General features: G+C 46.0%; 5 protein-coding genes across 8 annotated transcripts; 1 reads left to right on the top strand and 4 right to left on the bottom strand.

Annotated features, from left to right (window-relative positions):
• Nucleotides 1–12,674: 12,674 nt before the first annotated feature.
• On the bottom strand, nucleotides 12,675–32,238 carry dipk1c (divergent protein kinase domain 1C; the record flags this gene model as incomplete). Its single annotated transcript, XM_084461591.1, has 5 exons — nucleotides 12,675–12,959; nucleotides 14,854–15,018; nucleotides 17,018–17,533; nucleotides 17,913–18,194; nucleotides 32,014–32,238. The coding sequence occupies 5 exons, from the start codon at nucleotides 32,236–32,238 to the stop codon at nucleotides 12,675–12,677; spliced, it is 1,473 nt and encodes a 490-aa protein (XP_084317717.1).
• A 5,121-nt stretch (nucleotides 32,239–37,359) lies between these two features.
• On the bottom strand, nucleotides 37,360–40,695 carry tubb6 (tubulin, beta 6 class V; the record flags this gene model as incomplete). 4 transcript variants are annotated; one of them, XM_084458243.1, is made up of 5 exons in its annotated part: nucleotides 37,360–38,178; nucleotides 38,438–38,682; nucleotides 39,618–39,728; nucleotides 39,997–40,153; nucleotides 40,639–40,695. In XM_084458243.1, 5 exons carry the CDS (start codon nucleotides 40,693–40,695, stop codon nucleotides 37,360–37,362), a joined length of 1,389 nt encoding a protein of 462 aa, XP_084314369.1. The 4 variants fall into 4 exon arrangements, with proteins under 4 accessions (XP_084314369.1, XP_084314370.1, XP_084314371.1 ...); XM_084458244.1 differs by having other exon boundaries at nucleotides 40,039–40,153; XM_084458245.1 differs by having other exon boundaries at nucleotides 40,045–40,153.
• A 7,980-nt stretch (nucleotides 40,696–48,675) lies between these two features.
• cidea (cell death inducing DFFA like effector a) lies at nucleotides 48,676–54,409 on the bottom strand. Its single transcript, XM_084451862.1, has 5 exons — nucleotides 54,149–54,409; nucleotides 51,689–51,827; nucleotides 50,569–50,721; nucleotides 50,192–50,364; nucleotides 48,676–49,336 (listed from the first exon to the last, which is right to left on the bottom strand). The coding sequence occupies exons 1-5, from the start codon at nucleotides 54,214–54,216 to the stop codon at nucleotides 49,234–49,236; spliced, it is 636 nt and encodes a 211-aa protein (XP_084307988.1). The 5' UTR covers nucleotides 54,217–54,409; the 3' UTR covers nucleotides 48,676–49,233.
• Nucleotides 54,410–56,409: 2,000 nt separating this feature from the next.
• actr3b (actin related protein 3B) lies at nucleotides 56,410–61,746 on the bottom strand. Its single transcript, XM_084461467.1, has 12 exons — nucleotides 61,439–61,746; nucleotides 60,652–60,707; nucleotides 60,266–60,390; nucleotides 59,823–59,933; nucleotides 59,574–59,669; nucleotides 59,300–59,407; nucleotides 58,337–58,480; nucleotides 58,017–58,190; nucleotides 57,814–57,906; nucleotides 57,466–57,591; nucleotides 57,270–57,353; nucleotides 56,410–57,088 (listed from the first exon to the last, which is right to left on the bottom strand). Exons 1-12 carry the CDS (start codon nucleotides 61,480–61,482, stop codon nucleotides 56,993–56,995), a joined length of 1,257 nt encoding a protein of 418 aa, XP_084317593.1. The 5' UTR covers nucleotides 61,483–61,746; the 3' UTR covers nucleotides 56,410–56,992.
• Nucleotides 61,747–62,101: 355 nt separating this feature from the next.
• On the top strand, nucleotides 62,102–63,990 carry xrcc2 (X-ray repair complementing defective repair in Chinese hamster cells 2). The gene is made up of 4 exons (XM_084461596.1): nucleotides 62,102–62,173; nucleotides 62,359–62,440; nucleotides 62,591–62,827; nucleotides 63,184–63,990. The coding sequence occupies exons 1-4, from the start codon at nucleotides 62,153–62,155 to the stop codon at nucleotides 63,840–63,842; spliced, it is 999 nt and encodes a 332-aa protein (XP_084317722.1). The 5' UTR covers nucleotides 62,102–62,152; the 3' UTR covers nucleotides 63,843–63,990.
• The last annotated feature ends 7,129 nt before the right edge of the window (nucleotides 63,991–71,119 follow it).

Raw genomic sequence — 71,119 nt, 5'->3', positions numbered from 1 at the left:
CTGCAGCCACAACTCTTAAGCCACTTGACTCGGTATATCATTCAGCCCTTAGATTCATTACTGGGGATAAATATGACACTCACCATTGTATCCTGTATAATAAGATAGGGTGGTCCTCTCTTGCTGATAGGCGTACCAAACATTGGTACCTGTTTATCTTTAAAGCCCTTACTGGCAAGCAGACACATTATATTTATTCAATGTTGAATTGGTGCTCTGTGACCTACTGTACATGACTCGGTCCAAGGATTTGTTGCTCCTAAAGACCCCTCGTGTTTCTTCCGAACTGGGAAAATGTGCTTTTTCCTTTGATGCTCCCAACTCTTGGAATGCCCTACAACTCTCCTTGGGATTGGAAACTCTTTCCTCCCTTGCAGAGTTTAAACATGTACTGTATTGTCTGGTCATTGTGTTTCAATTTGTAATTGTTTTAGCTGAATGCTATTTTATTCTATTTTACATTTTGTTGTCTTTGCTGTATGTGATTTCTCTGTATTTGTTGTTTGTAAACTCGACATCTGTAAATGAGGGTAACCTCAGAGTCCTTTTCGAGTGTAAATAAAGGTTTGAAATTGAAAACAAGACGGCTGGAAACCAATCAAACAATCAGTGGCACAGGTGTCCTCTCAATCCGAGTCAATTTAGCCAGTTGTAGTCCTAGGGTCCACTATTGGGGCGGGGTTGCCAACAACAACAATGTCTCTGATTGGTGGAGACATTGCTGTTGCACTATAGGATTGTGGGTAGTGTATTTTTTCCTGTATGAACAGCAGTAGTTTGAGGGGACAGACTTCAAAATACTGTCAAAAATACAGTTTTTGAGATAAAATTCTGAAAATGTTCATACTACATTCTCCAGTGTCATGAGAATGTCTTTTTTCATGAACATTGGAGATTTATTGAGCTAGTATTTGCAGTAGCTGCATATACAGTAGTTTACAGTAAAGCATTTTTATGCGCTGTGGGCTCAATTTTTTATATTTCAAGAGTCTGTAAAGATTGTTTGTAGAGGACAGTCTGAAGATGCAGTGTTGCAATTGGGGTATAAAAAATCTGGGCGGAGTAGGGTTTGTTGGGGTTTACAGTTTTTGAGAAAAACAGTGATGGACTTCATAATTCCTGTCAGCTCAAAGCATATGGAAGTTTCTGCTCACTTGGTGGTGGTTGCAAAGTGATAGCATGTATGGCTGATTTGTTATGATTTTTTAAAGTTTTAAACTTTAGACGGTTGCTGTAGCGCCACCATCAGGACTATTGGCCCCCAATGCCAGTTGAGGAATTCAGGCTAAGTCGGAAGCTGAGGCTGCCCGGCCCCTAACTACCCAAATGGCATTGGTATTCAACGTTTGGATCATTACACATTTGTCACACATTTGTCGAAAATCATTCCCATGTTGTGGATGTATCCACAAAATGCTGTTTACCAGGAAAACGCTGACCACTGGATTGCAGCGACCCTTGGTTATGGAGTACCGTCTCTTTCCCTGTGCTCCGGGGCTCCCAGTCATCTGAGGGATGCCGTGTAAAGACCAGTACAGACCCAGTGGATTTTCCCATGAAGCCACACAGACTCCAGTCCTGAGCAGCCGAGGGTTGGGAACCCCGCCTAATTCATCACCCTCTTCTCCAGACTCCCTCCAGCGACAGCGTGGAGAGAAAAAAAAAAAACAAAACATAAGTGCTCTAAAACGACATGTTCCATTCCTGAAAGAGTGCATTCTTGCCCGTCCCCTCACTCCACCGAGGAGGGAAAATGTATTTAATCGCGTCAGAGGAAGGAGGGATAGCATCGCTGTGACGATAAGGGGCCCACGGAGAGTGTCCTGTGGGATTATCAGATTGTAGACGAGGTTATCCTCCGCACTTTAATCTCTCTCAGATAGGAATGTCTAGTCTCTGGCCAAGCAGGGCCATTATGCTCCAATCACAATGCCAGTAAGGTATTTGCCTCCAATCAGAATGCCAGTAAGGTATTTGCCTCCAATCGGAATGCAGGGGGAGAGAAATGTCTGGGTCTGCAATTAAGAAAAAAAAAAATAGTCCAGCCTTTGTAGTTAATGCAAGCACTGTTGCTGACTTTGTAGTCAGTGGTACTTCATCATACTCGAGCATGTGGCTGAGCTAATTTGTTGACCATGCTTCTAAAGAATGTTATTACTTTAGTATTCATATTTATATCTTACATCAGCTAGCTAATCCCAGCAGACTGGATAAATCAAACATGGGAGAACAGTGAACATATCGTCACATATTCTTTGACTGGAAAGGTCCAACTCTGCTATGCAATGGCTTCCAGAAAATGACTTAGTCTCCCTCCCAGGCAGGATTGATGTTGAAACTGTGTTCAGTCTGAGAGGCGTTTGATTTCCAGAGTGGTGATGTGGAGATCTTCAGAACACTATCTGGTTAGCAATACGATGTTCATAAATATACTGTATGACCAGGTTGGAATGGGAAACAGGGTTAGGCTGTATTCCTCTACCCTTTCCCTCTCTCCCTCCTCCTCCCACTCTCCCTCTCTCTCTTTCACACACGTACACACTCTCCTTCCCTCTCTCCCTCTTTCACACACACACACTCTCTCTCTCCCTCTCTCTCTTTCACACACTCTCTCTCTCTCAGAAAATTAATGAAGTGCTTAATAGATTTATGAAGTGCCTGGGGACATTGTCTTGTTAATCATTCTCATAAATTCCTCTACCCCCCCCCCCCCTCTCTCCCTCTCTCTTTCTTACACGTTCTCTCTCTATCAAGAAAATGTATGAATTTATGAGTTTGGTAAATGTGTGAAGTACCTGGGGACATTGTCTTGTTAATCATTCTCGCTCTACTGCAGGCCAGGATTTAGACCAGGAGCATATTCATTTGTCTTACAGACAGCTCATTTTTCACTTCAATATGAATGACCCTGTACCCCCACACACGTGCCCACACACACGTGCACACACACACACACTCATCGCGCTGTGTTCGAGGACTGAGCGCCACAGGAGGTCCTTTGTCCCAACAACCATCAGGCTGTTTAACAGCTCAGTTGAGGGCAGGGTCTCTGACCTGAGCTCAGGTGACCTCTTCCCATTCCCTGACCAGCCCCCCCTCCACCTCCTTTCATGTGCAATTTACTACTGACCCTTTTATTAGTTTATTACTCACTTTATGCACTTTACACACTTTTTTTTAAATCATTAACTCACATTTTATGACATGTTGGATTGATTGAATTTGCCGTCTGTCTGTCTCTTGTTGTGTTGTGTACTGCTGTTTTGTTCTATGTTGTGCTGTGCCGTGAGCTATTAGATACATAGAATTTTCCCAAGGGGATTAATAAAGTATCTATCTACACACACACACGTGTTAAAGGCATACACACACATCACCATACCAATACCATATACACACATTGACTTACACACACACATACACACACTCTCTCTCTTTCTCTCTCTCTCTCTATCTCTCTCTGTCTCGCTTGCTCGCTCTTCCTCATGATAGATGAGCCAAAGCTTTTTAAATCAGCGGCTTGATGAGAGGCCATTTTCTTTCTTCTGCATTTTGTTGATTAGACATGGCAAGCAGTCTGCCGCCTGCTCTGCCAAACGGCGTACAGACTCCTTCCCGGAGCAGCGCTGAATGATGGGAGGTCGTTACTGGGTTCAGTACAGGACAGTGTTGTTGTTCTGGCTCCGCGAGGTCGTTTGGAATGACTTACATAATGTTCTTTTGTACGGCGCGGCAGCGCTGGAACTCATCTCCTAAATGGCCCCTGTCGTCAACACCGAGGTCGATAAATCGACAGAGAAACACTGAGATGCTAGACAGATTCAAGATTCAAGACCTGTTTACTAGCCATGTATATGGTTCACACATACTAAGGATTTGACTAGGGTTGAAGCACACGCTGTTGCATGATTGATTCGCCTACAATTTTATCTTCTGTTTATCTTAGGTCCTATGGGGGAATAAGAGAGAGAGGAGGCGGGAGAGAGACAGAGAACAAAGAGGCTGAAAGAGAGAGGAGGGGGACAGACCGAGAGAGGGAGAGAGAAGTCGAAAGAGAGTGACGGGAGGCAATATCTTCTCCTGCAGGTTATAGTAAGCAGATCAAGATCAGAATGCGTTTCGTTGAGTTGTGAGATCTTCCTCAGTGGTGACAGAACCTCACCTCAAATCTGTTGACAAAACAAACATGTACAGTAACCATGGTGACGGAAGATAATATTTGGACACAAGACACCTCTCTCTCTCTAACACCCCGTATTCGCTAGGCAACAGGGACCCTATACCCAAACTGTGTTTGGTGATATCATCAGAATGACAGGGCGGCCGATGTTTCCATGATGTACCCCTCTATTAAAGAGGAAGATTTTCCATTTACCTCAGTGAAGAAAATGTGTTTCTACTTTGCTACCATTACGACACATTGAAACCGAACCTGGCTTCGCTCGGCCACAGCACAGCGCAGGTATCAGTGTACCTGGCTGATGGGCCAGCAGCACAGCCCTGCCTCGGGCCGCAGTAACACAACCCCAGCCGTTGCGTGAACTATGACCTCTGTGTCCCAGTGCCAGGTAGTCACTCGGCAGCTGTGGGGTGGGGGTTAAGGGGGAGGGGCGGTAAAGGGTGGATGTGAGTCTGATATTGTACAATATCAACACATATTAATACAGCCCCAGATATCTTGTATGGACAGAAACTTGAGACAGGGTACTGGGGGAGGTTGGGGGGTGTTGGGGGGTGGTCATTGAGGGGTGTCAGCAGATCACTTCAGGTTCCGATATGGATGGGGAGGTGAAATGGTTTTTGGCAGATGCGATGCCAGATAATTCCTTCCAGATCATTGGAGCCAAAACATTAAAGCAGTTCCAGGGGAGGACAGAGCAGACATGTGAGACTGGTTACGCCCGCCCACTGAACATGGATCGCTGGAACCCTGGAGGACATGGAGGTCTGATGAAACTTGCTTTCCTCTTCTCACTACATCCATCATTCCTTCAATGAATGTTTGTAATTGATGAAGGAAAAATTTGATATACTGTTTCTCACATAAAGGGAGGTCAGATATTTACTCACCTCAAGCATACTGTTTCTATCAAACTCTCCGCTCTTCCTTCTCCAAGCTATTTTTTTAACCTTTTTTCTCTCTCTACCCTCTAGTGTACCTCTCTTCTAAAGCCATCTCTCTCTCTCTCTCTCTCTCTCTCTCTCTCTCTCTCTCTCTCGCTCTCTCTCTCCTGTGTGACCTCTCCCAGCAGAACAGCCTAGGGAAGGCTCTACTGAAGTATGTGACCAATTTCCGCACATCTGGGTGCTATCGTCTGACCTGGCCATGTCACAGACTTTAAAGTGTCAAACCAGTGATGGGGGTGCAGCGCTGTAGCCTGCAGCATCCACACACACACACACCCATACACAGATACACACAGTCACACACACGGGGATTATGAAAGTTCATCTTATCTTATGCGCACTCACCCATACACAGATACACACATACACACACATACTGTATACACTCACATGCAAGCAGGCACCCACACAGACACACACACACACACACACACACACACACACACCACTCAGCCATGACATCAGTTAGCCTGGCCCAGCATGTTCCCATGACAGGCGAGCAGAGACAGGAGACGTTAACAGAGAAAGTCCTCGACATTCAGCTGTTACTGAAATTACACGTTAGAATCACATAACCTCGACTTTCTCTGAGTGTGAGTGAGCACTAACACAATAATATGTCATTTACTTGACGTCCAGTCAAAAGTGTGCATAACAGTGCCAAAATAGTTCTCATCTCGTGCCTGATTATATAGCCCTCTATCTACAAGAGGCCTGGAGTGACCCAGTGGTGTCAGGAGAACAACTGCTCTACTGAGAGTGGTGTGGTTTATTTATTTATTTATTTTATTTAACCTTTATTTAACCAGGCAAATCATTAAGAACAAATTCTTATTTACAGTGATGGCCTGGCAAAAAGCACAAGCTTCTTGAGGGAGGGGGGAAAGGGGGCTGTGAAAGAAAAAATCAAGTGCACATCTCGAGGATTCCAGAAGATGCAAGACCAAGGCTAACAGGATCCTGAAAGACCCCAGCCACCCAGGCAATAAACTGTTTTCTCTGCTATCATCTGGAGGACACCACAATCCAGGCTCAGCTTCCTGTTGAAGGCGACCTACGACACCCTCTCATGCCCCCGAAATCTCTCTCAGTGGTTTGGAGATGAGGTAGGCTGTCCCCTGTGTGCCAAAACCAAGGCAAGCCTCCAGCACATGCTGTCAGGATGTAAAGTGGCGCTGACCCAGGGACGCTTCAGGTGGTGCCATGACCAAGTCCTGTTAAAGCTGGCCGAGTCCTGGAGAGCCAGAGGGTTCGCAGCAAACCGTACACCAGCGTCGACAAACCGGCCCTAACTGGTTTTGTGAAGCCTGGCAGCACGCCCCAGCCTCCTGCACAGAAGAGGAACAGCATCCTCACACCCGGCAAAGAATGGCAGATGCTGGCAGACCTCAGGAAACAGCTGGTCTTCCCAAGAGAGATCCTAACAACAACTCGCCGGCCAGACATCGTCATGTGGTCCTCGGTGGAGAAACGGGTCCTCCTCATCGAGCTCACCATCCCCTGGGAAGAGGGCATGACAGCAGCCCACGAAAGTAAGCACCTCAAGTACTCTGAGCTGGCAGCAGAGTGCAAGGAGGCTGGATGGAAGGCCAGGAGGCTGGATGGAAGGCCAGGAGGCTAGATGGAAGGCCAGGGTTTATCCCGTGGAGGTCGGGTGCCGGGGCTTTGTTGGCAAAACAGCAGTCCATCTGCTCCGTGGTGCGGGAGTGGGGGGGTCAAACCTGCGGAAAGCCGTGAAGGAGCTGGAAGAAGAGGCAGAGAAAGGAAGCTATTGGCTGTGGCTCCAGAGGAGAGAGACTGTTTGGGGGTTAATACCCAAGTAAAGGCAGCTGCAGGGGGTGGGGGGGGGACGTCCCCAACAAGCCACTGCCCCCCTGCCGGGAGATGTCCTGGAATAGGGGGCGAAACATCGGTGAACGGCGGCCTCCAGCTGACGACCCTGTAGCTGACCTGATGGCACTGGAGGAGGTGCGTCAGGCTGAAATCCCATTACCACACTCACATGGCGAGCACGGAGAGACTCAGGAAGAGCTTCTTTCTGCAGGCCATCCGGCACCTGAATGAGTCTATCTAACGTATAGTACCACTATACCCAGAGGGTCAGAACATCTAGTTTATGCAACATACTATAACTACATGTACATGACATGTATAGCATGTATATACAGTAACACCGCCCCCCCCACAGGTTACATATTTATTTATTTATTCATAGTCATATAGAGCATGTACATAATCCAAACAGATTGGTATCTACTGTATCTTATCTTACCTTTATGTTTATACTCTATAGAAATGGTCCTTGTAAATTTGTAACTAGTACATTTGTCATTTCTAAACTGAGTATTGGAGTACCATGTGAACAAAGTCAGACTGCCTATGGAAAAGTACCAAGTATCAAATATGCTGGACCTGGCTCATGTAATGTAAATATCCTATTATACGATTTTTCCAACTGTTTGGCTGAATAATGCAGACGGATGGACCTGGCCAGCGCAGCCTGAGAGAGTTAGCCGGAGTCACTGCAGTCATAATAAACGTGTGTTCTGGAAAAGAGAAGACAGATTTAGCACTCCTCCAGCTTTCCGACTGTTCCTCAGGGGTCCTGAGAGGAACAGTGAGTTATCGCCCTGTGGCTTAGTCACACACACATGAATATTCATATCTTTGTGGGGACCTCCTAAACCTACTGTAACCCTAAACATAAACTTTGACTGCTAACCTTAAACCTAACCTTAACCCTAACCCTAAACATAACCTTTGACCCCTAACTCTAACCATAACCATAATAATCCAAGCCTTAAACTAGTTTGGGAATTTTAGCTAATTGTATTGACCATCTGCAAAAAAAATTGCTTACCAATAGCTTTCTTCACCAATGTGTTAATCTAAGTCTACTAACACCTATCAATTAGTGCAAACCCAAATCCTTGCAGAAAATTCTTGGGAGCCAATCAAAGTTGGGGTGCTCAGAGGGACTGGGGGAAAAAATGGGCAAATACACTTTTGCCAATATTAGCTTGTGAGATGTCTAACTATGTTTTTTTGGGATGCTGAATTGATTCCAACCATTAGTTTTGAGAAAAAACACTCCCTGGTCATATAAAAGGTGTTTTATTAACATTTTAAACAGAACTGTGCTCAATGGAAATTGTGTCAGTTTTTTTGTCAATCTTTTTTATCAAACTCCATCTTCCATCTTCCATTCTGCTCCTTGCTGAGACATGCAGTAGGAATGGAATCAGTGTACATCAGTGCTCCTACTGTATGATGCAGACACCTCAATCGTCCGGGCAGCTCTAGATGAGGCAAGAGAGTCCCCTGTTGAGGTGAGGGCCGAGGACACCGACGTCCTGGTTATGCTGATTCATCATGCAGCAGACAATCCGATCTTCCTTACAACAGCCAAAGAAACATCTTACGATGTCAGAAAGATCCGGGAGGCCCTCCCAGAGAGGTACCGGAAGTATCTTCTTGCATAGTTTCTCTGGCTGCGATACAGTGTCTGCAATTTCTGGGTTTAGCAAACCAACTTTGCTAAGCAGGCTCTGCAAGACTAATGAGGCAGAGAGGGCCATGGAAGTGTTTATGGACCTCTGAGCTGAGAAAGATGACATCATCAAAGCTGGCTATGAACTATTCAAGCTCATGTTCCATGGGAAATCCCCCAAAGACTTGAGATTTGACATCTTCAGCAAGCAAGCTGCTACTGGGAGCATCACACCTGAGAAACTCCCCCCGAGAACAGGAGCTGCAGCACAACACTCTCTCTGGGCTTACCTCCAGACTAGGGACTGGCTGATGTTGCAAAGTCCATGGTTGGATGCCCTGGACTATGGATGGCAACTCACTGAACAAGGATATGCACCAGTCCCTTCAACAGACCCCATTGCACTAGACTACCTCCTGACGTTTGCCAGCTGCAACTGTGCTCCAACTATGCGGGGGACTGTTTTTACAGCACTTGCTGTAAAAAGCAAGGAGTCAAGTGTATTTCTGCTTGCGGCAACTGTCATGGCAACTCTTGCCAGAACATAAACCAGCCAGATGACAAGAGGAGTGAGGAAGATGCTGGGGAGTTTGATAAATAAGGTTGACTAAAAAACTGACAAAACGTTTCCATTGAGCACAGTTCTGTTTAAAATGTTAATAAAACACCTTTTATATGACCAGGGAGTGTTTTTTCTCAAAACTAATGGTTGGAATCAATTCAGCATCCCGAAAAAACATAGTTGGACATCTCACAAGCTAATATTGGCAAAAGTTTAATTTCCCATTTTTTCTCCCAGGGCGTCTGAGCACCCCAACTTTGATTGGCTCCCCAGAATTTTCCACAAGGATTTGGGTTTGCACTAATTGATAGGTGTTAGTAGGCACCTAGATTAACACATTGGTGAAGAAAGCTATTGGTAAGCAATTTTTTTGCAGATGGTCAATACAATTAGCTAAAATTCCCTAACTAAACCCTAACCTTTGACCTTAAAATTGTGAGGACCATCCCGTGTCCTCACAAGTGACCATTGTTCTTGTTTAACTATTCTTGTGTGGAGATGTTGTCCCCACAACATATATTAAAGCACAAACGCACGTACGCACGCACACACACACACACACACACAGACACACACACACATACACACACACACACACATAAGGAGGTAGATCTGGGGATCACAAGGTCCCCGGTTCGATCCCAGCTCCCGGCAGTGCCAGTGTCCTTGAGCAAGACACTGAACCTCACATGTGGCACAGAGTACATAGTAATGTTGCCTCACAGAAAGAAGGTCTCCGGGCCTTTCTGTGAAGAGTTTGCATGTTCTCCCTGTGTTTGCAAGGGGTTCCTCCCAAAATAACCCAATGCGAAAAATATGCAGAAGAACTGACCAGGACTTGGACTGAGCACTTGGACTTGGTCCCCGGACGCCATTAACAATGGCTGCCCACTGCTCCTGGCTGAAGCAGTGGGCTGAACAATTTCCACTGGCAACCACCGAAGACATGTGTGTGTGTGTTGTGTGTGCTGTGTCGCCCTCACTCACGTGTTTGTGTGTGTGTCACTCCTGGCCAAATAAAGACCCCTCGAGGTCCATTAAAAAACCCAGGAAAAAACAACTCCACACCATTTAAAATGAGTTCCAAAATGAGAGGATGTCTGAGTGTTTAGTTTTAGTTTCCCAGACTGGGCTGCTCTCCGTGTCTCTCTAGGCTACAGTGTACACACTCTCCTGAGAACGAAGCCTGCATCTTTGTACTGCATACTGACCACTGCCGACATTCAAACCCTCTTTTAATACACTTGACACATTAGACTAGGTACATTCTGGGTAATTAATCACAAGTTGATTGCGGACGAGTTGTCTTCACTGTTTAGTTTGATGGCTGTATATTGGGTATAGAGGGTTATACAGAGTAAAGAGAGCAGGCTACAGCAGCCCCTTCTCCTGACGCAAGGAATATGATGCTCGTGTGATGAAACTCTGGTGTTGGTTAGCCATGCCTGCAGAGTCTGCAGAGGCAGGAATACACTGGCATGGGTAGTAGTGGAGTATCCTGTGGAGACATCTACCCAATGCCAGGTGTTCTAGAATTTTAGAATTGTGAAATAGAGCTCCATGGACTGCAACATTCTTGTGAAAACTAATGTATCCAGTTGAGGAAACAACTCTATGCTTATATCCTCCCCCTCGCTCTCTTTCTCTCTCTCTCTCCCTCTCTCTCTCTCCAGCATCAGTCCATCAATCAAAATTATCTTTCTGTCTATGCGTGATAGTCATCCGACTTATGACCCTCTGAACTCTTCACTCACTGCGCTCACCAAACATACACAAGCGCACCCACACGCACACACACACACACACACCACTACCCGCTCTCAGCTCCCAAGCCTTCTCCCCCAGGCCCCCCTTCCCTCCCAGTGCTGCTATCCCAGCCGGCCCTCTTTTCCCCTGGGGGCAGATCAGAGGCTGACCCCCCCCCCCCCCCCCTCCAAGTCCTATAAGTCATGTAGGCAGAGAAAGCTGAGACCCTGGAACATATATCAGACTCTCGGCTGCCCTGCGGCTAACCCTGCTGCAGCCCTGCACTCTCAGAAAGAAGGATTCTAGAGAGGTTCTCCAGTAGTCCCTGTCCCTGTTTTTGGTTCCTGGTAGAACCTTTCATTGATGAAATGGATTCTCCAGGTAGCTGCAGTACATAGTTCATCCTGGAACCCAAAAGGGGTTGTCAGAAGGATCCCCTACAGCTAGAACCTAAAATGGCTCTAGGTAGAACCTGTCTTTCTATGGCATCTCTAGGCCCTGCGAGGCCTGGGGTCACTGGCAGGTATGATGTCCCCACCAGGCCCCTGTCACGCCCTCTCTCGCATGTTTACTCTTCCCCCCAGTACAGTGTATTCAAGTGGGGCATGTGTCATATGTAGGCCTATATATGTATGAATTTCCCCCTACAGTCTCCCCTGCAATGTAGGTGTTACGTGATCAGTCTTCCCCCCGGCTGCTCCTGCCTAGTGGATGGCCGTTTGTTTAGTCTCCCCGGCCGTCTTCAGTCTTATGTCTTCCCTCCCCTGCTGACCTTCTGTTTAGTCTCTTGTTCTTCGCCTGTGCTGTGAAGGTCCAGCTGGGGAACGTTAGCAACCTGCTATGCTTGGAGTCTCGTCCTAGTTGAGGAGGAGAGACAGAGAAGAGGTTTCACCCCGCCAAAACAGCAGCAATGTTTTTTTTTCTTTTTTTAAGCATATGAGCGCATGTACCATAACACACTAAGTATAACTGTAGCAACCTTTACTCAATCCCGAAATATGATTTTGATGGAAAAAAATCGACGCACTGTACCTCTCAAAACACATTTTGAAGCACTTATTTATTGAAATGAACTGTACAAAACGGTTTGAAATGATCTACAGTTGTCTTTTTGTGGTGCAGATGACACCAACGAGGGTCCTTTCCAGTGGCTGTGCTTTACAGAGGACAGGTCGGCTCATCCGTAAGCTATGGGGGGCTGTTTAGTCCATGTGTTTTGTAGAGGTTTAACAGGTGCCGATCAAACCACCAATCAGGGCAACCCACGCATCTGCCATTAGACCAAAGAGCGATTTCCTGACGTGGGGGAGTTATTTTGACTTTTTCGTTTGCAGGCAAGGACAACCTCTGCTTCAGAGACATCGAGTTTTAGAGGAGAATGAGGCTGAGTGCGTACTTCATCTTTATTAACATCCAGTTGGTCAGCAAGGTACAGGGTAGCTACTCTGTGGCAGAAGAACGACATTGCACAGTCAAGAAATGCCCAAACAGTCTTAGTATAGCTATAATCTGTAATTGTCCTGTCACATCCACACATAGTATCCAGCCTAAAAGGCAAAACGTCAAACGGCACAGCTGAGAGAAAGTGTTTCACACTCCCACAAAAAATCAGTTTACCAACAAGTAAACTTAGGTACAGAGGGAGGGCCAGCACTTGTGGACCAAGAATGGAAATGCCAGACTGAGCCTTGGTGCGACGAAGTCTTGGCTAGCTAATGACATTTCTTCCTCGATAGTCTCTCATGAGTGTCAGAAGTTTAACGACGTATGGACGTGGCCCGTCCTTTCAGAAGCCCCGCCTTCCCCCGAAGCCCCGCCCTCTTTGAGGAGCCGTGTCAGGATGCCGAGGAGGCGCTGCTGGACGTCGGCGCCCTGCCTCTCCTCCTCCTGCTCCTCCCCTTCGTCCTTCTCCCCCCGGTCGATCACGGAGCACTCCTGCACCGCCTTCTGCAGCTCCACCTGCAGGGGGAGCCCCGCCTTGGCCCCCAGCAGGGTGGGGGAGAACCAGGGGCGGAATATCTTCTCACAGATTACCTGGAGGAGGAGAGGAGAGTGGGAGGCGGAGAGAGGGGCGGAGGAGAGGAGAGGAGGGGAGGGGACAGGGAGGTGGAGGTTAACCATTGTCATCATGACCTCTCTCATCCTCTGTCATTATCACAGTTATTAGCACGTTATAATTAGACATTTATTTATTACACTAACGTTTGAAGTCATCGGGACATCAGAACCCATCTGCCACTTTGACCCCTCGCCCCTCCCCACCTGCTTCCTCCCCTCCTCACTCCATCTCTGATCCATCACCACTAGAAATACAAAGCCCTCCATTGTCGTTGCACGTCAGCAGGTGTAATGGAGTGAGCAAGGGGTCACCAGGGATCAGCATGGGTCACCAGGAGCCGCGGTAAGTGATTCGGAGGTCTCCGTATCCTAGAAGACACCTGAGGCCTTCAGACCGTCAACGTGGCTGTCTAGAGGAACTACCCTGTCTGCTTTTCTCTTCCCTCCTCTCCTCCTCTCTTCTCACCCACTCTTCTCCTCTTTCTCCTCTCGTCAACATCGACCTGGTCTGTCTGGGAACCGTTCCGTCCTCTCCTTGTCAGTCTGCTCTACAGCATCCGAATACCGGTGACAACCAGTCGTGCCAGCCTGTCTATTGGTCGTCCCATATCTACCGTACCTCAAAGACCAGGTGCTGAGTTGTGGTTGGTGTGTTGGTCTGATGGCGATGATGGTGAGGAGGTCATTGTCATCCAACCTGACCCTTTAGCCATCCCCTCCTCTCCTCTCCTGTTACCATTGTGTTGCAGAACCCTCATGTGTTCCATGGGCCTCCAGGTTCGTCTCTCAGGGGCCAGGTGCTGAGTTGCCAGGATGGTGATGATATTGACCGGTCTATATCGGCCCGGCCTTTGAGTGTCCAGTTACCATTGTCTTTCAGAGAGCTCTTATCTAGGAGACGAAGAGGGGTTCTCAGACCGATGGCTTTCTGGAGGTGGTGACAGTGGGAGAAACTCTAGCTACCAGAGGGGATCGAACCCCAGTGTCCTCCGCAACAAGTCCAAGCCTCTATCATTAGACCAAAAACAGGCCCGTGTGGGCCTCATCATGAGAGTGGTTCCAGACCTCCTCCTCCTCCTCCTCCTCCTCCTCTACAGTTTGTGTGTGTGTGTGTGTGTGTGTGTGTGTGTGTGTGTGTGTGTGTGTGTGTGTGTGTGTGTGTGTGTGTGTGTGTGTGTGTGTGTGTGTGTGTGTGGTATAAGTGCCCTCCAAGTGTCCTCCATGTTGTTATTGTAAGATATTAACATTCCCTCGCTGGTGCTGACTGTGTAATTAAAATCTAAGAGTAATCACCTGGAGAGACATCAATTCTGAGCCACCGTCGCCTAGTCTGCCATCTATCAACAACAGGTTGGCAGTGGGGCGTTCAGAAACAAGACTGATGGCAGTCTTACGCAATACAAGCCCCAGAGTCTATCATTATACCAAACTGACATGTTTGAAATCAAAGAGGGAAAGCACTACCTCTGCTCTATGGATAAATAGCCATGTCCCTCTGCTGTGTTCCGCATGCCGGCTGCTGTTTCTCCGGCGGGCACGCACCTGTTCTCAGCCATTTTACTAGCCTTCAAATCACCTCGAGCTCCAAACTGTAGCGTTACCTGTCCCAAAGTCCCTGTGGCAAGGTTCTGAACCACCTCTGCGCCCGGCCCTGTGGCGTGTGGCGTACCTGCAGGTTCTGAACCACCTCTGCGCCCGGCCCTGTGGCGTGTGGCGTACCTGCAGGTTCTGAACCACCTCTGCGCCCAGGCCCTGTGGCGTGTAGCGTACCTGCAGGTTCTGAACCACCTCTGCGCCCGGCCCTGTGGCGTGTAGCGTACCTGCAGGTTCTGAACCACCTCTGCGCCCGGCCCTGTGGCGTGTAGCGTACCTGCAGGTTGCTGTTCCTGCGGCGGCGGCTGCAGCGCTTCCTCCTCAGGTCGCAGCGCGACACGCAGTCAAAGAAGTTGCAGTCGTCATGGCTACTGCAGTTCTGATCCAGCAGGTCTCTCATCTTGGGCTCGAAGAACGCCATGTCCACATCAATCGCCACCACCTGAGGGAGAGACCACGGGGACAGAGACGGGGGTCAGGGGATCTCTTTATTTAACACATGCAGGGTAACGCTTCATTTTACCGCCCAGTTTTACAAAAAGCTATTTCTAGCTTTTTCTTGTTTTATGCAATTATGTACCTGTACATAAGAACAAAGAATGTATCTTCTTACAGTATGTCACTGGGCAACAGTGGGCTGACACACTTTGACTACTTAGATAAAACAAGAAGTAGTTACTAGATAAATACTGTTCCTATTTATTTACCTGGTATTTACCTAATAATTAAATTATATAAAACCAGGCAGTAAAATAAACCATTACATACTGGAGAAGAGAGAGTATCTCACCTCATTATTATTTAACACAGAGAGACATTTGAGAGTTTGACTTTATTTGTAGAAATTAAGCAGATATAGAATTTTGAATATACAATAACAATAACAATATAGAATTTTGCAGAATCTGAATTCTGTTTATAATAATATAATGGGGGGGGCTTCCAGAATTGCTCATTGGTCTTTTTGAAGAAACTGTTCAGGCTGCTAGATATCTGACTTTTTTTTAAATTATAAATAATTAATATTTCTATCTTACGTTTTCTCTCTTCCAATGTGCAATTAAGGTGGATACTTTTTGTTAATACCGAGTGTTCTATAACAAAAATACGAGCTGTAAAGCTATCATATTTTTACATCTTGATGTCCGTGCTCTGTTTTTCACTGAAGAGCTGGGATGGGAGGCTTATACTCTCTTATGTTCCTCTCCCTTGATTTATCACAGTGAAACATGCAGCCTGGCGCACCATGAACACAGTTAGAATACAGTATATACATACCATATTGCACAGAAAAACTCACTAACTTAATAAACTATTGAAATAGAGAGGCAATTACAACAAACATGTGGGGCTTTCTTCTACTCTATGGAAGTCCCAGCCTGTGACTTTCCTTTAAATGACTCTGTCTGTGTTTCCAGAGTTATCAAATGAGCCCAGATGATTTATTTGAGCTTGGGTGCACTCGGTGATAATAAATGAATTCAGACTGTGTAAGATCTGAACGCCAGCCAAAAACATCACTGCAAATCGAAATGTGTCTCTTTCCCTCGCCATGATTCCGCAAAATAAACACACTTAATGATTAGGCCTACCAGATGTAGCCCCTAATGACATAGGCAGAGAATAACATAGCATGTTTATGTTTTTCACTTCAAAAGATTAGGCCTGTTCCGTTTGGCTAGGTCATACTGTTGCCTGCTAAAATCCATGGGTTAGAACAAGAGAGCTCAGTAATAAGGAATAATAATCCATCTCTCACGCCAACGCCAACGGCAACATGATAAGGTATCAATTACATCGCTTTCTCCATGTAGGGAATGGGAAAAACGGCCATCTCATTCTGTGCACGAGCAAGCGATATAATGTCCGCTCGAGCCTCTTTAAAACCGAGCTGAGCTGTGGAATGTAAATTGGCCGGCGCTACATCCACCAAGTGGCTCCTGAAATGACTCATACTTTTATTGTTCAAACAGAACTTATTAATCTTTCAGAATTCGGTTTCGCCTCATTTTTATGATAACATTCTGATAATACGGTGCCAGTCTGAGAGATAACATAGGCCTAATATAATTTGTCACAAACATGCATTTGCTTTTTATAATTCAAATTTATATTTCTCTATTTCTCTGAAGAACAGGCTAGAATATATTTATGTGACATTTCTGTCTGTGTTTTAAATCAGCTTTCCAGCAACACTAGTCTACATTAATCACTAGTTTCTACTTTAAAGGAATGCAGTAGCAATTTTTCCTCCCTCAGCCACAAGCAGTGTGCACAGATCCAAACAAGTAGGGTTGTGTGTGTGTGTGTGTGTGTGTGTGCGTGTGCATGTGTGTGTGTGTGTGTGTGTGTGTGTGTGCGTGTGTGTGTGTGTGTGTGAGAGAGAGAGAGTGCGTGCGTGCGTGCGTGCGTGCATGTGCGCACACACATACTCCGCTCACCGTGAGGTCCTTCCGGATGGCGAAGTTCTCGGGCTTGATGTCACACAGGTGCAGTCTGTGCGTGAAGTCGTTCTCAAAGTGCCAGACCATGTCCAGGAAGCTGAGCGCGATCCTGTGGACCATCTCCCTGCTGCTCCACCCCCCTCCAGGCCCAGGACCAGCCCCAGGCTTGGGGCCTCCAGAGAGGGGGCCTCCCCCGGCCTGCGCTGCCCCAGGCAGGGCCACCTCCTCCAGGGGGAAAATGTTCTGATCCCAGGCGTGTCCGGCCCACAGGTACTCCAGGGCGTAGAAGTGTCCGCAGGAGCCTGTAACCTTGGCGACATGCGGGGAGAGGTCCTGGAGGATGCGCAGGAGGGTATACTCTTCCTGCTGGAGGAGGGACCACAGGGAGGCCAGCTCTGCCCGCCCGTATGAAAGCACGCCGGCGCCACCGCCTCCTCCTTCAGCTCCTCCTTCAACCCCTCCTCTTCCTCCTCCTCCTCCTCCTCCTCCTTCTCCTCCTCCCAGCCCCTGAGCCTGGCCCCACAGCCTTGCCAGTGATGAATTACCAACCTGGAGAGGAGATAGTGGAGATGTATATTATTATATGAATAATATAATAATAATAATAACAACAATAATAATAATAACAACAACAACAGCAACCACAACAACAACAACTATAATAATAATAATAATAATAATAATAATATGATATTTACCTATATACTACTCTTATTACTACTACTACTACTACTACTACTACTACTACTACTGCTACTACTACTACTAATAATAATAATAATATAAACCAACAATAACAATAGGATTTTGCATATTTACCTCTATAATAGTTTTAATATGAGATACATATATACAGTATACATATTTAATAAATATTATACAACATATGAACCTCCAGTCCCAGGGAGTTGCGTATCTCCAGGGTCGCGTAGAACACCACGTCCAGAGGAGAGAGCTCTTCTCCAGGCTCCTGGTACTCCAGCAGCCCCAGGTGCTCGTAGGAGGAGAAGTTCTCCAGCTTGGACTTGAGAACCACAGGGGAGCCGTTCCACCGTGCCTCAATCACCTTCTTGCCGTTCTCGTAGTAGAGGCAACGCTGGTAGGAGATGCGGCCACGCACACACAGGTCCTCACACATGTCACCTGTCAGAGAGCCCTCCCTGTACTCCTCGCACTGGAGGGCACACACACACACACACACACACATATGTTAGCACAGACACACACACAGACACACATACGCACACAGAGAGGGGAGGGAAGAAAGCAATCAATGAAAGTAGTTCATGTCCCCACTAATTCTATAAAAATGCTCCACAAACCTAGATAGAACCCTTTCAGGTCAGTATAGGTGCTGTTAAGAACCAGTGCTGTTTGTAAGGGTTTCAGACTCAACATGAGTTGAAATATGCTGCTCTACAGTATATAAGCCTAGGTTTTCAGATGGTTCGGAAGATCACCAATGGCCTCATTATTTTGACCAGTTAAAAGACATGAAAACAGCCCCTCATGTTACTGGGCTATAGGGAATCTCTCTCTCTCTCTCTCTCTCTCTCTCTCTCCTTCTCCCTCTTACAGTATAGTGAAACAATGAAGAAATCTTTTTTTCTCTTGTTCTCCAAACCACAAGAGTAGTCTTGTAATTCGATGTGTGCGGCTTATTTCTCAGCTGCAGCCAGCTAATGAGGTTCACATCTGCCTTCAACACCAAAGTGAGGGTGAGGGTGATTCATCAAAACGTGTGTGTGTGTGTGTGTGTGTGTGTGTGTGTGTGTGTGTGTGTGTGTGTGTGTGTGAGTGTGAGGTTAGGTATAATCAGTGTTACCGTGGAGATGTTCAGCACCTACATTCCTCTAAGTAAACAGCTGTCAGCCAATCAGTCTGGACGGCTCACCAACACTCCAGACTGCATAAGGGTGGAGACTGGACGCTAATGGTCTGTGACCTGTGTATTTCTCTAGCGGTGTGTTTGTTCTAAAAGCACTGGTCACACAAGTAAACATTTCTTTTCCCAGGGACTCCAATGCCTACTTCTTAAACACCTCTCCTCACTTTTCCACTTCTCCTCCTCTCCTCACTTCTCCTCTCCCCCTCTCCTCCTCTTCTCTCAGACAGACAGACTGTCAGACAGAGAGACAAGGCATACCATTGAAGAGGCCCTATCACATAGCTGGAACACTCATTGCTCCAGATGAAAGACTTAAGTGCCTCTTCTTATCTGTGGTTCTGGTTGGGGCTGGAGGGGAAGGGGGCGGTGGTCATTTGTCGTCGTCACCCCCCCCGCCCTCCCAGCCCCCCACCATCCCCTTCCTCTTGTAATTATCCCTGGGGGCCTGAGCTATCTATCCTCAGCACCGGGAACTGGCCTGGTCTGCCTGGTCCAGATATCTAACCCTGTCACTCCTTCTACCGCTCTACCTCTCTCAGCTCCCTCTGTCTCTCTCTCTCTACCCCCCCTCTCTCTTTCTCTCTCTACCACCCTGCCTCTAGCTGAACAGACCAGGTGTTTCTCTTTCTCTTCTCTTTCTTCCGCGTGCCTGCCAAGTTCCACACATCCGTTTGAATCCCCTAGGTTTCCTGGGCCAGCATCGCAGAACCCCACAGCTGTTCACAGCTTCTGTTCTCATGTCGACTTTCCCAGCGAGGGGTCTCTGCAAGTCCCCCCCCCCCTCGTCACTCAGCCCAGACCTGATGTCTGGATGTGGTTTATACGGTATACTCTGTGTGTGTGTGTGTGTGTGTGTGTGTGTGTGTGTGTGTAAGTGTGTGTGTTTGTGTGTGTGTGTGTGTGTGTGTGTGAGTGTGTGTGTGTGTAAGTGTTTTTATATGTACTGTATGTTTGTTTGATGTGTAGACAGCCCAATGTTAAAAATGTGTCAGTGTGCTAGTGTGTTTGTGTATATGTGTGTGTGTGTGTTTATACATTTAACTGATGTGACGACAGATGTTAGTAGTGTGTGTGTGTGTGTGTGTGTGTGTGTGTGAGTGTGTGTGTGTGTGTGTAAGTGTCTTTATATGTATGTTTGTTTGAAGTGTAGACAGCCCAATGTTAAAAATGTGTCAGTGTGTTAGTGTGTTTGTGTATGTGTGTGTGTGTGTTTGTGTGTTTATACATTTAACTGATGTGACGACAGATGTTAATAGTGTGTGTGTGTGTGTTTGTGTGAGTGTGCGTGCATGCGTGCATGCGCGATTTTGTATGCTCTCCAAATCAACAAAGCTTCAACTGGAAACCATAATTCAGGCTGTTAGCAATAGTAATTATAATACTGTTTGGAGAGGCCAAGTTTTAGTGCAACAATACAACTACAATATCAACAAACACTGGCAACCCTCTCTTGTTCGTCTGGCACAGAACTAGGTAACGAATGGCATGAATACACATTCTGGCACGGGAAAAGCTCCAGACTGAAGCGTAAAGTATGAGCTGGCAGGCTACAGTACATGATGACAACAAACGGGCGACAAAATGAGACCGATTCTTTTTTCAAACGAATGATTTTGTTTTGCTTTTTTTTCTCCTTTCATATCTCCTGCAAAAGTCAGTATAAGGGCCTGAATGAACAAAGCAACAGAACTCCTGGAGAGGTCTTTTGTTTCTAAAACAGGGGTTCTCAATCTTTTGTAACTTGAGGCCCACTTTTGATTGTAAAGAAAAAAAATCTGAGGATCACCTTCCCAAATACATGAGAAAGAAAACATAAGTCTGAAGTTTGCATCCGAGGGAACATTCGCTAGCTACTTTAGCTGAACACATTTGTCTCAACACCAATGGATGTGATTGGCGTTGTGATATTCAAACGTAACTGGTTATTGAAATTATGATTTTAACTAGACGTTTTTTTATTTATATGTGCATTCCTGAATACATTTAGATATAAAAATAACTGGCTTTGTAAAATACCAAACTTTATTTTATTTTATTTTATTCTTTATTTTCTTTGGCGGGAGGCTACCACTGCCTCCACAGCCCACTGGTTAGAATGCCTGTTCTAAAAGAACCCTGTTGTAAAGCTCTGCTACAGTACATTAACCTTAAACGGCCCAACAAAACCCATAATGACATTCCAGTGTGTGTGTGTGTGTGTGTGTGTGTGTGTGTGTGCGCGCGCGCGTTTAGCCCCAAGTACGATAAATGTTTGAATGCATTTGCTTTTCATAAGACAATATAATATATATCTTATATACTGTAGTTGAATATGTGGCCTAGGGCAGAGGAACAGGACTGATTCCATATGTCTAGCCATCTCGTGTATCTTGTTATTCATGATGAGTTCCTGAACTCCAGGCCGGTTTCTGCAGGAGGTCAGAGGTCAAAGCAGGATGAGGTCAGGGCAGAAAGGACGCTTTCTAGGAATTCAAGTCAAAATGAATGACCAAGCTAGGGAATAGAGAGAAGAGGAGGAGAGGAGAGGAGAGGAGAGGAGAGGAGAGGAGAGGAGAGGAGAGGAGAGGAGAGGAGAGGAGAGGAGAGGAGAGGAGAGGAGAGGAGAGGAGAGGAGAGCTAGGGAATAGAGAGAAGAGGAGGAGAGGAGAGGAGAGGAGAGGAGAGGAGAGGAGAGGAGAGGAGAGGAGAGGAGAGGAGAGGAGAGCTAGGGAATAGAGAGAAGAGGAGGAGAGGAGAGGAGAGGAGAGGAGAGGAGAGGAGAGGAGAGGAGAGGAGAGGAGAGGAGAGGAGAGGAGAGGAGAGGAGAGGAGAGGAGAGGAGAGGAGAGCTAGTGGAGATGTGGAGGAGTGGAGGGGAGAGTGGAGAAGAGGTGGAGGAGAGGGCTGAGAACTAATTTCAGTATTGGCATCTCTGGAATGTCCTGCTACAGTGGTCTTCCATCTTAGGTTTCCTTCTTTTCCTCTTTCTCTCTCTCTCTCTCTTGTCCTTTACATCCCCCTCTCTCTTTCTCTCTGTCTCTCTCACTCACTCACACACACACACACACACACACAGAAACTCTGCTCCCTCTCTCACACACAATACAAGAGAATCAAGTCAGAGCTGAACTCCCCTTGCTCCTCATGTCTCCACAGACAACAGCATAAACACATGTACTTTAACCCCACATAACACACAGTCTTCCCCTAACCTCAACCCTAACCTCAACCCTAACCTTTACCCTAACCCCAACCCTGACCAGCTGGGAACAGTGGAAGACGGCTCTCCTCTCGCTGGGGGCCAAACGTTTTGAACTATGTGAACCGTCAACACTATAATCGCTGGTATTGTGTTGGGTGTGGATGTAGCGTTCAGTGGAGTGGACCTCAGTGGGCTGCTTCATTCTTTGACCGAGGAGGACCAGGGACATTGTTGGATAATGAGTTGACGGAGGCTGAGGCTGGGTGGGCTTCTTTTTACGAGAGGTCGAAGGTCACAGAGACGCTCCCACAGACACACAGTAGAGGAGCTGTACTGTACTGAGTACAGTTACCACGGAGACAGAACAATTGGCTGCTTGTTGCATGGTACGACAGCATTTTATTAAGTCATTAGTCATACTTCCAATGACAGAATGCCAGCTGTCACCATATTAACTTGTATAATATTTCTATGACAGTGTTGTGTGTAGATGTGGTTGGTTTCCTCTGGTGGGTTTGAGTGGCTGATTCTCACATTAATATTTTATGACTGTCAGTCAATGAGTAAAAAGGCAAAAGAGCTGTGGGCACATCCAACCTTAGTAGGCCAGGTGCTGGATCTTGGACTACATACGTGAGAAGAGAGGAAAGATCCGCACACTGATTTTGGTGCGTTCACTCTCCAAACAGTGTAGCCTACATTGATGTAAGCCTATGCATTGCACTTTGATAAGTCCGTATTATCTTTTTTGTATCTGTTTTTTGTATGTTTTTTGTATCTGTATCTAGATTGATGTATATTGGCTATTCATAATGTCATTATTATGTGTTTATATATTTGCAGCCTCTAACTGCACCTTTTAGCCTAATTGACTGGCAGATGATGTCAGATGTGATGTCACAGGCTCTCAGCCTATATACTGTATACCTGCTACCTGTCATTTGAAGCTTTGAAGTTGCCTGATGAAGACCTAAGGGTCAAAACGTATAATAATAATAATAATAATAATTAAAAGCAGTTACAGGTTGAAGTACATAGGTCTAGTGCCATGGACTTAAACTCCATAACTGAAGGAAGGACCTCAAGTTTTAGAGTCTGTTGTAAGGTATTCCAAGTATAAGGAGCATCATGGAAACCAGGCCAGGTCCAGCCTGGCTTATTACATTACATTACATTACAGTCAATTAGCAGACGCTTTTATCAAAAGCGACTAACAATAATTGCATTTAACGTAGGAAAAGCCAATGTACTACTACTTGCCAGAACTCACAAGTGCATCCTCTTTCTAAAACAAGTGACTAAGAGCATAATCTAGTGCTGAAGGCAAAGTGCAAGAATAGCAATCTAAAGTACAGTGCAATACAATACAATAAAATACAATAAGTGCTTAGGAGGGAGGATTGTTGTAGTACTTCTTGAAGAGATGAGTTTTGAGCCTCACTGTCCTGTCCTGACATCAGTGGGCAGTTCATTCCTCCACTGCGGGGCCAGGACAGAGAAGAGCCGTGACCGTGTCGATCGACCGCAGGGGCCTCGGAGTGACGGGGCAACCAGCCGCCCCAAGGTAGCAGAGCGTAGCGGTCGGGAGGGGGTGTAGGGTTTGACCATGGCCTGGAGGTAGGAGGGGGCTGTTCCTTTCATTGCCCTGTAATCTTGTCCAGATTGAGCTTGAGGTGATGTGTCGTCATCCACTCCGGGATGTCAGCCAAGCACCCAGCTATGCGTGTCTCCACTTGTGTATCAGAAGGGGGAAATGACAGGACCAGTTGGGTGTCATTGGCATAGCGGTGATAGGAGAAGCCATGCGAGCGAATGACAGAGCCCAGAGATGTAGTCTAGTGGGAAAACAGGAGAGGACCCAGGACAGACCCTTGTGGAACCCCTGTAGTCAGACTACGCGGTTCCGATATCGACCCTCAGGTAGGATGCAAACAGGGAGTATGCAGAGCCAGCGACGCCTTTCTCCTCGAGGGTGGAGAGGAGGGTCTGGTGGTCTACCGTATCAAATGCTGCTGACAGGTCTAGGAGTATCAGGACAGAGGAGAGAGAGTTCGCTCTCGAGGCATGGAGTGACTCCGTCACTGCATGGAGGGCGGTCTCTGTCGAGTGGCCAGCCTTGAACCCGGACTGGTGGGGATCTAGGAGTATGTGCGTGGCTGGCTTGTTTCTGTTCAGGACTGGTAGGACAGAAGCTAGTCATGCCACTGAAATAACTGTGTATTGAAATGACATGAAATTATGTCTGATAAATTAAGATAGGTCTTGTCGCCTGGACACATCAGTTCCAATGCTTCCGATGCTCAGTCTGCACAATAAGAGTGAGATAGCCAGTTAGCTCATGAGCTCACAACAACTAGCAGCAGCTTCCATAACATTAATGGTAGTTGTCAGTGGCTAAAGCAGTTACACTGATGATTCCTGTAACATTAGCTATTTTGCTGCAATTGGTTCAACTTCTGTTTCTGGACAAAGTTAAGGGAATAACCCAGATAACACAAGGCTAGCGGACCTACAGCGGGTCCCCGATGGACAAGTTGGCGGACCTCCGGCGGAATATAACACAAGGCTAGCGGACCTACAGCGGGTCCCAGATGAATGCTCCACCACCATTCCACTGGTAGTTAATTGTCTATATCCTCGGCCCATTGGCCGTGGGGTCCATGGCGTGGTGGCGAGACTCCACCCCCTCGCATCAGAGCAGTTCGGGTGTAGTGCAGTTACTTGCGGGCAATCTCCATACACCCACTGGTGAAAACCGTGGGTCTCTCAGTTCATGTTCATGGCATGGATAATGGCATGGTGGCGAGACTCTGCCCACTTGGGTCAGAGCTTATTAAGCGCAGAACAGTGACCTCTGGGCAATCTCCTTGCACCCACTGGCGAAGACCGTGGGTCTCTAGCCCACTCAGGGGCTGAGTTGTGGGATCCGTGGCGTGGATAGTGGCGTGATGGCGAGACTCCGCCCTCTCGGGTCAGAGCTGGTCGTGGACAGTGTACCTCTCTCCGGGCCACCCACCTGCCCCCACCAGTGAAGACCCTGTGTCTCTAGCCCTAGAAAACCGTAAATGCTCTTGTGGTAGCAACATAGAACTGCAGGTCAACAACGGGGCAGAGGCAGCCAGGGAGGAAGCCAGGGAGTGACAACTACTGGACATTTGCTATTCTAGGTGCGCTGGCTTACAGCCACGCACAAAAAGCAGTCCTTCCAAGTTCAGAAAGCACTCGAGGAACCCTGAGAACAAGCCGAACATTAGATCGGGTCTGGTAGGTGCCAAGGCTCCAGTCCAACAGAGACAAGATGTACTGTAAGGTGGAAGTTTACCAATAATGGCTTTGAAAATAAACAAATACCAGTGATAGTTACGCCTTAGAGAAAGAGATAGCCAGCCCACCTAATGATGATAAACAGCACAGTGGTGAGTGTCATATCTACTGTATCACCCGTAATAAATCTTAGGGCGGAGTAGTAGACAGAGTCCAAGGGTTTCAAGGTTGTCATGGAAGCATGTCTATAGATATTGTCACCATAGTCTAATACTGATAGAAAAACAGCTTGAACAATTCTTTTCCTACTGAACATAGGAAAGAGAACGGTCTCTGCCGCAGCTTTAGAGGCTAAATTATCCACATGAAACTTGAAAAAGTTTATCATCCAACCACAAGCCAAGATATTTGTACTCAGTGACTCTTTCAATATGCAGGCTATTAGCAGTTGAAATGTGGAGTCGATCATAATCAATAGTCCTGGCTCTAGAGAACAACATAAACTTAGATTTGTTAGGATTTAGGACTAGTTTAAGATTGGTGAGAGCTTCTTGTAGTACATTAAAAGCAAGCCGCAAATTAACAATGGCTTCCTGAACAGTATCCGCAATACAGTAGACAACTGTAACATCAGCATATAAATGAACATGGCAGCCAGTTAGTGTAGAGACAATATCATTAATATAAATGGTGAAAAGGACAGGACCCAACACTAATCCCAGGGGCACACCTTTAGCTAGAGACAGGAAATCAGATTGCATGTTACCCGATTTTACACACTGACACCTTGATAACAGATAATCCTGAAACCAGTCATAAGCATCTCCATCCAAACCAATACTGGATAGTCTGTTTAAAAGCAGCTGGTGATCGACTGTATCAAATACTTTTAAAAGATCTACAAAGAGGGCAGCACAGTGCTTCCTGTTGTCTGTTGAGGACTTAAAACTGAATGACTTGAAAGAAATGATTTTAATTGGTTATTTACCAAGATCTCCAGACCTTTGGCAAGGCATGGTAACCTTGACGAAAGTTGTCCATCTTATCCCTATCACCTTCTTTGTGCAAAGGGACCACCTGAGCAGATTTCCAAACTTTAACTATACCAGATGCAATGGAGAGATAACAAATGTATGACAATGGCTCACCAATGACTTGGACTGCCAGTTTTATAAAAAATGAATCTAGATTGTCCTCACCAGTAGAACACGTAGGATCTATGGACTGGAAGATTCCTAGAGTTTTGCTGGGTGTAAAGGGCTGAAAGGAGAAATGAGAGACATGTTCCGAAGTGGGAATGCAACCAGACTCAGCGTCCAGGGGAGCCAGCCCAGTATACAACCTATCAATTAAGCTCCCTGCCTCAGAGAAGTGTTTATTAAAAGCAAGGCACATTTCATTTGGATCAGAGATCACACGATCCTCCACATTAATGCACAAGGGCAGTGAGCTAAAGGATTTGTTTTTAGTTAGGTTGACTGCACCCCGGAATTCAGCTGGGTTTGAATATGAGTTAGAGACTAAATCCAAGACGTAATCAGATTTAGCTTTCTTTACAGCTGTTGTACATTTATTTCTGTTCTTCTATTGCAACTTCTATTGTTCTATTGCAACAGCGGTGGTGTTAGAAATGTATGAATGTGTTTTAATGTAAACAGTATTGTTAATTTCCCCATGGACGTACACACTCGCAACCATGATTTGAATTCCTATTCATCTCTCCCTGGCTCTCCTCTCCTCCCTTCTCTCTGGTCTCACCATCTGCTTCTATGTGCATGAATAAAGGAATAAAAAGCAAATGCCCTGCTAAACCCTGGAGCCCGCCCACACACACACACACACACACACACACACACACACACACACACACACACACACACACACACACACACACACACACACACACACACACCCTGTAGAAGACAGCTATTAAAGGTGTGCAGTGAAAAGCTAGAGGGTTATTCAAACTAACAAAAGGTGCCAGAGACACACCCTTTTCACAGACATTCAGTTTGTTGTCTTAGAGTATCTGGTAACTCTAAATATTTCATGGGAGGTCTATTATTATAGTCAATCAAAGGATCTGTGCATGTGTGTGTGTGCATGTGTGTGTGTGCGTGTGTGTGTGTGTGTGTGTGTGTGTGTGTGTGTGTGTGTGGGGGAGGGAGGACGGGTGTGTTCAAGTTGTAGCTCGGGGGCTTGCAGCCTACTTAAACCTGTCAAAACTTTCTCTACACAGAACGGAGCACACACACCTCTCACGCACACACACACACACACACACACACACACACACACACACACACACACACACACACAGGTATCTCTATCCTATGTACAGTAGATGTTATAGACTACACGGTGGCTGTTATCTCCCAGCAGAACAGGCGCTCCAGTCTTTGTTGTTGATAAGTTTGCTTCTCTCTGATCAGGTTTTGGAAGGTCTGTTCTACATAGCAGATCAAATGGATGCCAGGATTCACCAGAATGTTTTGGAGATCAACTAAGTCGATCTGTGAACTGCATCACTGGACAAAGGCCAGCTGATATTTAACTATTCCTTTTGAAGCTCTCACACTACGCACACACACGCACACGCACACACACATATACACACACACACACACACACACACACACACATACACACAGCTGGAGACATGCTTGAATGCGAATCAGGAAAGTGTGTCAGTATTTGGACAGTGTGAGTCATAACGCTACTCTGCCAGAGACCAGTATGGGGCGTCAAATGCTTCATCAAGGTTAAACTCTGGTGTGTGTGTGTGGGGGGGGGGGGGGGGGGAGGGGGGGACTCTTGTCCTCTCGACCTCAGCTGACCCGGCTGAGCAGTAAACGATTGGTCAGCCTGACCCTAACCAGACTCCTGGGTCCAGCCAACCTCTTGACCCTGTCCCTGCGCCAGAGCAGGGTACATTCTGGGTAGACAAACCCGCTGTCTGACTAACTGTCAGACCTGTAGCCCTGGGTGACCTGCCAAGTCGTAAGTTTCAAACCCCAACTGCCGTCTCTCTCTCTCTTTCTCTCTTTCTCTCTCTGTCTTCCTTACTCTCTCTCTCTCTCTCTCTCTCTCAAATTCAATTCTGTTTCAATTCAATAGGCTTTATCGGCACGAAAGACCATTGTAAATTAAAGCAATATGAGATATATATCCCTCTCTCTCTCTCTCTCTTTCTCTCTGGGCATGTGGCCATACCAGGTAAGTCTAGTCTATCATTGTCTGGTGATAGATGATGCTTGTGCAGGATCTTACCTGTGCAACACTAAACACTGGGCTGTTAGTCACCATTACAGTGGCATGTCTAACCTGGATATGAACCTACGGAGTTGGCCTCAATCCATTATGAGTTAAGCTGGGTTCACACTGCTGAGCTGTTTTTTTATAGAATGTCTGTTTTGAAACAACATTCTCAGCTCTAAAACTCTAAAAAGATGTGCGTGTTGAATCTTTAAAGCAGGGTTCGTCGTAGCAACTGTAACCAGATTCTAGTTTTAGAAGTCTTTCAAGATTTGACATGCATGATCTTGAAATGTTTTGAAACAATTGGATTTTGTTCTAAAGCTGCTTGAATCTGTCTTGGCTGTGGTATGGGAACCATTTAAGATCAGTGCTCTTCAAATATTGGATTGAGGCAGTCTCCCCTCTGTGATTACTCTCACAAACCCGTGCTTCTCAGTTTTCAGTTTCTCAGTGTTCAGTGTTGCTGCACACACCTTTCCTCTCTAGTGTTTATTCCTCTAGCCAAAGGATTGTTCCCTCCCTGTGCTAGCTAATAAAATGTTAAAGTTAAGATGCTGTTTGACACATAGAGACAGTGAGGTCCTGACCAGGAACCAAACAGTCTGCATTCTCTCGTGACATTGTTTTGAGATCTCTGACAAGTTCACGGGGGAAACATTTAAGCGTTACCCCCACCTGTCCCCTCAGGGTGAAGAGGCCACTCTCAGCCTAACCACAAAAGCAATCAGGGTTCCAACTACGTTATATGCAATAAATTAATGTAACAGTTCATGTCATTTGGATTAATGGTCTCAACCTCTCTTGTCTCCAAGGCAGTCTGTATCTCAGGCAGCATTTTAAAGAAATTACATTTGACTGTTTTGATACACAAGATCACCATAGGTAAATTATTTTATGGCAATTCAAGTGGACTTTATTTGTTTCTTTTATAAATGACTGCGTTATCAAATTAAAGCTAAACCTCTCCAGTGAAAGACACTTCACTAAACACACTGATTGTTTCATTGAGCATAAAAATGGAAACTTGCTTATTGCCTATGATATTCATATTGTAATACTTAGAAATGATAAATCAAAATGTCAAAACATCCTCGCTGGCTATTTTACAAACAAAACAGACCAGTATACAATACTCTCCAGAAAAAACACACACACACACACACACACACACACACACACACACACAAACAAACACAAACACACAAACACACCCTCGCTGTCTGGTGTAGTTAAAGGTTGGTGTAATTATGGCTAACAGGGGGCTTGAACTGTCACTGCCTTTTCATTTAATTATAAGCATCTGAGAAGCTGTTCTACCAGTCTATTTCCCAATTCTGCTATATTTGTACTGTACTGTACTCTATGTCTTTATGTGTCTTTTAACCTTGTAGTGGGACCAGGGACCAATAAGTTCCCCTGGAACAAATATAAAGTTGAAAGGACTTCAATTGGAAAAGCTGAAGGATTTCAATTGGAAGTGCTTCAGTTCTCTTCTATTTCCTGTGCTATTGGACTCCATGAGTTATGAGTCTGCCTTGTTAAGTGACTGGCTGAAACGTGGTTTCAACACACACTCATGATAGAGTGTAATCCTCTGGTTCAAAGAGAGCTTTTATACCACTAAGAACTCCAGCGCCTAGTTCCAGGAAGAGAGGAGGAGAGAGCCTTTGTTCCAGCAACAAGAGCCCCTCCAGACCAGAGAGACTAGAGAGACCAGTGCCTGCTCTGGCCTCCTCCAACCTCTCCCACTCTGCTCTGACCTCCTCCAACCTCTCCCACTCTGCTCTGACCTCCTCCAGCCTCTCCCACTCTGCTCTGGCCTCCTCCGACCTCTCCCACTCTGCTCTGGCCTCCTCCAGCCTCTCCCACTCTGCTCTGGCCTCCTCCAGCCTCTCCCACTCTGCTCTGGCCTCCTCCGACCTCTCCCACTCGGCTCTGGCCTCCTCCAGCCTCTCCCACTCTGCTCTGGCCTCCTCCAGCCTCTCCCACTCTGCTCTGGCCTCCCCCAACCTCTCCCACTCTGCTCTGGCCTCCTCCAGCCTCTCCCACTCTGCTCTGGCCTCCTCCGACCTCTCCCACTCTGCTCTGGCCTCCTCCAGCCTCTCCCACTCTGCTCTGGCCTCCTCCGACCTCTCCCACTCTGCTCTGGCCTCCCCCAACCTCTCTCACTCTGCTCTTTGTGTTTGGTGCTACTTTTAAAAAGGTGCATTTCAATAAAACACTGGAACGTAATCTTAAGACTTTTTATCATTGAGTGGATATATCCACCATAGAATTCTTATGGCTTGTTTTCCTCTAGCGTCTCTGTTCTCCATCTCTGCAGTCACACTGCTCACGCTAGCACTTCATATCTGGAGCTAAAACACATGCCCTGTGGGAAATCGACAGTATGAGTATGAGGCAGCGAGTATTGTTGTTTCATTATCTCCAGCGGATTCACGTGAGGCATTGTTAAATATGTTATCCTTTAAATGAATATGCAGGGCAGGAGAAAAACACTGGTATTCAGGTGAGAGAGGGAGAGAAAGAGAAAGGGAGATGATGACAGAGATGGTCCTTTAGACTTCTGGGTACAGTAAACTGCCTAATGTCTTGTGGGATTTCTAGCCGTTCAGAGAACAAGGGTAAATATTTTCTTGGGTTGGATTTGATTTTAAACGTCACAAGTGTAGCTTCTCTAATCCACATGGGATGGGAGAGACATCATTTTTGTTATTTAGCAGCTGTTGGATAAAGAAGCTACAATTTGAGCTTTTATCCTTATCAGTTTCTCTCTTACACTTACACACACACACACACACACACACACACACACACACAATCTCTCTCTTTCTCTCATTCTCACATACACACATACTGTACACACACACCCATCATCATTCACACAAACTACTGTATCCTGTCCTTCTAAGAGCACTACTGCAGTAAACAGACCAGTAAAGAGGAGTAGAGCTGTGGTAGTTATGACTTCATCAGATGTACCAACCAATTAAATAAAACTGTCTAATCAGTAACCAGATAGAGAACTAACTCTGAGGTAAAGTAGTTTGATGGATAAATCAATTTTTTCTGCCTGTTTTCCCTTTCTAATGCATAGCCCTTTTGGAAAAGCATTTTGTATACTCTGTCCCACTGCCAAGCACATCCAAAAGGAACAGAACTGTTTCTCGTCTCCCTACCAACACTGGAACATCAGCAACACCAATGCAAAGTTCAACTTTTCTACAAAGCTGTAAAGGATCCTCTACAGAAACCTGTAGAGGGCAAAGCACGATGATCAGATAACTCTAGCACAGTAGCACAAATGTCAAGCGGGTCAAGTTGCTGTTCGAGTCTATCCAGATTTCTAGTCATCAGATAACTCTGGTCCAGTAACATTTAGAGAGAGAGTAGTGGTGCCTACCAGTCTGTTTAGGATCCTCCTGCTCTTGTCGTCGGAGCAGTAGTCAGACAGGAGGGTCCGGTGGACCAGCACCAGGCCATTGAGCAGGACCCAGGACCCGAACCAGAGCAGGGCGAAGACCAGGGTGCTCCTCCGGCAGAGCCTCAGGCCCAGCCAGCGCAGGACGCAGCCCCCGCGCACCCCCGCGCGCCCAGGACCACCCATGGTCCTACGCAGCCTAAACATGGATCCCCAGCCACGAATCCAGATCCCCTCCGAGCCCAGATCCAGTCCAAAAATCCTTGGATCCTGGGCCGTCACACGTCGCAAGCTTAGTCCCGTTCCTCGTCCCCCTGGGCACTGGATTCCCAAACTTGAGCCCCAAAGCCAGACCCAGGATCCAGATCCAGTTCGTACCCACCAGATCCTGGCCCCTCCGACCGAACTGGAATCCCCTCTTCTGGAAGTCCCTCCAACTGAGTGCTCTGGCCTCCCCGCAACCCGGAACAGGTTCGTGACCCAGACGCAGACCCACCAAGACCTGGACCCCGTGTTTGAAACCCCTCCCTGGGGCTGGGAACCTCTCTGGCTCCTCTCAGGGCTGGGAGCTGCTGCTGGTGTCGGTGCTGGGGTCCTTAGCCTGCTGTGTCTGGGTACGTGGTGGAAGTAGCCATGTGGTGGTGGTGGTGGTGGTGGCGGAGGGGAGCTGAGCCGCTGCTGTTGCCTGTGATGTGGGGCTCTGCCCCGGGAGCGCAGAGCTCCGGTTTCCCCTGCTGCTGCTCCCTGCCTCTCCCTCGCCCTCCAGCGTGATCACCATGCTGCCTCTCGCTCCCCCTCGCTGGCTGGCTGCTGCTGGTCCAGAGTCCCCGCTGGGCTGTGTGTGTGTGTGTGTGTGTGTGTGTGTGTGTGTGTGTGTGTGTGTGTGTGCGTGTGCGTGTGCGTGTGCGTGTGTCAGGCTCAGATGTATGATGAGCTCAGCCCCGTTCTGCTTCCTTCCTCCTCAAGTCTCCCTGTTTCCACTGTGTGTGTGTGTGTGTGTGTGTGTGTGTGTGTGTGTGTGTGTGTGTGTGTGTGTGTGTGTGTGTGTGTGTGCATGTGTGTGAATGAGTGTTTGGTATGTGTGTGTGTGCGTGCGTGCGTGCGTGCATGAATAAGTGGTGTGGGTGTGTGTGTGTGTGTGTTGTGTGCATGTGTGAATGAGTGTTGTGCATGTGTGCGTGCGTGTGTGTGTGTGTGCGTGCGTGTTGATTGAGCAGCAGAGAGAGAGAGCACAGCCAGCCTGCTCCTCTGAGCCAGTCCTCTCAGTACAATATCATCCTGGAGTCTCCCCTGCAGTTCTTCTCTCCTCCCCTTTACTTTCTCTCCCTCTCTCTCTCTCCCTCTCTCTCTCCTTCTCCCTCTACCCCTACTATTTTATCTCCAGCTCTCTGTCTCATCCCCCCCTCTATATCCCTCTCTCCCTCCCTTCCTTCCTCTCTCTCTTTCTCTCATTCACTCTCTCTCTCTCCATTCTTTCTCTCTCTTGCACGCCCTCCCGTTCCCTTTTGGGTCGCCAGGACAACACTCTTTACCCTGGTTACAACGACAGCCAAGACTTCGCTGAGACAGAGTCCCCTCAGTGCCGAGAAAGCACTGCCAAATGTCTCTCCCTCTCTCTGTATCTCTTACTCCCTCTCTCTCACACACTCTTTTTTTCTCTCTCTCTCTCCATCACTCTCCCTCCCCCTTATCGGTTTATCTCTCTCTTCCTCTCCCTCTCTCACACACTTTCTCTCACTCTTTCTCCCTCACTCTCTCTCTCTCTAACCCTTTCTATCTTATCTGTTCCTCTGACTTTCTTTCCCTCCTCTCTCTATCTCTCTCTCTCTCTCTCTCTCTCTCTCTCTCTCTGTCTATCGTCTCTGAATTATTCAGTAAGCTCATAAACCCTCCCAGCTTCTCCAGAATTGTTGGTTATTGCCCTATTTTTAAATGGTGCAACAAAAAAAAGTTAGATAAAATTTGGCGGTTGTGAATAAGTCTGTAGTTTGATGCAGGTGATTATAAGTGAGGCGCTTCAGAAATAACAGGCTATATAGACTAGATGTTTGCACTTTCTAAGTTTAATCTCTCTCTCTCTTTCTCTCTCTCTCCCTCTCCCTCTCACCCCTCCTGTCTGATTGTCTGAGTAGTCTATAGTGCCCAGAATTCTTAATGACCTGTATGGAACAGATCGAGCCCTGGCTGCCAGCCTTGCCAGGCGATCTGAATATTTAAACATTTACTGGGGAATTTTGATTCATTTTAATTGCCAATTAAACAGTCCGGTGTAGGCTACTTCAGTTTGTCTCATTGATCTGACGCATGCTACACTTTAATCGCGAATCGCTGCATGAGCAAATATTTTAAATTGGGTGCGCCAATCATTACCTTTCCCTAACCTTGAAACTGAACATTTACATATAATTTGGGGGAAATGTCATTGGCTAAAAGTGTTTGATTGGCAATAGGAACATTGTGAGGAGGCAATTTGACATTAAGTGCGTATAGCCTATGGAGATCAATTAGCCTGAACATTATCTTTCTCAGCAAGCATGCGACAGTGTTTTTGTATTTCACATAACTGTCCCTTTGATACCCTCAACTGTGAAAATTGCGGGAAAATAAGTAGTGTGTATTGGTAGCCTATTATCTCAAATTCATAAATCGGACGGTTATTTATTTTGATTGCTCAATCCATCTCCCAGTCCAGACAATTCTCATATCAACAAACATGTGTTGCAGGGACACCTAGTGGTTATACGTAGGCCTACAACAACACAAGCTGTCATAATAAGCTCTGCCATCATGGCCCAAGTCTATATTTTATTTAGAAAACATCAGCTTGCTAACAATGTTATATGAATCTACACTCTGGATGTGTGTAGAGGTTGGGCTGAAGGCTAAAGAGAGAAGTCAGTCTACGTTCCTCTTTATTTACCAGCTGCTGTCCTCAGGAGGGCGCCACACTTCAACACAACTGTTAGTGTATAAACGTTGTAGCGGCAATCTTAGTTTGGACACAGTATAGCACTAAAACTTTTTGACTTTATATATTATAAGCAGATGAGACGACATTCTCTTTTACAACAACGTCAGCTAACTTTCAGACACTTAAAGAAACATTTCATCAATATTATAGCCTCTCTGGCAGCTTGCCAAATGTGTGCTGCACTACAACATATCCAGGGAGGGTGGGTAGACGCTAGGCTTTAGTTCAGGGGGCTAACACTGTCTTCACTGATGATGGCAACTTCAGGCTGTCGATCCAGGTTCCATTCCCTGTCAGTTATAACAGAAACAGATCAGTAAAAGGCATTAAGATATTGCTATTTTCACGTGTGCGGGCACACGAACACACAAACTCTCTCTCTCAATGTACACAAACACATTAACAGAGAAAAAGAGCACAGACATGTAGTAAGAACACACGCACGCACATACTGTACTGGTATTCTGAGAACCATGACTCAGACATTCGGGTCCACTTCCTCCCCAGCTGACTACCCTGCCTCTGAGTGTCTGTGACACCAGCTGTGCATGCCACACCAAGCCCTAGGCTACACACACACACCTGCTTGTACACACACACACACACACACACACACATGCAGACATACAGTGCAAAATATCTTTCCATATGCACACTCGCTTGCGTGAGCACACATACACACACACACACACTAGGGCTGCACAATTAATCGTGAATTAATCGAAATCGCGATTATGACCTCCGCAATTAACTAATCGCAAAAGGCCGCAATTAATGTGATTAATAATTTTGCTTTGAATTGAGTGTGCTAGGACTACATGGACGAATCACAGGTGCTTATGCTGTCTGACCAATCACATGCGTTCCCGCTGAGTGCGCTGTGCGCAGCATTTTCACTGAGAAGACAGATAGCAGGTCAAGACAAGTGTCACAAGACTACCCGCAGCCGTGAGTAGTGAAAAAATGAGCAAAAACGAGGTCAGTGAGTTAGTAGCAAGAAAGGGATCAACGTCTGTGATTTGAGAGCATTTTGGTTATTATATATTAATATTATATATTAAATATTAATCGCAATTATTAATCGCAATTACCATTTTGAAGCAAATAATCGCAATTATTATCTTTTGTCATAATCGTGCAGCCCTAACACACACACACACACACATCCTGTTGCTCACATGTAAACTGAGTGTGTTGCTACAGTGTGTGTAATGTCTGAGGCCTCACATACAGGCTATGAATAGAGCGTACCCAGTCATTCCCAGACTGGACTGCCGGGCTAGACCAGGCCAGGTCTCTATTGTTAGATCCCCACAGCTCTAAGAACAGAACGCCTGGCTCAGCAGCTGCTGTGATTAATAGGAGTGGTTGAGATGGGTGGGTTAGTGGGAGTGAAGGGGTAGGAGGGTTAAGGGGGCAGGGTGAGGGGCGTTGCCCCGCTAACATAGTGCTTCTGCTATAGATCAGGAATACTGTAAGCCGGCCCTGGGCGTGAACAAAGCACTTGGCTTTGTCAGTGACTGTCCTTTTTTTCTGTCTCTCTCTCTCCCTTTTCAGTGGGCTGCAAATAGAACTGCTGGGAAATCAAGTTCTAACAATGGCGGGAGAGAGAGAGTGATTAGTCGGCTCATTGATGGTGTCCTGTGCTCTGCTGTCTATGATCTTAGCATGGAATGCACTCAGAGACAGATCAACTGAGCAGTTCTAGTGTGAAGTCTGAACATTTCTGTGGTCTTACATGATCATTCCTACAACATCAACAAAAAAGTGCTCTCTAGAACATTAAGGTTTCGTTAGTTGTCCCTGTGAGATGTCCTTCTGAAAAAAACACCATCCCAGGTACAAGTTTAAACCAGGTTCTACCATGAACCAGATCATTTAAAAAAAGGTTATTCAACAAAAGCAACCAAATAACCTTTAAGTGAACTTTTCTGGGGATAAAACATACCAGGCAATACAAGAAAGACAACGTATGAAAGGACAAAATAGGTTTTGGACTATACACACTACAGAACAACAGTGGACAGAAACATCACAAACAACACATTCATCTGAAGGCCTGGGAAAAAGGTTTTATTTCAACCACTCCTGGTGTCATTCTCTCTCTCCTCCAAGACCCTCTCAACATAGAGAAGTCACAGTTTTCAAAAACATAGTCATCAGTCAAAACACGTACAAAAAGAAATCTCTGATTTCAAGAAAACATTCACTCGAATAAACATTCTAGCAACATTGTCGCATGATGCTCTGCCGACATTCAAGCAATGTTGGCAGAGCAAGAACGTTCTAGCAAGACTTACAAGCAAGAAATGATTAGTTCTATTTAACATCTTAACGACGTCCTAGCGACGTTCTCCTTACTCGTTAACCTCCTCTTCCTCGTCATCGAAGGCCTCGTCCCCGTCATTGGCCGTGGCTTCCTGGTACTGCTGGTACTCAGACACCAGGTCGTTCATGTTGCTCTCGGCCTCGGTGAACTCCATCTCATCCATGCCCTCTCCCGTGAACCAGTGCAGGAAGGCCTTGCGGCGGAACATGGCAGAGAACTGCTCCGAGATGCGCTTGAACAGCTCCTGGATGGCCGTGCTGTTGCCGATGAAGGTGGAGGCCATTTTGAGGCCCCTGGGGGCGATGTCGCAGACCGCCACCTTGACGTTGTTGGGGATCCACTCCACGAAGTAGCTGCTGTTCTTGTTCTGCACCGCCAGCATTTGCTCGTCCACCTCCTTCATGGACATGGGGCCACGGAACACCGTGGCGACTGTCAGGTAGCGGCCGTGGCGGGGGTCGCACGCCGCCATCATGTTCCGGGCGTCGAACATCTGCTGGGTGAGCTCGGGCACGGTGAGGGCGCGGTACTGCTGGCTCCCCCGGGCGGTGAGCGGGGCGAAGCCCGGCATGAAGAAGTGCAGGCGAGGGAAGGGAACCATGTTGACGGCCAGCTTGCGGAGGTCGGCGTTGAGCTGGCCAGGGAACCTCAGCGAGGTGGTGACGCCGCTCATGGTGGCCGACACCAGATGGTTGAGGTCGCCGTAGGTGGGCGTGGTCAGCTTCAGCGTGCGGAAGCAGATGTCGTAGAGGGCCTCGTTGTCGATGCAGTAGGTCTCGTCCGTGTTCTCCACCAGCTGGTGGACGGAGAGGGTGGCATTGTAGGGCTCTACCACTGTGTCCGACACCTGGGGAGGGAGGCGAGGAACAGGGAGGGAGGGGGGAGATGGAAGGAGCGAGATAGAGAGATACGGATAGAGGGAGGAAGAGAGGAGAGAGAGAGAGAGAGGGAGACGGACAGAGAGAACGACAATGAATAATAGAAGGAGAGTGAGAGAGAGAGAGAGAGAGAGAGAGAGAGAGAAAGAGAGTAAGGGATCTTTATTATCTGATAATTTCATCCATCCATTCAACCAGCGTGCGGGTGGTGGGGGTCGTGCGAGTTACCTTGGGCGAGGGCATGACGCTGAAGGTGTTCATGATGCGGTCGGGGTACTCCTCGCGGATCTTGCTGATCAGCAGGGTGCCCATGCCTGAGCCGGTGCCCCCGCCCAGCGAGTGTGTGAGCTGGAAGCCCTGGAGGCAGTCGCAGTGTTCGCATTCCTTCCTGACCACGTCCAGGACTGAGTCCACCAGCTCCGCCCCCTCCGTGTAGTGGCCCTTGGCCCAGTTGTTACCTGCACCTGTCTGGCCTGAGAACAGCAGCAACAACACCGCCAGTGTAATGTTATACGGCTGCCCCCTAATGCCGTGCCACCCCATCTGTTGGTGGCTCTCGCAACACACACACACACACACACACACTCTGACACACAAGCATGCGAACGGTCACACGCACACACATACATCCACAAATGCACGCGCGCGCACACACACACACACAAGCACATGCACACAGGCACGCACACTCAAACGCACACACACACGCACGCGCACACACACATGCAAGCACCCTCAACACACTCTAGCTAACCACATATATCTCTCAGGCCCACTGATGAATGGGTCACAACTGGTGTGTGTGTGTGTGTGTGTATGTGTAAACTACTATCAATCCCAAATGCAAGTAAATGTGAGGAGTTACTGTAGAGTAGGTAAGAAAGTAAGTGGATCTGGAACTTTGTCAAACAGTTTTCCACAGCCCCCCCCCCCACCAATCACCACCACCTCTGCTCTCCTGGAGAATATCTATACACAGTGAGTCATAAAAAAGTAACTTCTCACCATATTACCATGAACACAGACTCTGTGCACACTTATCTATGTGATCATCTGTGGTCTGTGAAGGCCAACTAACATAGCGTTGAGTGTACCACATTCACACTCACACATTCGCTCATTCTACATACTGTAGTCACATTCATCCACCACAGTCTACTGTACTCTACTGTACTCTACTGACTCTTAAATGTAAATCAGACATTTGACCTGATCTGACTTCTTTGATGACCTCCAATTGATTGAGATTGGACTAACTGATTGGAGTAAGCAGACAAACAGTAGCAGATCGGGTGACATTAGGACTGATGTTAAATTGAGTAGGTGATAAGCTATAGTAAGCTCCTACTGTACACCGGTATGAGGGCTTACAGTAACAGTAGGTTAGCCGTTAGCATAGTCTGCTTACCAAAGATGAAGTTGTCGGGTCTGAAGAGTTGTCCGAAGGCACCAGAGCGGACACTGTCCATGGTTCCCGGTTCCAGGTCCACCAGGATTGACCGGGGGACATATTTATGTGCTGCACAAAGACATCAACACCCAGATAAACACAAACATACAGGATGCAGTAAAGATGCTGTTTATGAGTTCCTGACCAAATTCTGTGCTTTTTTTAAACCTCAAGATTCAGACATGAATGGTGGGAGAGGGTGTAGGCTTATGACACAGTTTATTAGAATGATGATTTACTGGTGATCACTATCACCTATCGTCTTATGCCTCTCACATGTCCACCCACATACACATATAGGCTATGCTACCCCCTCTCTTTCTTCTCACTCACAGACAGACAGACAGGCAGACACACACACACACACACACACACACACACTTACAGGAGGCCTCGTTGTAATAGACATTAATCCTGTCCAGCTGAAGGGTTGAGTCACCAACATAGTTTCCTGCGGGGTCAATGCCGTGCTCGTCGCTGATCACCTCCCAAAACTGTCCCCGGGATGAAAGAAAGAAAATAGACGAGCCTACACTTTAAAACCCTTGAGTTAAAATGACTGAGATAAATAAATATACTATATAAAGTTTAAAACAACTTTATGGTATATCATTCTCGTTGCGGTCATCGAGCATATCAGTTTGAAAGGAGCGCACAAGGCGTGAGGGTGTGGGGTTCATAGCCACTCCCTGAAAGTGCCGTTATGAAGTTTATTATAGTCCCGGTTCACCGACAGAAAAGGAATCAGGCGAATGATTGATTCCTTGTCCTAGTAGGCTATAGTATAGTACCACTATTAATTTACACAGAATTTTATATAACACCCATGTTATATATAGCACCCAAGATGTGATGTATATACAATGAAGTAGACAAAGTTTACAATGAAGGATATGACTGGACCTGTGCGCAAAACTTCCAACGGGCTAAAACAGGAACGTCCCAACAATTATTAACTTCGATAACAGCTTTTACTTGCCTTGGTCCCAATCTGGTTGCCGCATTGTCCAGCCTGTATGTGAACTATTTCTCTCATGCTGTCTCTGTTTGAGGGTCTCGTGCAGTGTGCGTGTGCCCCGGTCTGGATCACAGTCACTGAATCATCACGAGCGCGACATCTCTCCTCTCTGCTGAGCGCGCGGGTCGCGGCCGCGCCCTGGACATTCCCGAGGATGACGCGCCTGCCGGTCAGCTGTGCACGTGCAGTATGTGGAGAGAAGGCCGTTATGCACGGATAGAGATGGGAGTCATCCTTCCTAGTACAAAGTCTCGGTTTTCACAAATAGGGAGGCATTTGTGATTTTCAATCCAGCAGTTGTCTGAATTTTTATCCATTCATTGTTACAGAGCCCTTTATCTAGGACTACCCCAAACCACCCAGTCTCTCTATACAGACCTCTGAAGAGGAACACAACAGTAGGCTACATAAGCTATAAGCTATTTGTATCAGTTCACACCTTGCTCTTGCCTAATAAGTTCATACCTCGCCCTTAAAGGAGTAGTAAAGGGGGAAATCATGTTTAGCCCTGTTTTAAGGTTACTTATGATCATATACGATGGAGTGGTTATAGGACGCGGTTTGCGCTGGGTTCAGCGAAGAAGCCGCGGAGGACAACGGAGTTTAGTCGATTCGCAGAGGACAGCGCAAAATAGGCAGACTTTACTCCGTGGTCCTCCGCGGCTTCTTCGCTGAACCCAGCGGTGAGCGCAGCGCAAACCGCGTCCTACGGAGGCGGGCGCAGGAATTTGCATATTAGCTCGCCGAATGTAAAGCGTACATTTAACATTTAGATTTAACATTTAGATTTAGCATTTAAATATAGATTAAGATGTAACATTTAGATTTAGCATTCATATTTAACATTTAGATTTAACATTTAGATTTAGATTTAACATTAACATTTAACATTTAGCCTATATTTAGCATTTATATTTAGCATTTATATTTAACATTTATATTTAACATTTAGATTTAACATTTCGATTTAAGATTTAGATTTAACATTTAGATTTAACATTTAACTACCAAATAATGACTAGGCTACAAAACATCAACTGTTAAAAAGGTTACATTATTTTACACGAATTTCACGCTAAATGTGACATAAAAAGTGACATACGGAAATTGTTCAATGTGTGTTAGTGCTAAATCTGGTAAAACTGAGCTTTTATTTTACAGATGCAAGGGTTTACATTCCCCCATAAGATTCTAGTTAATCTGGAAATGCTTTTTTAAATATTTAGCATAGAACTATTTAGTCGCAGCACATGTGTAAACTTCCGCAAACTAGGTAGCCTAGCAACATAAACAATAACAATAGCTACCGTAAGTCATGGAGGTATAATATAACTGGAGACGGCATTGAAAATGGCTGCCTATTCATTTCAATGAAAGTTGCTCACCGGCGCATGAAGCCATTTGACGTAGTGGCCAAAGCCCGGTATTGCAAGTCAAATCAAGGCATGCGGCCCAAGAACCCTTATTTCCCATGTTAGTGGATGATGATAGATAGGGCTAGAAAAGGAAAACAAAATTTTTCTGGGTATCATTCAGCATCAGAGACCAATCTTATCAATATAAACTTTTAGTTTTAGGGGTTTTGGGGTTTTTGAAGCCACCAATACCTGTATTGAGCCATTTAAACATGTGCTGTGCACGAGCCTCGGGGACGCGCTGGTCGCGCGTTCGTGAGTCCTGCGAGCTCGGGAAAGCACGTGACCATAGGAAGACCCGCCCTACTCTGCCTCTGATTGGATAGGAAGTCATGTAATGACGTCGCTAACATTTGCTATGCTTTTAGCAATGAAGCTTATGATCATGCTAATCAGAACGTATGTCTATGATGCAAATGATCATGACATGTGGTTACTTTAGGACATCGTTGGAAAAGATCTAGAGGGTAAGTGGGTCAATGTTGAATAACTTAGCTAACATTACCTAATGTTACATTTCTTTATATTAACATCAACTATATTGATAGGCTAGGGAGCTATGCTAACGGCTTAGGGTTAACGTTAGTTAGTTAATGCTAACGTTACGTTCGGAGGTCTCGGATGTATTTCAATTTTAACAATGTTGAGCATGATCAATGTGACATTGTTCATACATTGATTACAGTCTGTAATCTTGTCTGGCATTATTTAGCTATAGTGGGCTGATGCTTGCTGCTGCTACTATAGCATTTGCCACATTATACATCAAATTAATCAAGCATAGTGTTATTACCTGAAGGCATTATTACCATTGCAAGTAAGCATGCCATGTATATGCCATGCCTGGAAATCAAATTAATAGTGTAATTATTCCCCATCATAGCTCATTGTACACTGATATAATCATTCTCCTTGCCTTTGCTAATACTCATCTCTTTTATCAAACTTTGTGCTAGGAAAGAAATCTGGCTGTGATTCGTCGCTAGTGCTCATCCAGGCTGTTGTCATCTCCCGCCTGGACTCCTGCAACTCCCTACTTGCTGCCATCCTGCAGCGTTGGCCATCAGACTCCTGGAGAAAGCTGCTGCTGACCTGGTGTTCAACAGCCCCATGCTCTTCCACAAAACTTCCCTACTCTGTTCTCTGCACTGGCTCCCTGCGCTGTCCCATCCAGTTTAGGACTGTGGTTCGAGCCTACAGGGCAAATGAACAGCTCCCTCCGACCTCCAGGCTGTGGTCAAGCTCTGCTGCCTTGAGGTGATTGGTTCCCCAGTTGCTCCAAGCCCCCCTACGGCAGATTGTAACGGCCATGGCTTTTTTCTGTCCTGGCCTCACAGTGGTGGAATGAACTGTGCACCGATGTCAGAACAGAGCCAATGATACACACTGTTCATAGTGAGCCTAGTTATTATTGATTAACTTGGACTGTTTCCTCTCTCCTTGTCAGTCATTAAAATATGTTCAGTGTTTCACAATACTGATGTATAACATTTCATTATTTTGTCTCAGACCATTTCTGAAACAATCATCAGTGTCAGTATACATTTCCCTCCAATGTTATTGCTTGCCCATTTTTAACCATTTAACTACTAGACTGTACAAACGAATTGCACAACTATAGTATTTTCTAGGTATAGCCTACTTCTCCACTTTCTCTTAATGTTGGTATGAAATGGCAGTCAAACTATGCAATGATGTTCCACACTGTTTCCACCCAAATTCCCAACAAATGTGGCCACCACACTGTTCAGGACATTCACAGGTCTTGCTCTCAGGGATCGGTAAAAGAAAGGGACATGGTTCCTCCATAATGTGCTAAGGCTCTGCTTAGATCAAAGGCTTGGTCATCAGAAAATATCACAAAGACAGTGATCACAAAACAATTAAAAACATGTCACCAGTGTATGCCTTAACCCTAGTCAAATTTCTAGTATGTGTGAACCATATACATGGCAGTAAACAGATCTTGAGTCATACAAACTGGAGGATGCTTGACCCATACAAACTACTTTAACTCAATTTCAATAAACAACTTCAAAATATGGCAGACAGAAGAGCTGAGCAGACTTGGTAGATGACTGGATGATCTTACAGAGAACCAAGGGAAATTGACTGGTATTAATGCTAAGAGTAATGAGGGATGAGGTGCAGCTGGGCAGAGTGGAGACAGGTGGCAGGTGATGCAGGAGATGGGAAGGTGAGTAGGCAACAACCAAGCATGAACAGGAACTGGACCACTGGCTCCCCTTGACTGTCCAACCCATCCATCAGCGCCAGCAGAGTGGACACGATAGAGCCAGAGAGAGAGAGACAAATGCAACGCAAGGTTAGTTTAGTTCCAATCGCCCATGTGCAACATCAATCAAGTACGCAGCCAAGCTAAAGAACCGAGTTACACCAGAGGCGGAGCGAGGCGGTGGCTCCGTGACAGACGGGCCTCACCTGTGTATCTGGTCCTGTCTGCTGGAGCATACTGGGGACAGCCGGTCTATCTTGTTGAAGAAGATGAAGGAGGGTCTCATTAGGTTGACCTGGGGAGAGACCAACAAACAGCCATCACAAGCTCTCAGTCAACACTGAGGATGATGGTCAGGTGTCCTGTCCAATAATTATACCCCCCTCCCCCAACCGCCACAGTTGCCCCATTGGCTAACCTGGTCAAAGAGAAGGCAGAGCTGATTATGTGTTCTGATTCACCAACCCACTTGCTAAGGCAGTCAGCTCCTTTCCTTATAGACACCTTTGTGTTTCCCTGCCTACACTCGTTAGTCTGCACCCACGCCACTGGGGTCTTGCCTGTACTTGGGGGACTGTAGATCAGAGCACTACACATCTGTAGGTGGGGGGGGGGGGTTGGGGGGAGTATGTGAAAAACAGGGACTTCACAAGACAGCTCAAATTAGACAAGACAGCTTAAATACGTCTGGGTCTTCATATGTTTACTGGAGCAACGTACTGTAGTGTGGTCTCACCTAGGAGGTTCTTCTATCAGGTGATCGAACACAGAGGGGTTGCTCTGCTTCCTGTTCACTGACTGAAAAAGCAATCACAGTGGGATTTAGTGACATCATTATGCACATCAGGAATTCATTATCTCATCTAGTCAGTCAAAAAATGATTTTGTCCTCACCAATAGGTGGCGCCTCATATCACTGCATTTATCTTTTAAAACAGCAAACACTATGTGTAAATAAGGTTTTAAACTTCACCAACATCATTATAAATAATCAGCCCCTATGGCTGGATACAGGCGCAGCAGAAGTCGAGGGTGACAGTACTAGGTTTTTTAGCTGGCAGGTGCCCATCAGGCTCAGTGAATATCTGGTTGAACTGGTTTAAACTCTGTCCTCAGTATTAGTACTGCCCATGTGCACAATTGATTCGCTAGCTTTTCATTGGGATAGCTGGTGGCAGTGTTCTAGAAAGGTGGTCATGTGCGTTCCTAAGTCAGAGGACCCGGGTTTGAACCCAGTGTGGGCAAGTGTGGTGGAATCAATACACCTGTTACAATCGCAGGAATTTTATGGGAAGGAAGGGGCTTCTTTTTTCTTTTTTAAAGGTTTTGTACCTTCAATATTAGACACTTAAGCAAACAGAAAAACACAAAACACAACTATAAAAGGCCTGGCTTGGTTTAAAGCCCACTCACCACGTCAAGGTGCAGGCCAAGAGTGGGGACACGACAATCACTAACAGACAAACCCTGACAAATACACATGTAAAGACATGTAAAGAAACACGTAAAAACATATAGACTATACATATAGGAGTAGGGAAGTTGTGTGGAAGAGCATGGGGCCGTTGAACACGGGATTAGCAGCAGCTTTCTCCAGGAGTCTGATGGCCAACGCTGCAGGATGGCAGCAAGTAGGGAGTTGCAGGAGTCCAGGCGGGAGATGACAACAGCCTGGATGAGCACTAGTGACGAATCACAGCCAGATTTCTTTCCTAGCACAAAGTTTGATAAAAGAGATGAGTATTAGCAAAGGCAAGGAGAATGATTATATCAGTGTACAATGAGCTATGATGGGGAATAATTACACTATTAATTTGATTTCCAGGCATGGCATATACATGGCATGCTTACTTGCAATGGTAATAATGCCTTCAGGTAATAACACTATGCTTGATTAATTTGATGTATAATGTGGCAAATGCTATAGTAGCAGCAGCAAGCATCAGCCCACTATAGCTAAATAATGCCAGACAAGATTACAGACTGTAATCAATGTATGAACAATGTCACATTGATCATGCTCAACATTGTTAAAATTGAAATACATCTGAGACCTCCGAACGTAACGTTAACCCTAAGCCGTTAGCATTAGCTACCGTTAGCATAGCTCCCTAGCCTATCAATATAGTTGATGTTAATATAAAGAAATGTAACATTAGATAATGTTAGCTAAGTTATTCAACATTGACCCACTTACCCTCTAGATCTTTTCCAACGATGTCCTAAAGTAACCACATGTCATGATCATTTGCATCATAGACATACGTTCTGATTAGCATGATCATAAGCTTCATTGCTAAAAGCATAGCAAATGTTAGCGACGTCATTACATGACTTCCTATCCAATCAGAGGCAGAGTAGGGCGGGTCTTCCTATGGTCACGTGCTTTCCCGAGCTCGCAGGACTCACGAACGCGCGACCAGCGCGTCCCCGAGGCTCGTGCACAGCACATGTTTAAATGGCTCAATACAGGTATTGGTGGCTTCAAAAACCCCAAAACCCCTAAAACTAAAAGTTTATATTGATAAGATTGGTCTCTGATGCTGAATGATACCCAGAAAAATTTTGTTTTCCTTTTCTAGCCCTATCTATCATCATCCACTAACATGGGAAATAAGGGTTCTTGGGCCGCATGCCGTGCAATACCGGGCTTGGCCTGAAAGCCCATGGTGGCTTCAATGCGCCAAGCTGATCCTGGGGGCTTGCCGTAAGTAGGGGAGAGCCGGTCAAAAGTCGCGAGGGACGAAAGTCGCGTTCCCATTTTTTCCAGAATGACTGGACCTGCAAATACGTGGTTATACATGCCTGCACATATTACCGTGTACGAGCTCCGTTCAATATAATGCCCCATATAAGTAAAATAATGGTCTCATAAGCATTTTTCTATTGTAAAATTGTGTTCACTTGTTTTAGTTTGCAAACATATGCAATTTTCTTAGCATATCTACTGGCTACATGATAACATAGCTTTCAAGTTTCGTGCGAGCAAGTCGTGCCTGCAAGCCAGGGAGAAATGACAGGAGACCGTGGCGGGACAAAAGTCGCATCCCGTAGAGCATTGTGATGGCTTAGAACCAGAAGGGTGCGCGAGTGACATTTGGGCAGAATGAACAGGTGAAATGAAAGCTCTCGAAGAGATCTTTCTAATGCTATTGGTCAGCTTTGTATGTAGTTTTAATGTGAAAGATACATCTTAAATGCAGTCAAGACAAATTATTTTTCCTCTAGGCTACTTTAATGTACAATGACGTTACCTTATGAACACAAATAGCTTAACCTATAGGCCTACATAAACACAATAGCCTAAAACCATGATTATTTACAATGTAAAGTTAGGGTGAGGAAAACGACGCGCGGTCTCTTTAGCCCTGAGACCATCAGGCAGGCAGCTCAGGAGGTCGTTGAAGGCTATATATTATGATATTATGTCTAATAATACATTCGTTCAAAGTAAAGAGAATTACATGCCAAAAAAACAGATAGGACACACTTTGCAGCAGTGCAACTTTTGCCCCTCTCCTATGAGACTTTTGTCCCGCTCGGCAGGGACAAAAGTCGCATTGCGCTCAGTCCGTTCTCGCCCTATTTATGTTAAACTCTTATATCCTAGCACGAACATTACAGTTGATAATAGTGAAGGACATGTGCAAGTTGTTTGTCATAAAATGTGGAATCTCTCTCTAATTTCGGAGTAAATGGAATCAAATCAAAAAGTGCGACTTTTGACCCGGTTCTCCCCTAGTTCCGCTTCCTGAATCCCCTCTGCGGATTGATCTACACATCTACAATGGTCGCGTCAATACAAGTCAATGGGTTTCATAAAATGATCAATAAAACCCTACAGGATTCATACTTTGCGGCGAATTTGATGTCAGAACACCAACGGACACCAATTACCCCCTCGGTGAGCTTCTTGTCTTTGAAATCAAGAGTTTAACACGTTTTTGAATGATTTTTCAAGGTGCCCACCCACATCCATTGTATGACCTAAACGGTGGTAGAGCAATTATCAACTTTCTCAAAAGTGCTAGTTTTGTCAACTTATTGATCTGAACCATTATATATGATCATAAGTAACCTTAAAACAGGGCTAAACATGATTTTTCCCTTTACTACTCCTTTATCATCAAGATGTCCTCTTTTTGACTAATGACAAGCCAGACATCACAGGTGTTAACAGAGACCAGGTTCAGTACGCTACACACACGGGAAGGTTAAACTGTGTTGTCTGTCCACCCATCACCAGCAGACAGCCCTGTGGATCAGAGAGCTTAGCTCACACAAAGAGAATCAGGCAGTGGGCAGAATATGCTGAGAGAGAGAACAACAACCAGAAAACAAGTCAAATTAACTATTTACAAAACTGATCTTTATTTATAGCTTGGGTAAACATTTTCTGACATGATCATTAATTTTACATGACATACTTGATTGCTTGAATAGACAAGACTATTTACAAAACTGATCTTTATTTATAGCTTGGGTAAACATTTATGACATCTTCAATTTTACATAACATGATTGCTTGAATAGATAGCCTAGTCATTTGAATCCTTCAGCAACATTTCAGAAATGCTTCCCACCCACATATACACACACGCAGCTAAAACCATACAACGTGGCTACTCATCGCTCAGCAGACTGTAAAACAATAATAACATCCCGGTAAATGTGAATGTGAACATTCAGTTTTTTTTTTTCTAAAACAAATGGCTTTTTAAAATCACCTCTTGATTTAGCAGTCCTTTCATTTTCAACAAGTCAATAGATCAGGCAGAGCAAACAGTTTCACCCGGTGGCCAGAGGGGGGTGTTAGAGGGTACCCCGTGAACCGGTAGCCAAGCAGTGAGGAGATATGAGGGGGGCGGAGGGATGAGGAGGAGAGGACAGTGGGATGAGGAGGAACTAGTTGTCGTCCTCTCCGATAAACTGCATCATGTATGAGGATGCGCAGAGGAGTAGCTGCCCCCCCATTCTGGCCAGCGAGGTCACACACCTCAGCAGAGACCTGGAGACGCGGGGGGGGGGGGGGGGGGTAAGAGGGACAAAGACAGAATAAAGAGAGCAAGAAAGAGAGAGAGAGAGTTAGAAAGATCACCATACTCTAGTCACCTCAACAGCCATAAGCCCATTATGACCATCAATATGGTTCAGCAATGCATTTTAGCAGTAATGGGGTGTAACTAGTTGAGGTACGGTAACGCTGCCTTCCTTTTGTATCAGAAACGTCAGGATTCTCGAGGTCGACTTCGAAATCGTGATCACGTCACCTGAACTTGCCATTTCCGTTATTTTACTCTGGATAAAAAAAATCAGCCCGACTTCAACGTCAGCTGCTGACATCAATCAAGATGGCTACTCCGCGCATCAACGATATGTGAAAGCTGTAATAAGACTTATTAGCGCTTCCGTCTTATTTGTGTCTCATTAAATCAGTCGTACACACACAGTACTGTCCAATGTCTTATAAGTGGACAATGTTGCTACAAAGTTTGTATGTGCAAAATAGCATACTGTAGTTATCAATTGGTATTGCTAAAAATGGCTAACAGTCGCCAAACTGGCTAGAACTACAAAGTTGTGGGTTTTTCACGTTTTGTCTCTGGAACACATTAAATTGGAATATGACATCACCCAGAGCGCCAAATCCAGAGCTCCGATACAACAGGAACACAGCATAAGTACAGTAGCCTGTGTGTGTGAGGGAGTGAGGGAGTGAGGGAGAGAGGGAGAGAGGGAGAGAGGGAGAGAGGGAGAGAGGGAGAGAGGGAGAGAGGGAGAGAGGGAGAGAGGGAGAGAGGGAGGGGGTTAGACTGAGTGAGTGTGACCAGGGTAGTGAAGGAGTCGTATCCTGTAAACCTACTTCAGGAAGTCTTTGGCTCTGGTGAATTTGATGTCGTAGGACAGCGTGTAGATCTCGTACAGCGTTGCCTTGATGGTCAGGCAGCCAATGAAGTCCTTGGGGTTGAGCTTGTAGAGGTCGAAGGTTAGCTTGGCTATGCCACTCCTCCTGGATTTACGGATACTGGGGTGGACCTGGGAACAACACGACACCCGCCAGGTCGAGAGGAGAGAGAACAAACACACACAGTAATCGATTAGTCTCCAGTTGAATTGTCGAGCCTGTGGGGCAGCATCACCGCCTTGTGGTAGAGTGACAACGCTGCATGAAACGAGGAGAGGGGGAGGGGAGAGGGGTGGGAGAGGGAGCGAGTAGTCGAGATTATCAGAGGCCTCCACCTTGCTCGGGGTCCACCTCTCCCCCTTCTTCAGCACCATCAGGGGGGTGTTGGGGGGCAGTGACCGAAAGAAGGCCTCGGAGTCCACCACCGTGCCGTCTTCCTCCAGCACCAGGGATAGGAACTGGCAGGTCAGCAGCAAGGCGCTGGACACCTGGACAGGAGGAGGGAGGTCAAACGTAGCAAACACCTCACGCTCTGAACTCTGGATTTAGAGAGTAGACGGGCTCTAGAGTGGAATAGATTGTACCTTTACTGAGACACCAAGTATGCACAAAGCAAAATGTAATTGGCCACGGGGAAAAAGGAATTGTGCCGAGGGCCCCCAGGTGGTGGGCTCGGGTGCATGCGGAATGTCTTCCGCAGGCTAGGCTTGGGCACGCACACACCAATTATATTGCATTACATTAGTTATTTAGCTAGCGCTTTTATACAAAGCGACTAACAATACTTACATTTAACGTAGGAAAAGCCAATGTACTACTACTTGCCAGAACTCACAAGGGCATCTTCTTTCTAAAACAAGTGACTAAGAGCATAATCTAGAGCTGAGGTCAAGGTCAACTTTATTTATAAAGCACGTTTAAAATCAAACGAAGTTGCACCAAAGTGCTGTACAATATATAAAATAAACTAAAACAAAAAACAGAATAAAGTGCACATAATCACAGAACAATAAAAGGACAGGACACAAAACAGGACAAGGGATGTAGGCTATCAGGCCTCAAAAGCCAGTGAAAACAAGTGCGTTTTTAAGCTGAGACTTAAAGAGCCCTAGGTTCTGTGCGTGTCTAATGTGTGGAGGGAGGCTGTTCCAGAGCTTTGGGCCAGCCACCGCAAAAGCTCGGTCACCCTTGGTCTTAAGTCTCGATCTAGGGAGTATTAAAAGAGTCTCGGAGGAGGACCTCAGGGTTCTAGATGTCGCCCGAACTTGAATCAGTTCAGCCAGATAGTGGGGGGCCAAACCATGTAGAGCCTGACATGAGCTGAAGACAAAGTGAAAGAATAGCAAATTCACACGGATCAATCGAGTGTCGCCCTCGCAGATTTCATCGGGTAGGACGATAAAACCGGCATCTAAGAATAATCAGGACGCTACGTGAGGCTGTTTCTGCGCTTACCTTGTCCAGGAGGTCGTCCAGCGAGGAGGCCACAAGGCCTCGCCTCCTCCCCCGGTTGGGGGTGCACACCGTGTAGGGGCGGAGCCGGGGAGAAGGCAGGATGCGGCGAGAGATGGTCATCTGGACATTCGACACAGACCTGCAGGGGGGAAGGAGAGGAGCAGAGGAGGAGCAGGGACAGAGGGGGAGGAGAGGAGGAGCAGGGTGGGAGAAGAGGAGGACATGGTGAACGGACTGCACTTGTATACTGTAGCGCTTTGATCCAAAGCGCTTTACAATGGCCTCTCATTTACCCATTCACACACACATTCACACACCAATGGCGGAAGCTGCCATGCAAGGTGCTAGGCTAGCCTGCTCATTGGGAGCAATTTGGGGTTTGGTGTCTTGCCCAAGGACACTTCGACATGTGGACAGTAGGAGCCGGGATTCTAACATACAATTAAAGCCGCTACGCAGCGATGAGGCGGGGCCAGGCAATTTCCGACAAGTTTAGGAGCAATAAGCGAGAGAATAGGAGGACAACAAGAAAGTTGACATTCCAATGTTCATTTTGTATATTCGTATCGTAAAACATTTGTAAAACATTTTGATGCATTGTAAGCTCGATTTTGATAATTCAACAATCTGGTCAATGAGTTTGTGAATTACAGTCTGAAGATCCAGTGTAGCAAGTTTGGTGTTAATTGATTGAAAAATGTGGAAAGACATATGTTTATTAATTTTTACAGGTTTTGTTTGCTTTTCTTCATAATTGAACATTAACTTCAGCAGCTGTGTACTCAGTCAGTTGCCAATCAATCGATTTAGTCATTGTAATCCTTGGCGGGGGTTGGGTAGGGTTGCCAACAGCGATGTCTCCGATTCGTGGAGCTTGCGTTGGATTGTGGGTAACGTAGTTTTCTCTGTATGAAGTGTTGGTTTCAGAGGACAGAATTAAACATTTTTTTAAATTCAATTTTTGAGATAAAATTCTGAAGAAAATCACACTACATCTTGGATATGTGGCCAATGTTGTCACTTTTTATGAGGATGATCGGACATTGATTTGGCGAGAATTAATAGGAACTGTATACAGAACTGTTAACAGTAAAACTTTTTGATGTGCTGTGGGCTCAAATTTTCATGTTTCAAAAATCTGTGAGGATTGTTTGGTAAGGACAGTCTGAAGATACAGTATATCAATTTTGGTGTCAATTGAACAAAAAATGTGGGAGGCTATAGGTTTGATAGGTTTTACAGTTTATGAAGAAATCAGAGTGATGGACTTCAAACTTCAAAATTCCTGCAAGGTCAGAGCATATGAAAGTTTTGTCTCACTTGGGACTATATTCACGTGGTGGTTTTACAGTGATAGCACCTATGGCTGATTTGTTTTTTGTTTTTTTTTAAGTTTTAAACTTTAGACTGTTGCTGTAGCGCCACCTTCAGGTTTATTGACCTACAATGCAGGTTGAGGACTTTGGCTATAGTACTGGAGCTATGTGCAAATTTTGGTGATTTTTTGTCCACGGGAAGTTAAACTTCAGTGGAAGATGGAGAATAATAATAATAATAATAATAATAATAATAATAATAATAATAATAATAATATAGGCAAATACAATAGGGTTCCGGCAGCTACGCTGCCTGGCCCCTAATCATTGGACGACCTGCTCTACCTCCAGAGCCACAGCCGCCCCATGATGATGATGATACACAACACTGTGTATCCAAATTCAGTATAGGTCTGTAGGCTGCATTGCTCTTTGTACCATAATCTCTAAAACTCGCAGAGCCAAACATTCCTAATCCTACAACCATTCATTCCACTGTGGAAAGTCCCGTGTAAAGGGTCTGAGACATGCTATGTGATAGGCTATTCCAAGCGTATGAGTATGAGTGTTTTATCCAACAACATATCCTCGTTCTAGCTCCCGGCCACTAATCCTGGATCGGGTCTCTTGCCAAATCACATGGTAGTATGAGCCAACCTGTTAACCGCCAAACAAGATTAATGCACTTTTGCATCAACAAGCATTGAGCAAAAACTGCAGACATGAACAGGTGACGTGTTACGGTTGGTTAGTGGACACTGACCGCATGCCAAAGAGGACAGCCAAAGAGGACAGCGTTTTCTGTCTGTGTAATTCGTGCCAAAGGGACGCAAACACGCATCAGTGAGGCAAAGGCCAAGCAATTACATTTGTCGAGAACACCATATTTTGAAGGACGGAGATAAATAATGTTAACTAAATCAAAAGCCATTTTCTCTTCTGTCAGGTAGACCAATTTGACCAGCCTGCCAATTACGCACGCAGTGTTACGCATATAGCCTTAATCTTTATTAATCAGCGAATCAGCGAATAGCTGAATATCGGCCAAGTTGATAGACGTTTAACGGCAACCGTAGTTTGCAGTGGTAAATATCAATTCAAAAACAGTTTATGATTGACAAGTTCTGTGTACACGCTCTCTCACCTCACAAGCGTCTCCGGGATGAGAGTCTTCGCATACTCCACGCTGGACTGAATTGACAGCGGCGACATTCTATATCAAACGGTGTTTGACAAAACTTATTTAGGGTAGAAATAATCCTTCCCAAATGTAAATGTGCCCTGCTGTGAGGTTGATGCGTTTCTCCCGGGCCCCTAAAGATCTTGGCTGAAGACCTCTGCCCCAACTCACACTCCGGCTTAAAGTTGCTACCCCAGTCCGATCCTGTACGTGGTCAAGAAATGGTGCGCGGAAATCTGCCATTGTCTGAATTTGGTGACGCCTTTTTATAAACACTGCCTTCACATGATTGGTCGATTATCTGTGACGACAAATTAAATACAGATAACTAGGATATATCAATCACAGGCATGCGTCCAAATTCATTTACTGTAGCGAGAAATTGATAGAGTTGTTTATTCATTAATAATAATGTCCTAAATAGTCACTGACAAATAATTATAACCCTAGGTCTGTGGCAGGTGCGTTTCTTTGATGTAAAACAGGCAGATTAAAAAGGTGATTTGTCAGTTGACCTTTGATAACTTGGTGATGGTGATTCCATACACTGATCACTCCTTATAAAGGCGCTCTGTGACGGATAGGCTACTTGTGCATCTATTAAGTGAGTTGCTGCTACACCATGGGCGCAGTGGACAGACTGAGATGAAACAATGCAGGCTAGGCTACTCACTACAGACCTCAGTGTTATAAGATGACACAATTTCATAAAATACAGTTCATGTCTCCCAATCTATCCGACATCACTGATACGACTTCCTTGTCCTAAATACCTTTGACCTAATATCACCTGTCCTAATAGCCTGCCCTGACATTCTAGGATGTTCTTAAACACAAGCGGTCCAGTCCAACTTGTCTGTGTGGTTTAGTTTGAGTTGGTTATGATGATTAGGACTATGAATAAATCACTCAGACTAGAACAGCATAATCTTCTCATAGCAATTAAGAGCTGTTATATGAGCTTTTCTAGGATGCAGATTAGATGATGAGAATGTTGGGCCAGCGGACTCTTACAATGGGACAATACAACAAAGAATCAGGACAGACAGACAGACACAGACAGCCTTGAAGGTGACAAGTGCCTTTATTCACATTATAGTTTCATACACCTGCTACAGCTCAGTTTCAGCAAGCCAAAGTAATTACCTTCAAAGCCTTAATGTACTGCAGTCAAACATGAAATAATAATAATAATAAATACCTCAATAACACTTCATCCTACACACAAAACTATTGCATATCCTAAACCCCATTCTCAGTGGTAGAGAAAAATAATTCATTCAACAACTTTGGACCTAATAATAAAACTATAAACTTTTTCCCCATAATGAGATTATACTGTACACTATTTCATGTCATCGGTATGACATATATTTGTTCAATGACCTTCTCCTCTGAAATTATATTCCATATAAATATAGATAATTTTAAATGCTTTACCTTACAATGCTTCTGAATTAATAGATTTGGTGTCAGAGGTGTAATTTGGGTATTGTTATTCTAAGAAATCACAGGCCTTACACTGCGAAATCACGGTGTTGTTCAGTAACACAAAAAGAATAAGAAGAAGCAAGATTGACCATGTATTTCATTCTCCCCTCATCCCCACCTCCCCTATACGCACACACACGCACGCACGCACGCACACACGCACACACACACGCACGCACACACACAGACTCCACCCGATTGTACACATATACATTTTCAAACCATGACATTGGTCAAACACAAATAAGGCGACTGATGGAAGCAGCTTATTCTCATGGTGCTCCTACACGTGTCGTACAGACCTGAACGTACGTAGCTGCTCCTACGTGTCATACAGACCTGAACGCACTTATGTGGCTGCTCCTACGTGTTTTCGGCCTGAACGTATGTAGTTACTCCTACATGTGTCGTACCAACTGAAAGCACGTACGTAGCTGCTCCTACATGTGTCGTGTCGACCTGAACGTATGTAGCTGCTCCTACATGTGTCATACAGACCTGAACATGCAGTACGTAGCCAAAGTAAAACCACATCACACAGCACAGGGAGCAGAGCTTGCAATACAAGAGTCCTGGGCTCATTTCCACTTCACTTGCATGTGCCATAATATATGTTTCGCTTTAAGTCACTTTTAGACGGGAGTGTCTATTACTATTAGTTTCCAATCATAACACTGCAAGCCCCCTCCCGCCCCCCCCCCCACCCAAAAAAAAGGATGTTAGAAAAAAAAAACAGTCATCAGATTATGGCTTGGTTTGAAGTGTTTAAAGGTTTGTCTTAGTGTATCTCTGTTACAGAACATCTTCACAGCTGACTGGTGATGTAACAGTGTGGGACCCACAGTGGTCTAGAGACACAGATCAGTCACAACTCCTGTCCCTCACTTTCCCTTTGAAAAATATACAGAATTCCTTCCTCAGTCCAAATAAATAATAGTTCTCTCATCCAAAAGTGCATCAGAATGAAGGGGGATTCTAAAGTTTGGTGGGTGGGAGGGCAACAGTGGTAAATTTAAAAGGGGCATTACACTCAAAACTGCTTTAGCCTCTGACGTCAGAGAGCATCTGACAACCACTCATTTTGGGTGTAATGTCCCTTTAAGGACAGAGGCGGCGACGAGTAGGCTGGATCTGGGCTAGGCTGTCAACAGGAGCGCATGTTTTATACCCCGGCAAAGCCCCAGGTGAGCCAAATTCCCCTTGCTTAGTGGAAACAATTCTGCACTGACCTAAAGGTAAAAACCTTTACGCACCCATATGGGCTGCCCCGGGTGGCAAAACAAGTGCTCCCAGTCAACAGAAGGTGGCAGGCGTTTATCAGCACATGACGCCGAAGACGGGGTTATGGCGACAGATGCTGGGGCCGTGCTCCTCGTAGTCCTTCTTAGAGTGGCATACCTGGAAGAACTCCGGCTGGGGAGGGAACAGGAGCACACCAGAGAGCAAACTGAACAACCCTGCCAAATCAGGGTTACTAGGGCAGTTGTGTGCTAGTTTAGCCAAATCCCTACCTGAATTGTGTGTTGAATTGCCTTCTACTGTGTGTGTGTGTGTGTGAGAGAGAGAGAGAGAGAGAGAGAGAGAGAGAGAATACCGTGGAAGCCAGCATGGATCCTCCAAACCAGACGGCGTAGCGCTGCATGTGATGGGTCACCACCTGGACCTCCATGGGCTTGGGCTGTCAACCAGGACCAAGAGAGATCAGTCTTCCTGTGCCAACACACACATTCACACTCAAACACACACACACACACACACACACACACACATACACACATACACACACGCACCTTAATCCGCCACCCACTCAGCTCCTCGCTCAGTTTGAGTCGAGCGTCAACCACGCGCTTCAGATCCCTCTGTAGACGCCGCCCAAAGTCCCTGAACATGGTGGACCCTCCGGACAGGACGATGTTCTGGAACACACACACACACGAACACACACACACGCATGTACGCATGAACACACACACATGTATGCATGATCACACACATGTATGGATGAACACACATATGCATGAATACACACACACAGGTACACATACACATATATAAACACACACACACACACACACATCATCTTCATCTCGTCTAAACGTCATAGAGAAGTTTTCTCCAGTTTTCGGTACTGGTCCTACCTTGTACAGAGGCCTTCTGACGTCGATGGGACAGTTCTGAATGACCTCGTCCACCACATCTGAGATGGGCTGCATGAAGTCTGGGTTGGCAAACTGCAACACACAGCAGAGCAGACTTCACAAGGAGATTGATTTACCTTACAAGGAACTATACGATCGGTGTTCCCTGCTTACGTCCATAGATTCATTGTAGGACATTGTACCTCTGGATGAAAGAAGATCTCGGGCCCCAGGAAGCGTTCGTAGCCCACGTCGATGTGGAACTCGCTCTTGCTGATAGAGTTGACACCACGGTACTTCTTAATCCACTTTGCTGGGTCGTTGTCATACTTGGTGAACTCCTTCACTATGTCTGGACAGATGTAGCAGTATCTCTCCTGGAAACACACACAGATAGGCATGCACACACACACACACACGTGACAAGTAAGGGACACACACACATACAGACACACAAAGAGCAATGTTAGTGCATGTGTGCTTGCATGCCTGTTCTTGTGTGTGTGTGCGCATCCTACAGTACCTTGACGGCCTTGGCGGTCTCCAGGGACTGTTCCGGAGGGATCCCCACCTCCCGCTCTCTCAGAAGTTGCTGGATGAAGAAGGTGATGTCCCGCCCTGCGATGGGGATGTGCTTTATACAGCTGCCGATCACATAGCCCTCAGCCTGAGACAAGAGACACAAGCAACCAGCCATGTTGTGGCTTTCAGCCTGGAGCAGGAAACACAAAAACAACCAATCTGGTAGTGTCACGCCCCACCCTCCCCCCCTGGTGACTGCACTCCTTAGATAGGATAAAGCTACGGCCTGTGTAGAAGGACGGTAAAGGCTAGTTCCCATGAACGCAGAGGCCATTTAGGGTTAAGTTTAGAGTTAAGTTAAGGTTAGGTTTAGGATTAAGGTTAGGCTTAGGTATAGGTTTGGGTTTAGGATCAAGGGTTAGGTTTGGCCGTTCTCTGCGTTTATGGGAACTAGCCTCCTACACAGGCCATAGCTGTATCCCATCTAGCCACAACCCTCCCTGCCCGCCCTATTCCCTAGTGGTGTTGCTCCCTGCCCCGGTGTCTGTTTGTGGGTTTCCCTCTCATTTTGCGCCCCCTGTTGGTTCTTCTGTGTCTGTGTGATTGCCTGCCCCGCCCTGATTGGTTCCACCTGTCCCTCGTTATGATCAGACCCACCTGCACCTCATTCCCTTGTTAGCCTGTCTTTGTATTCTGGCTCTGTTGCTTTGTTCCTGGTCTGGTCATAGTGTTATGTTGCATGTAGTCAGTTCTCTCCCAAGCGCCTGTTCTGATTCTATTATTGGATAAAACCTCACTGGAGCTCCTTCACCTGCCTCTGAGCCTGCTATCATGTCCTACCTCTGCAGTGAATTTGTACCCTGCCTGATAACGTAGCACTTGGCCTGAGACGGTGAACACAAACAGCCAGCCTGACATCTGACCCTTACCAGACATATGGTATGTGTGTGTGTCCGATCCTTACCACAGGTATGGCATGAGTGACTCCGTCTCCGCTGTCAATGACCACCCCCGTCAGCGTTCTCTCCCCCACCTGTCTGGAGGTCCAGGAGGCAGCCAGGGCCAGCACCGCCTGGGAGGTGTGTGTGTGTGTGAGAGAGATATTAGCAATATATAAGATTGATTAAAGATACTTTTAAGATGTATTGGAATCACTTTGGACACTCTACACTAATTTTCTTATCTATCCATATCTCTATCCCTCTCCTCCCTCGTGTGTGTGTCTACCTGTACCGTACCTGTACCGCGATGTAGAGTCCTGGCACATTGAAGGTCTCAAACATGATCTCAGCCAGGTACTCTCTGTTCTCTGGTGTGTTCAACGGAGGTTCTGTCTGCACAGGGTAAACACACACACAATCAGAACTGCCCCATACTATTACAACATTGTTTACAATGATAATGCTGTTTTAAAATGTTCTAAAGCATTTTTATACTAATTATTTAAAGCATTTTTGAATTAAATTTCCAACACACTATGGACCCACCATGAGAAAACTGTGGTCCTCAGGCTCCGCCCGCAGGTACTTGAAGATGACCTGCTCCATGAACTTCTCCATCAGGTCCCAGTCCTCTACCATACCGTGTCTGATTGGCCACTGTGAGGACAGGGGGTCACGTGGTTATCTCACAAAGGACCTGATAAACTGAGCATCCACACCCCTGGTAGGGAATACCATTGTTTTGGTAGCGTTACTGTGTCACTTGCCAGTCTTGCTCCCACCCTCACCTGCTCCTCGCGAGTCCTCTGACTTGCAAAACACACATGACCACCTCCCTTAAACACCGCTTTAGCCGACTACACCACCAAAAAGCTAACAATTCGATGAGTGGTATACTGAGGAATTTGCACAGATTTAATTGTGGAGTTGACTGGTGATGGTTGGTTGGTTTGTTGATTTAGTGACTGATTGATAGATTGAGCGATCACCTTGGTTGCATAGTTTGGCTTGTCGATGCCCTCATCCCCTATGAAGAAGTCCAGGTCATCTACTCCCTTCATCAGCCTCCTCTGAGCCTGGTCTCCCACACTGGCAGACTCCCGGATAGCAATGCCTAACAGCAGAACACACACACACAAATTAGCTGTACACATACCATACAAGACACAGTTAGCTGGGGAATTCAGCACCCTCTTATTAACTGGACACACAGGAGAGCACCAGCCCAGTAGGCCTATCATTATGTACTGTATGTATATATTTAGTGTCATATCTTCACTTATAATAAACATGTTACTTCAATATGGTTGTTACAGGAGAGCAAAATATGCCGTTAGTTGCTATAGAACAGCTCTTGTTGTTCCTGTGTACTTACAGGAGGGCATAATGAACTGAGGCTCAGTGTTCCCGGCATATCCAACCTTAGTGTACCTACAAGCACAGAAAAACACAGTCATGACGATGTAATACCAGGTATATAGTAACCTTCGGCTTTGTAAAACAGAGTGTGTGTGAGATATCCAAAATCCTACAACTGAACATAAAAGCTGACCTAAGATATGCTATGATTCAAGTGAGGAAGAATACCACTTTATAAAGCCACTACGCCATTGCAGAGCCATTTCATCTGGAGAGTATCCAAGCATTTTTTTCTCGACTCCAGGTGACAGAAATACTATCTGACCCATTTCCTCCATATCGGCCTAGATATAAACCTCTGTGGTTTTCCATGTGGAGGAGATCCAGCAAGTGAACAGCATGCATGATAAAGTTTGCTCTTTATAAGACATGCTTCACGTATAGCCTGTATACCCTCAGATACCCTATTCATAATCACAGATACCCTATGCATAATCTTTTGTTTTACCCTTTTGCTCCAGTCACAACATTGTATTGAACAATATTTCACCATTAGAGGACACCAGAGCCAGACAAGCCATGATATGCCTAGTTCCTGGCATCAAAATGACATAAGACTGCTAAACTATTTATAATGTGACTGTTCCCATCAAGCAATGTAAACAAATGTTTTATCGCTTTATGTCACGTGCAGATACAGCGAGGACCACATATAAAGTTGGTTCGTTTGCGAACCTTAATCGTGTAGCCTTCTCTCAAACGTGAGATCTGTCAGCTCAGCTGTTTCATATCAACAAACTCACCCTGTCCCGCAGTCTATAACACAGGGAGGGAGAGGCACTGCCATGCTTCGCGATGACGACAGAACGGACTAGAACACCATGGATCACTTCGCTGCGACTGGATCAGCTCGATTCTCCGTTGTGTATCATTCTAGGTTAAACGGACACACCGCTCTGCGTCGAACCAAATTGTAAAACGACAGCTGCTGCGCCCGTCCTCGCCTATTCCCGTGCACCGTTCGGCTATATTCTATTTCTATGACAAGGAAAGTGCTTCCCGAGTCAAAGGGAAGATGCAAAAAATAGAAGCAGACTGGAACCGTCCCCCTGGTAACCGGAACCTCGCGCAGTTCGGTGGGAACCGACCGCAGCGTACTGTGAGTGTAATGATACAGGCTGCCGCCAGGTGGCGCTTGAAACCAAGAAATGCATTTTCTTTTACCGTCACGCGACTGCAACATCACGTGCGCCTCGACTCTCGTGGTAATTGTAGATATTTTTCAATCGCGGTAGCTCAAATGTCTTATTTGTAGTTCATAAAACTTGATTCTTGTTCCGACTGATAACATAAGACATGTGAATATATGCTAAGATCACGTTTTCGTGCTCATGTATATACCTGGCATTATGATATCGAGGAGAAAGCAGGAAGTTGGCTCGAAAACGCGCGTGGTTTCAACTTGTGTTTTTCTTCTGAAGTTTGGACAGCTTGAGACTGGTCTGCGAGGATGAAAGATGACCGAGACTGGTGCACAGGTAGGTATCTCGTTAGCTTACAGTAGCAAGCAGGACTATTACGCATACAAACGTTTATTACAGCCACACATACAGTACACCAAAGGTGGCCCAAAGTGTACACAGCATGTCAAAAGCCTTAGCCAAGTGACTAACGTTAGCTAGTAACGTTATGGCTCAGACTAAGCTGATATCCTCCTCTTCAGCTATTTGCCAGGCTGGAAGGGAGGCGGTCGCTGAAGGACATCGAACCTCTCATCTTTCCAGAGGGTGGGGGACCCGACAACGGTAAACAAACAACCACTTATCTTCTCAGTCAGCTGGCTTTGTAATTGTAGTGACTGTTAGCTTAGGCCTATGTGTTAGCTATATCCTCCCCCCATCCCCTCTCATCTCTTCCTCCTCCTCTCACCACATCACACCCCACCCTCCTTCCAGGTGACGTGGTGGAGCTCCACGGCACCGAGGGTACAGGGAAGACGGAGCTGCTCTACCACCTGCTGTCCCGCTGCCTGCTGCCCAGGGAGGCAGGGGGGTTGGGGGCGGAGGCGGTCTTCCTGGACACGGATCACCACTTCGACATGCTGCGTCTGGTCGCCGTGCTGGAGCACCACCTGGCCACGCAACCCGAGGCCTGCGCTGGGGAGGGGGCTGGGGCCGCGGGCCCTGAGGGAGGTAGGAAGTATGATGAGTTTGTTCTGACTTAAAAAAAAAAAAAAGGGGGGGGGGGGGGGAGTGTTCTATGACACCTCAGTTTGTTACCGCTACGTGCTCTGAGAAAATCAAACTGTCAGTTTTATTTGTCACAAGCTACATACAGATACAACAAGTAGTGAAATGTTCTTCCGTTAGCTCCTAGAATGTGCACAAAATGTAAAAGCTGAAGAACACTAAGATCACCATCTTATCTGCATAGGATCAACCGGTGTTATAGTCAAAAAAGATGCTAGCAAAATAGTCGAACACACTTTACAGAAATGTTCTATGAGGGACTGGAGGAGCGTTCTAACCTATTCCCTGTCTCCCTGCAGGGTACGGGAGCTCCAGAGGCCGGGTCCAGGACTCGGTGACCTCTGACCCCGAGGCGAGGGTCCGAGCCTGCCTGGGCCGTCTCTCGGTGGTCCACTGCTCCAGCTCCGCCCAGCTCCTCCTCACGCTCCACTTCCTGGAGACCTCCTTCTGCAGCCGCCCCGCCCTCTGTCTCCTCATCATCGACAGCATCTCGGCTTTCTACTGGACGGACCGCAGCGGGGGCGGGGACAGCGTAGCCAAACAGGAAGCGACTCTCAGGAAGTGCTGCGAGCTTCTGGCCAGGCTGCTGAGGGACTACCGCATCACCGTGTTCGCCACTACGCACGCCATCATGAGGAATTATGGGAGCTGTAGTTCTGATGGGCCTGGCAGCTCCTCTGAGGCCGCATCCTCTTCCACTTCCTGGAGGAGGTGGGCTTCCTCCCAGGCGTCTGATTATGATAGGCCATACCTCTGCAGGGCGTGGCAAAGGCTGGTCACACACAGGCTGCTATTGGCTAGAGCAGAGACAGGGGTGGGCACTAAGGAACACAGGCATGTGTTCACAGCTACATGCACCTCTTCCTCCTACTCCTCCTCTTCCTCCACCACCAACAGAACAAGTGGTGTCAAGAACGTCTCTTTCTTTATAACTGACGGGGGGTTGAAGTTTGCTTAATAGTTTCACTGTTCTGGGAGAGTCAGATGGTGATGGCTGTTCACTGTTATATCATTTTAAATTATGGCATATGTGTATTTCATTAACAAACACCATTGAAATGTACAGCATGTAATACTACGTTGACCTCATTCAATTAATTTCTCAGTTCCCCAGAGATCTTTGGTTCTAGACATGAAAGAGAGTCTTTCTTGAATAAATACACATTCTTGAGACATCCATTGAACAGAATTGTGCTGTAAGGGCATTATTGAACCATTTTAACTAGGGGTGGGGAATCTCTAGGCACCTCACGATTCGATTCTGATTCAGAGTGCAACAATCTAATCATTAAACGATTATTGATTATAAAACGATTATCGATTCATCTTGATGCATCCACTTTTTTTTTTTGCGATTTTTAACAATTGTCAGCACTGCCTTGCCATACGCAACCCATGGAACTGCGCTCTGCCCTCTGTCTCTCTCTCATGCAGTTGACTGCCAAGTTGATTTTTTATTTTTACGTTTCACCATCAAGACGCAAGGAATTTACCCTTACAGTGCAAACAGTTTTTTAAATTTTTATTTACGATTATGAGTTTTCCGCATTGAGCAATGCATCGTTCAAGAGAGAATCACGATTCATATTAGAATTAATTTTATCTCCCACCTCTAATTTTATCTCAGTTGTTTTTGTCGAGAGCTTTTATCCTTAACCTTCATTTGACAGACCATCACGGACTATAAACCCCGACCACAGACCTGCGACAGCGACACCACTCTGCTGAACAACCTGAATGACTTCTTTGGACGCTTTGAAGCCCACAACAGCACTCCTGTACAGAAGACCCCACCCCCTCCAGAAGACCAGGTACTGTCCCTGTCTCCAACCAGTGTGAGACGATCAATGCTCGCAAAGCTGCGGGACCAGACAACATACCGGGTCGTGTCCTGGACCCCTACCAGTCAACATATCGGGCCAACAGGTCCACCAATGATGCAATCTCCACTGCCCTCGACTCAGTCCTCACCCATCTGGACACTAAAGTTATCTTATGCAAGGATGCTGTTCATAGACTTTATTTCAGCATTCAACACAATTATCCCACAGCAGCTGATACAGAAACTGGACTGGCTAGGGCTGAACACCTCGCTGTGCAACTGGCTGCTGGACTTCCTGACCGGGAGACCACAGGCAGTCCGGGTCGGCAGCAACACATCCAGCACCATCACCCTGAACACGGGGGGGGGGGGGGGGGGGGGGATGTGTGCTCAGCCCCCTACTCTTCACCCTACTGACCCACGACTGCTCACCACAGCACCAACCTCTTCATTAAGTTTGCGGACGACACATCTGTGGTGGGTCTCATCAGCAACAACGATGAGTCCAACTACAGAGATGAGGTGAGCCAACTGACCACATAGTGCAGGGACAACTATCTCACTCTCAATGTGGAGAAAACCAAGGAGATTGTTGTCGACTTCAGGAGAGTGCACACCCAGCACCTCCCACTGACTGTCAACGGTGCAGCTGTGGAGAGAGTGAGCAGCACCAAATTCCTGGGCATGCACATCACAGAAGACCTCTCCTGGAACACCAACACCGCATCACTGGTAAAGAAAGCTCAGCAGTGCCTCTACTTCCTCCGCAAACTGAGAAGAGCCAAAGCCTCGGTCCCCATCATGCGCCCCTTCTACCGAGGCACCATTGCGAGCGTTCTGACTAGCTGCATAACTGTGTGACACGGGGGTTGCACGGCGTCCTGCCTCGAACCCGGCAGCGCACAGTGAGAGCAGCTGAGAAGATTGTTGGCTCACCCCTTCCCTCACTCCAGGACATCTACAATATACGCCTGGCCCGCAAAGCACTCCACATCGCAGGTGACACCACACACCCCTCTCACAGCCGGCGATTCTAGATGATAAAAATCGCCCACATCGCTGCATCGCCTGCAGTCACCGGCTCTCATAGACATTTAACACACTTCTGGCAGCTAATCGCCCAAGTCGCCCGCTGTTAAAACGCAGGGTGAGGGACAGCTTTATCCATCAGGCTGTCAGGAAGCTGAACTCTCTCCCAGCTCTCCCCCCACCCCCACAACCCCTCACTCTACCCCCACTGCCCCTGCCTCTGGACTAAGACGACCCCCCCCCTGCAGACACCCCTCCCTCCCACAGACACACCGTCCCCCACTCCGCCTCCACTGACTCTGGATTCTGGACTAAAACGGCCCCCTCACCTCCTGCAGACACACACTTGCTGCTAAAAGAGACAAATCCAATGACTGATAGTCACAACTGCTGCTGAAAAAAACTTTTAAAAAACATTCAAAGACTTTGCACTTCATATTAGTATATTATATTTAAATTATTTGTACTATACTGTTTTTTAGGGGCCAAGCCCCTATTGTAATTGTTGATGGTATTATTATTATTATTGATCTGCCATGGGAGTCTATGGCAGGCCCTATAACCGACTGGTCGCTTTTTACAAAACTCGGCAGAGTCGTAAAGGCTAATGCCCCAAAGCCATGGAGCAAGTCTCACATCAATTGGCCAAAAGGTGGCGCTGTAGCAGCCGTTTGAAATCGCGAACTTTGAACAGGCGTATCTCAGGCCCCGTTTGACCTACAGACATGAAACTTTGCACACATATGTCTCTCCTCATGACTAACAAATTTGCCTCAAGAACCCATAACCTCCGGTTATATAGATGTTCCGCCATTTAGAATTTTTTGAAAAATGCAAAAAATGTATCTTCTCCTAGTAAGTTTCGTCAATCTGCGTGACACTCGGTACACACAATCTAGGGACCAATAGGCCTATCTAAAGTTCCATCTCGGCAAAAGTTGAAAAAGTTGATTATTCGAGCCACTATCAGCGAATGAATATTGCAGAGGGTGTGGCATTTCACATAAAGGTCTATAAATTATGAAGGGTTTGTCCGAACACCACAAAACTTTGTATGCATATCAACACATATACAGATGGTAACCCTCCATTATTGTCCCAATCAAACCAAATGGGGGCGCTAGAGAGCTCATTTTTATTTTAGGCCTAACCGTCATGCAGAGCTTTCCGAACCGTATGTCTAATGGTCACTGGAGAAAGAAGAGCCTGATTGGCCACAGGGTGGCGCTATAACAAGCCAAAATACATAAAAGGGGCTAAAATGCAAACTTTGAATGGTCATATCTCATGCCCCGTTGGAGCTAGAGTCATTAAGCTTTGGAGGCATATATGTCTCATCAGGGTGAACAAATTTGCCTCAAGGAGCCATAACTTCAGATTATGTTAATTTGCAACAATTTTGCATTTTTTGAAATACACTTAAAATCATCTCCTCCTAGGAAGTTTTATCAATCTACATGAAGCACAGTATATAGAATCTAGCAATGAATATCTAAAGTTCCATCTCGGCATAATTTAGAAAACTTGATGAAAAGAGCCACTATGAGCAATTGAATATTGCAGAGGGTGTGGCTTTTCACAAAAAGGCATATAACTTCTGAAGGAATGCATGGAACACCACACAACTTTGTGTTCATATCAACAATGTCAGCCAGAGGCAAAGCCTCCATTACTGGCCAGATTAAACCAAATGGGGGCGCTAGAGAGCTCATTTCCTGTTAAGGCCTAACCGCTTGGATGATATTTCCGAAACCAGTTATAGTAGTATGAAACAGATAGGCCAAAGGGTGGCGCTATAACAAGCCAAAATTCTTAAAAGTGGCATAAACGCAAGATTGCTGTAGCACCCCCCCCGTGGCTAAATGGGGTTCATAATGCTTGTATGGGTAGCTGATGGCATGCTCTACAACTTACTAATTGGGCACAACACTGTCAGATTACATTTTGATGTTTATATAAGCATTGTTGTGCAAAGGGACCCCCATTGCACTTTCATTGCATTTTCATTGCTAGAATTAAACCAACGCGTGTCGTCTCTTCTTATATGAAGAATGTGAATGTACTTGTTTCACTCTGAAATAATCAAGATCACTACAATTTAATGCATATGGACTCCACTTTAGTTTGACAGTAGTCATTCAGGTCAATTGGATGGAAATTACCTTACTTTAACTGTGAGACTTCTTAATCATTACAGAAATGTCATTAGTAGCCTTGTAGGCTAGGTTTATTGCAACACGTTAAGTGCAAATCTTAGTTGATTGACACAATTCCAATCTCCCAGAAACACTATTATCAACTATATTATATATAACATACTTCATAGGAAAAGGGAGAGTAGCCAATTAGCCTACAGAATTCCACCCAGGTTCTTGATTGTTTTTGAATCTTCTAGATGCTGTAGGTTAGTTACATTCTTCCCATTTCATCCCGGGAGAGGGTAGTAACTTTTAGCCTAGGGAGAGTGGAGTAGTCTATAACGTACACATTTCATCTAGGGAAAGGGAATGGTCTATAGCATACATGCTTCATCCAGGGACATTGCAGTAGCCCTTAGATTACATACTACTACTACATACCTACTTACACCAAATGTATGGGTGGGAGAGGGGCATTCTTCTAAAAACTGAGGTTAAGAGAGAAACAAGAATTGTGAGGGTTGTTCACAGATTGCTGAATTGTCAAGCTATCCCTGCAGTGATACTTGATAGTAAAGGTGGGTTTCCCAGGCAGATGGAAGGCCTGGAGAATGACCATGTAGGATGTAGACATGCAGAGAAATAGGTCCTAGAAATATGTCCCAAAATAGAAGAAATGTTTTGAGATGCTTAAAAGGACCTGACACTCACTTGACATCATCAGATTAATTAAATGTGATTGTGGTTGTATGATGATGCTGTTGCATGAATTTAACCTGATGTACCTAGTCAGGCGACACAGACAGTCACATGCATAGCTCAAATGTGGCTATGGCAGATGTTAGCCATGTTTCTGTTACACAAATGCAATCAGCGTTCATAAAGAATTGATGTGTGTGTACATCTTTAAAGTGTGCTTTAAGACTCTGGATATTGTGTAGAGCCATTGTAAATGAACTGGCTTTTGTGGGAGTCAGTGTGTGAGAGGCATTTAGTGTAACGTGACATAGGTAGAGAGCTGATAGTTGGAGAAGGGTGCAAATGAGAATAAACTAGGGAATGTTTGATGGGACAGGTTTGATGGGAAGGTTAGTTGTCCAAAGAGTAACGAGTGCAGTGGTGTGTATTGTATGTGGCATGTGTGACAAACTGGATGGTCGAGTGGTAAAGAGTGTCAAGTTTGGAAAGTGTACCTTTTGCAGTCTATAGCTTACACACTTCAACCAGGGAGAGGGTTGTAGCCTTTAGCCTAAACACTTCATCCTGGGAGAGCGCAGTAGCCCATAGACTACATAGCCTATTTACACCAAGTGTAGGGGGGGGGGCATTCTTCTGGAAACTGAGGTGTAGAGAGAAACAAGAGTTGTGAGTGTTGTTCATAGATAGCTGAATTATCAAGAAATCCCCGCACTGAGACTTGATGGTCAAGGTGGGTCTTCCAGGCAGATGTAGACATGCAGAGAAATACTGTAGGTCCTAAAAGATATGTCCCTAAATAGAATTAATGTAATGAGATGCTAAAAAGGACCTGACTCTCACTTGACGCCGTCAGATTAATTGAATGTGATTGCAGTTGTATGACGATGATGATGCTGTTGCATGAATTTAACCTGATTCACCTGGTCAGGCGACATAGACAGTAACATGCATAGCACCAATGTAGCTATGGCGTATTTCGCTTGTTGCCTTTAATGTGCTTGTGGCGCTTGGCCCCGTTATTGCTGCTTGCAGCTATATTTTATTTATTGTTTTTATAGTTCCATACACCGTGGATAAGAGGGATATGCAATTTCAACCCTCTGTATGTCTTGTATAGTGGTTTGACAATAAAGCTGACTTTGACTTTGAACATTTTCTCTCCAGTAGTACTGTACAATGCAAGTTTATCTGTTTGAAAGAAACATTTGCATTGTTCACCAGGACTTGGCCATCACCATTGAAGACACAGTGGTGACCCCGACTCGTACTGCGAGGAATCTGAGTGTGACCCTGGATGACCAACTGTCGTTTTCCGCACATGTCACATCCGTCTCACGCTCCTGCAGATTCATGCTCTACAACATCAGGAGGATTCGCCCTTTCCTCACTGATGAAACGGCGCAGGTACTCATCCAGGCCCTGGTCATCTCCCGCCTGGACTACTGCAACTCCCTCCTCGATGGGGCCCCGGCGTCAGCCATTAAACCTCTGGAACTTGTCCAGAAACCTGCTGCTCGCCTGGTTTTCAACCACCCCAAGTTCTCCCACACAACTTCCCTCCTCCGTTCCCTACACGGGCTCCCTGTAGCGGCTCGCATCCAGTTTAAAACTCTGGCGCTAACCTACAGGGCAATGAAAGGAACAGCCCCCTCCTACCTCCAGGCCATGGTCAAACCCTACACCCCCTCCCGACTGCTACGCTCTGCTACCTCAGGGCGACTGGTTGCCCCGTCACTCCGAGGCCCCTGCGGTCGATCAACACGGTCACGGCTCTTCTCTGTCCTGGCCCCGCAGTGATGGAATGAACTGCCCACTGATGTCAGGACAACAGAGTCGCTGCCCATCTTTCGTCGCAGGCTCAAAACTCATCTCTTCAAGAAGTACTACAACAACCCTCCCTCCTAAGCACTTATTGTATTTTATTGTATTGTATTGTATTGCACTGTACTTTAGATTGCTATTCTTGCACTTTGCCTTCAGCACTAGATTATGCTCTTAGTCACTTGTTTTAGAAAGAAGATGCACTTGTGAGTTCTGGCAAATAGTAGTACATTGGCTTTTCCTACGTTAAATGCAATTATTGTATTGTACTTTGGATAAAAGCGTCTGTTTAATGATTGTAATGACTGTAATGTTCATTGACCAGTAATGCATTTCTTTACTTAGATGGCATGTAAGGAAAGTAATCATTCGGGTGGTTGACTACTCTGTTAAATACAAGCTAATTAGTTATAGTCGAGACATCCTCAGAAAAGCCCACAGCGAGAGCTGGTATATTGTATATTTCATGTCAAGTTATAATCTGACAGTCAGCATCATCCCTCTACAGACTAATGTATCTTAAAATGTCTTGTAAAGGTAAACATGGGACCAAAATAACCTACACAGTGTTTCATCATTCCTCTTGACTGAAGATTATACATAAAGTGAGGAAAATAATTATTTTGATCCCCTGCTGATTTTGTACGTTTGCCCACTGACAAAGAAATGATCAGTCTATAATTTTAATGGTAGGTTAATTTTAACAGTGAGAGACAGAATAACAAA

This window comes from Borostomias antarcticus (assembly GCF_949987555.1).
Source record: "Borostomias antarcticus genome assembly, chromosome: 2".
NCBI classification, from domain to species: Eukaryota; Metazoa; Chordata; class Actinopteri; order Stomiiformes; family Stomiidae; genus Borostomias; species Borostomias antarcticus.
The sequence above is the reverse complement of the archived record's forward strand: the minus strand, read 5'-3'. Positions and strand labels throughout refer to the sequence as shown.

Excerpts from the sequence above, each read along its gene's own strand:
- actr3b (XM_084461467.1), bottom strand. The coding sequence starts at position 61,482 with ATGGCAGTGCCTCTCCCTCCCTGTGTTATAGACTGCGGGACAGG. Across the intron at positions 58,191-58,336 it reads AGACCGCCAAGGCCGTCAAG|GAGAGATACTGCTACATCTG; the intron begins GTACTGTAGGAT and ends GTGTGTTTCCAG. Across the intron at positions 57,089-57,269 it reads GATCCATGCTGGCTTCCACG|CCGGAGTTCTTCCAGGTATG; the intron begins GTATTCTCTCTC and ends TTCCCTCCCCAG.
- xrcc2 (XM_084461596.1), top strand. The coding sequence starts at position 62,153 with ATGACCGAGACTGGTGCACAG. Across the intron at positions 62,441-62,590 it reads GGGTGGGGGACCCGACAACG|GTGACGTGGTGGAGCTCCAC; the intron begins GTAAACAAACAA and ends CCCTCCTTCCAG. Across the intron at positions 62,828-63,183 it reads GGCCGCGGGCCCTGAGGGAG|GGTACGGGAGCTCCAGAGGC; the intron begins GTAGGAAGTATG and ends GTCTCCCTGCAG.
- cidea (XM_084451862.1), bottom strand. The coding sequence starts at position 54,216 with ATGTCGCCGCTGTCAATTCAGTCCAGCGTGGAGTATGCGAAGACTCTC. Across the intron at positions 51,828-54,148 it reads ATCCCGGAGACGCTTGTGAG|GTCTGTGTCGAATGTCCAGA; the intron begins GTGAGAGAGCGT and ends TCCCCCCTGCAG. Across the intron at positions 50,722-51,688 it reads TGGACGACCTCCTGGACAAG|GTGTCCAGCGCCTTGCTGCT; the intron begins GTAAGCGCAGAA and ends CCTCCTGTCCAG.